Below are 71,831 nucleotides of genomic sequence, written 5' to 3'. Positions count from 1 at the left end.
CGGCCCTGACTGTAGTGCCAGGGCATGTATAAGAACTGCAAGAGATACATAAATGCTGTAGTGACAGACAAACAGCACTAATACCTTTACTTGGCATCTGCAAGGGCATAATTGACCACCAAACCTCTACTGCAACTGATGTAAATGGGTTTCTTCTGGTTTCCATGGAGCAGCATAAAGAACATAACTGCTTGTACCTGCTAGGACAGGTACACACCCATTTTGCGTGTTCAGACAACCATGTGTGCACACATATGAGGTGGTTAGGTGACTGCCTGTGCAAATGCAGGTACACCTCTACCCCGATATAATGTGACCCGATCTAATACAAATTCGGATATAACACGGTAAAGCAGTGCTCCGTAGGGGCGGGGCTGCGCACTTTGGCGGATTAAAGCAAGTTCGATATAACGCGGTTTCACCTATAACGCGGTAAGATTTTTTGGCTCCCGAGGACAGCGTTCTATTGAGGTAGAGGTGTATTGCATGTGCAGCCGGCTCCGTGGGCACAATCAGCTGCATGTGCAAAAGTGAGTAAGCAAAACCAGAGGGCAGGGCAGTGCTGAAATTGTGAACCTCATTGTCACCTACGATGCTATAAGACTGGCCAGTACCCAAACAACTGTGTCCAAACCTTTGGAGATGCAGAGTTTATTGACCTCCTATAACATAGTTTACAGGCTCACACTAACTGTACTACTCATCTCCCTTTGGGGTAAGAGGTTTGATCCTGTCAGTGGCTGAGAGGCTCACGGTAGGTGCTTGTAGGAGATTCACTTTTCAGGATTGAGTCTTAGGATTTTATAGCATATATCTTACAAATGCATACATGATAGAGAACCCACAGTTATAACACCTGTTTCTGCTGCAAGCCCGTTGATCTTATCTATACTGCCTTGTGTGAAACAGAAAACGGTCTCATTTTACTGGGAGGAACCTGCAGGGTGAACTATTGCCTTAGTCTGGAAATGCTATCACCACACAATTCATAGCGAACCCCTGCCAGACAGGATTAATGCTCTGATTAACTGGGACAAAGGCCCAGATACCAGCCAGACTTAAATCCTTCTTGATCCCAGTAATGACATCACAGTGTGTAATGAAACTCATCTGTCGGTCAGCAGAAGGGAAATGTTAGCAACAGAATTAAAATTACATGAGTGCATTTAAATGCTCAGGGCCTGATCTGTGAGCATCCATTACGTGATCCAGCCCTGCTCAAGGATGCCTTCTTCTGCTGCATCCATGTAACTCCCATTAATATTACAGAATGAGAAAACAATCCTAGTTTAAGGCCTGGAGGACATGCTTATTATTATTTCTATTACAGTACTGTCCAGAGAGCCCAAGTAGATCAGGGATTCCATGTGCTAGTTGTTGTACAAACATAGTGAGAGTCAGTCCCTGCCCCAAAGAATTTACAATCTGTTTAAAACCAGATGCAACAAGTGGGAGGAATAAGTCTACAGGGAGGATGGGTGCGGGTGTGAGGTTAACATTTTTTGCATAGACAGGTTATATACTACTGGAGAGAGTTGGTTTAACGAAATAGTTTTAATCAGATTTGAACCAGCAGCAGAATTTATAATAGGTAGGGCCTGATTCCTCACTGCCTTACACCTTGTGTCATTACTGACTCCTGTGCATAATAAGTGTAAAATGCTGCCAAATCTGCATGAGATTCAAAATGTAATGCAGAAGAGACTCAGACCCATAGGGCCGGAATCTGATTTTACTTATGCCACGGATGTAGCTCCATTGACTTCAGCTGAGTTACTTCTGATTTATACTGGTGTAAATAGATCCATACTCAGGCTCATAATTGAAAAGGTGCATCTCTCAGTAATACAATAGAGAATTTAAAAGTAACTCCTCAGCTGCCATACTAACTTACATAAATGGTAAATCAGTTCCAGATTTACCATGAAAGGTAAACGTCCAGTAAAAGCTGTAATACTAAACAAGCCTGTCAGAGGTCAAGATCTGAAGTGTCTGACAGCAATGACGAGGCAGACGGACCTTGTATCTGGATTATTTGTGACAAGCAGGGATTCCCTGCTACTCCAGCCTCACTTGTGTCAATGACAAAATAAACGGAGATGCAACATTATCCCAACTGTAGACAGCTTAAATAAATGAAGGACCTGCCATTTACAGCTCACTGGTTATTTTTTATGAGCCTCCTCCATTTCAACCAGAGCTGCAAGCATAGATTTTTGTCCTGTGATAGTAGACGGCGCAATCCTTCAGTTCAGCCAGCATTTATTAGGATAAGCTGCAGTTCACTGTGTTTATTACCTTCGAAAAGAATGATGCAACTATCTAGTGAAGATAGTGAGAGATTTGCTGCCACCTTTTGGTGGATGCATGTTATGGAAGTAGAGTATCAAGTTATTTTACAGTGTAGTTCTCACCCTTACTCACCCATTATAAACACCTGCTTGCTCTGCTCTGCCTTAGCCCACCTGCCAAGTTCTCAATGCCCCCCACTCCACCAAGTAGCAGTGGGTCTCACCCCTTATTGGACCATCCCACACAGCTAGCACCTTGTCTCTTTCTACGGGCAGGGTCTCGGCAGCTGTGCCTTTGCTGGCCTGTCCTCTAGCGCTCGTCTGTTCCTCCTGGCAGATGTGTGTCATTGGGGCAGTGCTTGCCAGGCCAGGAAACAAGCAGAAAATGGGACGTTCCAAATTTGATCGATCACTAAAGCACTAACTTGATTTACCAAACTAACTAAAAGTAAAAAACATCAAGTTTGGGGATTAGTAGAGCTATGATTTTGATATATAATAAATAGGTATGAACCTCATCTCCCCAGGCCTGATTCTCTACAGGAAAAATGGCAGAGATTAGCTGCTAGATTTTAGCTAACTACAGGTACTTTCCCATCCACTATGTAGTATGTGCATTTGCAGCAGCTTCCTAGCACTGCTTTGCCTTTCAGTACCAGACTCTCTACTGGTTCAAGAATTCACTGGTATCATGGCTTCTACGGCCTCATCCTCAGTGGTAACCTTTCCTTCTCCATCTCCCCTGTTCAGGGACAGGCTGGCCCACTTCTACAATGTTTGGGGCTTGATTACCATGGATAACTAGGTCCTGAGCACCTTCAGATTGGGTTATGTCAGACAGTTCCTCTCCATCTCTCTTTCCACCTCTTTATCCTGTCCCTCTTCAGGGACAATGCTCCTCGAATGGGTTCAGTCTCTGCTGGCTTTGGGGGCTGTAGAGGAGGTCCATGTGCATCATCGGGGTCAGGGATTCTACTCCGAGTAGTTCCTGGTCCCCAAAGCCAAGGGAGGGATGAGAGCTACCGTTGACCTCCGTGATCTCAACAAATACATCAGATACATTAGATTCCTGTGGTCACCTTAGCAACTATCCTCCCCACCCTGAATCACAACAACAGGTTTTCTGCCCTGGACTGTCACCCACACAAAACTATCTGTAACTCATACACTCTAGGGCAGGGGTGGGCAAACTTTTTGGCCCGAGGACCACATCGGGGAATAGAAATTGTATGGAGGGCCATGAATGCTCACAAAATTGGGGTGGAGTGCGGGAGCGGGTGTTGGCTCTGGGGTGGGGCTGGGGATGAGGAGTTTGGGGTGTAGGATGGTGCTCTGGCTGGGACTGAGGGTTTGGAGGCCGGGAGGGGGATCAGGGCTGGGGCAAGGATGCGGGAAAGAGTTTGGGTTTTGGCTGGGGGTGCAGGCTCTGGGGTGGGGCTGGGGATGAGAGATTTGGGGTGCAGGAGGGTGCTCCAGGCTGGGATCAAGGGGTTTAGAGAGTGGGAGGGGGATCAGAGCTGGGGCAGGGTGTTGGGAGGGGGGCTCAGGGGTGTGGCCCCGACCCAGCGCCCCCCTGAGTGGGGCCGAGCCGTGTGGTGTGGCCCTGACCCTGCGCCCCGGCCGGAGCGGGGCTGAGACACTTGGTGCGGCTCAGGGGCCAGCTTAAAACAGCTTGTGGGCCAGATCTGGACCGCGGGCCGTAGTTTTCCCACCCCTGCTCTAGGGACACCCACCCTTACCCAATTCCTAGGGCTCAGGGTGTAATTTTCTGCAGGTTTGCAGGACCTTTTACCAGTGAAAGAACCTGTGATAGGGCCTTCAGTGGCCGGGCAGCCTACTGGCTAGATGGTTGTTTAGGGGCTGGAGAGGGGGACCTGCCCTCCTTTCCCTCAGGTCCTGGCTCAGAGTCCTGGGCCACTCACCACCCTAGACTGGGGAGATGGATCTTGCTCCCAGCCATTAGGGGGTGGAGGCTCACTATTCTCTCAGCTGCTGCGTATGTAAGTCTTTTAGTTTGGGGTGTGACCCTGGTAGTCCAGTTTCCCCACAGTTGGGGCTTGGCAGTAGATTGCCCTTGGCAGTAGATTGCCCTTGGCAGGGGAAGACTTACTTGCTTCCAGTGTCTGTGTTGGCAGGCAGGTTGCCTCTGTGCCTTCAGGCAGACACAAAGAGCGCTCCTGCCTCTTTGCCAGTCAACCCGTGACTGAGCCAGGCGCCCTTCTTTTCTCCCTTTTCCAGGCCTGGCGTTGGCTGCAGGTATAATGGGGCGGGGCTAGCTGAACCCACAGGTTTGCTTTAACCCCTGCTGTGCCTGGCAGCCATCTCTCCGCTCCTTCACACATCCCCCCCCATAACCCCATTTGGGGTCTGCCGCCCCCCTCAACTGTCCTCCACCATCTCATGAAAAGAAGTCCGCATTCAGATGGGCTCTCCCGCATTCAGATGGGCTCTCCTGGATGCGGAAGGAGAAAGGCTGGAAGGAGAGGTACCATATCATGATTCGGGGGTTTGTGTCCTTCATGGCATGAAGCCAGTGGAAGGGGGCATGGTTGGTAATTAAGGTGAAATGCGTGCCCAAAAGATAATAACGGAGTGAGTCCATGGGCCATTTTACTGCCAGGGCTTCTTTCTCTATTACAGAATAGGCCTTCTCTCGCGGGAACAGTTTCCTGCTAATATACAGGATGGGGTGTTTGTTGCCCCCTACTACGTGCGATAGATCCACTCCTAGGCCCCCGTCTGAGGCATCTGTTTGCAATAAAAACTCCTTGGCGAAGTCAGAGCTGTACAAGACAGGTTCCTGAGAGAGCTGGGCCTTCAGAGTTTGAAACGCCTTCTCACAGGCTGTGGTCCACTGGATCCTTTTATGACTCTCATTTGGTGGACGTAGGACCGCGGTCACATGTTTCAAATGGTGCTGCCAGTTGCGACTATAGATCACCATATCATCTAAGGCCTGGCCTCTCTGCTCAGGGTTAAGATTATCCTCAATCATGATCATCCCGGGGTTTGAGGTCTCCATGGCCTGCAGGTCTAGTTTGGGCTTTGGTGGGTAGGGTGCTATTAGTAAGTCTTCCTGAGCTTGCCACGGTTTTAACCGTGGTGGTAGATCTGTTGTACCTTATGTTTGTCAAGTTGCTTGATTTCATAGTTCACCTGCTCCACACGCTGGATCACCTCGTATGGTCGTTGCCAGCGGGCCAGGAGTTTCGATGCCGAACTGGGCAACAACAACAGCACCCGGTCACCGGGCTGAAACTCCCGGAGGTGTGCCCATTTATTTAGCCACTTCTTGGGTATCCTGGGCATGTAGGAGGGTCTCCCTGGCAAATGAACCTAGGGCCTCAATTTCTCCCGCAGGTTTAGCACATACTGTACCATGTTGTCAGCTCGGGATGGTTGCTTCTCCCACATTTCTTGAACGAGGTCTAAAATCCACCAGTGTTGCCTCCCATATAAATGCTCAACTGGTGAGAAACCAGTGGAAGACTGCGGTACTTCTCGGACTGCGAACAAGAGAGGCGGGAGCAGCTGGTCCCAATGTCGGACATCCATCAGGATGAACCTTCGGAGCATTATTTTTAGGGTTTGGTTAAAGCGCTCTACCAGGCCGTCCGTTTGGAGATGGTATACAAACTTCGTAAGGTCTTGATCTTGAGTAGACAGCAGAGCTGTTTGAAAGTTTGCGACATAAAGTTTGTCCCTTGATCTGTCAAGATTTCCTGGGGCACTCCAACTTGGGCGAAGATGTTCATAAGTTCCATCGCCACCCCCTTGGTGTTCATGGAGTGTAACGGCACTGCTTCGGGGTACCGGGTCGCATAGTCCACCACCACAAGGATGAACTGGTATCCAGCGGCGCTCTTCTCAAGAGGGCCAACTATGTCGACTCCAATCCGCTCAACGGGTACACCTACAAGTGGGAGGGGGCTCAACGGGATTCTCTCAGCTGGCCGTGGTGCGGTGAGCTGACACTCTGGGCATGAGGCACAGAAATCGGCCACATCTCAGTAGATCCCTGGCCAAAAGAACCGGCCTAAAATCCTGGCCAATGTCTTTTCCCTTCCAAGGTGCCCAACCACGGGTATGGCATGGGCAAGCCACATAACTTCTTTCTGGTGAGGCCAGGGCACCAAGAGTTGATGTCGAACCTCTTCAGTTGGTTGATCTTTTTCTGTACAGTACAGATGGTCACCTTGAATCTCAAAGTGTGGGAACCATCCTGCTTGGTGGGGTTCGACAGTCTCCCCATTCACCACTGCCACTTGAGCGTATGCCCAGCTCAGGGTGTCGTCAGTCTGTTGCTCCTCCACAAAGTCAGAGAGGCAAGTCAGGATCTCTGATTCAGGTAAAGGGGTGAGTTCCCCTCCTGGCTGGGAGGGGTTCTTGTGGGCCCAAGTTGGCGCTGAGGCCTGTGATGCCCCTTCACCAGGGTCAGCAACCTCCCTCTCGCCCGCAAGGGTCGCCGCTTCAGGCCGGCTGTGGCCGAAGGTAGGGTCCTTGACCGTTGGACAGGGGCCCCACCAGGTCCACTAACAATTCTCCAAAATAGTCCCAGTAACCGGGTAGGCCAGTGTCAGGGCGAGACTGACCATTAGGGGCTCTTCATATTTCCCTATTGTTAAAGTCACTTCCGTGTGGGGGTAGGTCCTCACCAGGGGCGGCTCTAGGCACCAGCAAAGCAAGCACGTGCTTGGGGCAGCCCATTTGCAGGGGCGGCTGGGATCCAGCATGGGAGCTGAGAACCAACAGGGGGCCCTGGGAGCTGTAGTTCCTTGGTTAGCTCCCTGCCTATAGAGCTAGCCCTGGAGCAGGGAAAGAACTACATTTCCCAGCATTCCCTTGGCCACTACCAACAGGAAAGAGGGGGAGGGAGGGAGGTAGCTGAGACCTCATGCTGCTGTGAATGGAGAGCTGCACTGTGAAGGTAGGGATACCATATTTTAACATTCAAAAAATAGGACACTCCACGGGGAGGGAGGGTAGCCCCACCCTGCCACCATCCACTCCCTCCGTCTGCCCCCCACAGAAACCCCAACCCATCCAACCCCCCTGCTCCCTGTCCCCTGATCACCCCCTCCCGGGACCCCTGCCCCTAACTGCCCCCCAGGATCCCACCCCCTATCTAAGCCTCCCTTCTCCTTGTCCCCAACTTCCCCCCTAGGACCCCACTCCCTACCTGTCCCCTGACAAACCCCCGGGACTCCCATGCCTATCCAACTGCTGCCTGTCCCCTGACTGCCCCCCCCAAACCCCTGACCCATCACCCCCCCCCCCCCCCCCCCCCCCACCCCCCTCAGACCAGCGTGTCTGGCTCCACGCAACGCCAGACACACTGCTGCATACATGCTGCCGTGCTCCCCCACAGAGCCACAGCCCCCCCACCCCCCGCACCTGCCTTCCAGATTTGAACACCTCAAAATTCAGGAGTGCTCAAGCTCAGTTTGGGCAGCTGTTACTTCATTTCTCCCAAATCAAATATACTGATCCACTGTAACTTGCTGTAGAAAAAGTAGGATAAAATTGAGCAAGAAATGCTTCCCAGTGGTTATTAGGACTGGAATTGCTATTTTCAACAGCCACTGCCTTTTTTGTTTGTTTGTTTGTTTGTTTAAAAGGAAGACAATGATATTGCATTGGCAAATTCCCCATAGAAAGAAAGAGAGGAACAAAAGAATAATAAAGGCACCTCAACTTTTCTTCATTTATGTAGGACAGTCTTATAATATGCATGCAGATATCCTCCAGTCACACAAGCTGAAAATTGTTCCACTTTACTGCAGTTCTGTAACCATATGGGAACCAATCCTGTCTGTGTTCTGTGCACATCTAAAATTCCTGCTGAATGACCTGCCGTGGGAGCGAGTTACCAGTGACCCAGGTCTGTGGCAGAAGGAGGGTGCAGGTGTGTGGGGGGTGGGAGAGAGAGCCCAGGGCTGGGGCGGCAGGGGGTGTGGGTGGGGGGAAGAGCCCAGGGTTGGGGCAGCAGGGGGGTCTGGCGAGGAGCCCAGGGCTGGGACCGGGGGCAGCCAACATTTTTTTTGCTTGGGGCGGCAAAAAACCTAGAGCTGGCCCTGGTCCTCACATCCCCATGCACACACTGCAACATGATGGTGTTCTGAGTTGGGCTAGGATTAGGCACTACTCTACTTCATAGCCTGGTCTGGGCACACCCTGAATCTACGAGTCCCATCACTTCTTTCCCATTTACCTGCAGCAGGATGGTCAGCTTTGCTGGATCCCCCGGGTGCGCTCGTGCCTGTGGAGTCCAGATCTTCCCAAAGCTACATTCCATGAACGGGCAGTCTCTGGACCAGTGCCCAGAACGGCCACATATGAAACCCCAGTCTTGCTCTTGGGTAGCGCATGGGGTTTCCTGCCTGGGTACATGAGTGGTCGGGTCGCGATGGGCCTCCCCGAGCTCTGGGCTGAGCAAGGGCCCTGGCTGGGCCACTGATGGGCTGTGGTCTCCTGAACTGCGGGGTGAGTAACCAGCTCTGGGCCTCTGGATGGGGGCCCTGGCGCCTCTGGATCCTCTAGCCCTCCGGAGTTCTGGTGAGGGCGTGGAGGCCGACGTTCCTCACGATTCAGGGGTCCCTGAGTGGTTTCATCCTTCAGGGGTGTGGGACTCTTGGTTCCAGCCAACCCCAAAGAGGTTGTCATCCCCAGGGGGACTTGGCAGCTAGGTAGTTCTCCATGAGCTGAATCGCCTCCATCATGGTGTAAGGGTGATGCCGCAACACCCACTCTCTTCCCCCAGGGGGCAGGATCTGGACAAACTCAGGACCCGTTGTCTCAGCTGCTCCCTATGTAAATTCTTTAGTTTGGGGTGTGGCCCCGGTAGTCCAGTTTCCCCACAGTTGGGGCTTGGCGGTAGATTCCCCTTGGCAGGGAAGACTTACTTGCTTCCAGTGTCTGCGCTGGCAGGCAGGTTGCATCTGTGCCTTCAGGCAGACATACAGAGCATTCCTGCCTCTTTGCCAGTCAACTTCCGACTGAGCCAGGCGCTCTTCTTTTTTCCAGGCCTGGCACTGGCTGCAGGTATAACAGGGCGGGGCTAGCTGAACCCACAGGTTTTCTTTAACCCCTGCTGTGCCTGGCAGCCATCTCTCTGCTCCTTCACAGAGCCTTACACAGTAATATCCTTATCCTCTATTTACTGACAATTACCAAGCAGAATACACATGCTAAGCACACAATGCTATGCTCACCAATCCTGATCAGGCAGGTGAACTTTCCCTGTTGGCCAGACAAGGTCAGTGTCATCTGGATTCTGGTTGCTGTACATCACGGCCGTGCAGAGGATTCTTAACAGCTCTGATCTTAGCCTGTGTCTTGGAGGTGACTTCTTCTTCCAGGTCTTTCCTTATTCTTCTGTTCCTTCTCCTGGTCTCCTTCTTGGACCCCTGTTTATATAGTGAAACTTGAGTCCTGCTTAGCTATTCCTTAACCAATTATTTTACTAAATTTTTACTAACCAATCATAACATATTGTAACAAAATTCTCTAATCAATCATACCCCACCATCTTCATTAATTTACACCTATCAAAATTAATTATGTAACAGACAGAAACAATCACAGAACCAGACAGAGATCATACAGACAAACAATAGGGAAGTGGGGACCATAATGACAAAATAATAAAGAAATGAGGATTTCACAACCACAATTATTGATAAGTGGTTTCTTGCCAGACAGACTGCTATCAAACTAAGTTTTCTTTAACCATCTTAAAATCTGTTTCTTTATCTGATGATAGTGGGTGCTATTAGGACGGGGTCTCCTAATACGATTCTATGATTCTAAGTAACTGTCAGCTTGGAACATTAATACAAAGGCTCTGTTTTTAGAACAACTGGCCCCATCGCTACGCATGAACACTAAGGTCCATCCATGCAAATCAGTTTACAGGGCTGAGGCTTTAATTTGGTAGTGTGTATTGTGCACAGCTTCCAAACTGAGTTGCTCCTGTTAGTAGGCAAACCTAGTACTGTGGCAACAGTAGCTGTGATCAGTAAAAACAGTGGCTGTCACTTATCTCCCATCCACAGGCATTTAAAAAAAACAAAATTTTACTTTGAATAATAAAAATAATAATAATATATAATCCTGCACTCATTGATGGGGGAATTGAAGGAGGCTAGTCCTAACAACGATATTTATCCACAGTCTCTCTTTTACTCTCCCCCTTTCCTAACGTTCTTTTTAATGAAATCCAAAAGTTTTTGTAATGAAATCCAAAACCAATTTCAGCTGGTTTCATGCTCTGTTACTCAGCCCACATTTTTAGTTTGTACATCAAGCAGTTTGGCAAGGTCTGAGAACTCTGGTGTGCCACATTTTAAGTAAATTTACCTCTAATCTAATCTTTATAATGCACCCATCATACTAATATCTAGGTACGATCTACAATGGCGAATGAGAATAGCATTTTTCTATTTGAGAGGGCCATGATGTCCATAAAAAATTACTCCTTTTGACCTGAGCACTTTGCCAATATTTGGGGTCTTGCAGATTGTTTCCAGTAGGTGGAGAAATTGGTGATAGTGTCAGGTATTTCTTTGACACAATCCTATTTATTTACAAAGAATTCGCACAAAGTCCTGTTCACTGAATGCAGTAGTATCAAATGACAGGAGGCAATTTCCTTGCTCACACTTCCAAGCCTGCCTTTCCAGCCAGCCCAAGGTAGATTGCCTCTTTTTGGAACAACTCACAGTTCTTTGGGTTCGATTTCAGATTGGCAGCCTGAATCTTATCACAAACCATTTATGCACGCACCAGAATGTCATGTAGGTATAATACGCAGGCTGAGAATGGGGTAGAAAACTGTTCTAAATGTCCTGTTTCTGGCTGGCCCAATTCCTCGTCCAAGTGACTGACTTCTTCCACTGTGGTCTGTGACCCTTTGATTTCTTTCTCAAGGTGATTTTTTAGCTCCTTAAATCTCTTCTAGCAAAATTCTAGGTAAGAGGGGATCTAAAACTAAAGCACCTCTTTGGTCTCCAAAGGAGACAGTGACTGGGGAATTTTCACCCATCCAAAAATGGTGGCAATTGTGTTTGAGACTTGGACTTCTGTAATTTGAGCAAGAACTCCGGATAGCGAGACAGTGGATGAGGTAATAATTAGTCTGGATTTCATTGTGGCTAATTGCGTAATAAATGCCAGGAAAGGCGTCCTATGAATTCATTCTGTGGAAATTCCCTTTAAAGATGTGGCACAAATAAGACAAATGGTTTTAGGCAGCTGGTTTGCAGTAAGCAAGTTGTCTTACCTCCAGCAGCTTTTGAGGAAAAGGAAGATGGACAGTGGTTGAGACCTGCTTTAAAACCCAGGTTCTCAGAGGAATTTTAGCTGCTAAGGTTCTTGGGAGTGGGAAGTGGGAATGGATTCCTCTTCATTTACTAAATGTTTCTGATAAACAGTAAGTATTAGAAAAGGGAACTAAAGTTGCAAAACAAGAACCAGTGGATCTAGTAAATACAAGGGAGAAAGGGGTGAAAGTGAGCTCCCAGAGTTCCAGTACAGTGCTGTACATCTCAATGAGAAGCAGCCACAAAGCAGGCAGAGAGCAGCAGAAAAACCAGGAGACAGCAAGAGAAGCACTTGTAGTGTGGCCCTGAGGGAAAGCCAAGAGAGAGTATTTTGGGCGGAGTGCTGGCTGCAAAGGGAGGCTTGGGATTGTGAGCAAGGAAACTGTCTCCTGTTGTTTGATCCTACTGTGTTCAGGGAAATGGCACTTTGTGTACATTCTTTGTAAATAAACAAGACTGCATCAAAGAAATAACCTGACTATCATGAATTTCTCCTCTTAATGCAAAGTCCTAAATACTGGCAAATGGATCAGGTCAGAAATAGTAACAGTACCAAAATCAACACCCCTTTCTTAGGTGGGATTATCATTTTTTGTACTTGAAGGGGTAATGCTGCTAGGCTATCCTGCAGTGACTGATATTGGACAGCCAGTACCTCTTGCCCATGGGGTGCTGGAACAATTTTTTTAGTGTGGGTGCTGAGAGCCATTGAACCAAACTGTAAACCCTGTATTTAATGGAAACTACTTCAAGGCAGGGGATGCGGCAGCACCCTCAGTTCCAGCACCTATGCCTACTTCCAGCACCTACGTCTTGCCCTGAAGGAAGCAAGACTTGGGTGATGCTGGTCTCTGATAGCAGGGAGTTCCTCAGCTGAGGGCTTTTTGAAAAGGATGCATTGTCCTCAGCCATGTGAATTTCACACAGGGCTCAATCAGTCCAAATATACCACTGGTTCTCATTCATGAGTTTGCTGGAAATGGTTAACAATGTAAAACGCAGTGATTTTGTCTGTATGACTTTGGGCTTTGCCCCTCATTCTCCCCACCGCAGTGGTTATCTGGCACATTGCTTGTCTCCCTCCATGCAGTCCTGCATTTCAGCCTGTCTGACCGCTCCTCATGGATGGCTGGCTATCATCTTTCATTTGACGTGGCCAATAATGAACTTATTATTCCTCTGAAACCGTCTCTGCCACTGTTGACACCATCACCCACCTCATCAGGGGTCATTGTTAACTCTTTTCCCTGTTCCCTTCCTTCCCAAATTCAGCCACTGTCCAAATCCTTCCACTTCTTCCTCCAAAATATTTTTAAGATCTGTTTTTTTTATTTTCTCTTCAGACAGCTTTCTCCTCTTTTCCAGGCCTTGTTGTCTCCTGACTTGATTGCTGCAACCTCAGCATAGTGGGTCTCCCTACACACACATTGCCTGAGTCCATACAAAACGCAGCTTCTAACTTTATCTTCCATGTCTGATCCAGCACAACCTCTCTGTCAAGTGTAGTGCTGACTCCCATGCTGCACACACTTCAGCACGTGAAAAGCTTTATTTCCATGAGTAACCCCACCAACTTCAGGGACTACTACTGGAGTGAAGTATCAGAGGGGTAGCCGTGTTAGTCTGAATCTGTAAAAAACAACAGAGGGTCCTGTGGCACCTTTAAGACTAACAGCAGTATTGGAGCATAAGCTTTCGTGGGTGAATGCCCACTTCATCAGATTGGAGTGAAGTTACCTATGACTGTGTTTGCTGGATCAAGGCCTTCGATTGTAAAGTCCTGGGGGCAGGGAGCGTATTTTCCTCTACATTGGGTACAATGCTGTATTCAATAAATGAATGCGTTTCACTTTCTGGTTCTACCCACAGCACCAGGATACCACGGCTGGGTAGCAGACAGGGCAAGCGGATGTTTCTTCAGTAAAAAATAGAAGCCGTAACAAACACACACCCTGTTGCCACTAGAACTACAAAGGACACCAGGGCACAGGTTTTATTAGGTCCATATTTGACCGTTCCCCCCCTTAATGTGACAAGAACAGGGGGTGCTGAGCAGGGCCGGCTTTAGGAAGTGCGGGGCCCAATTCGAACAGTTTCGACGGGGCCCCGGCAGGGATAACTTAAAAAAAAACCACGTAAAAAAACCACGTGGGGCTTATACTCACCGGGCGGCGCTCCTAGTCTTCGGCGGTGGGTGCTTCACTCGCTCCGGGTCTTCGGAGGCACTGAAGGACCTGCCGCCGAAGTGCTGCCGAAGACCTGGAGCGCCGCCGGGTGAGTAAAAATTAAAAAGGAGCCTCTAGCCAGGGAAGGGATTCTCGGCCACTTCTCCCCCGCCACTGGGCGCGGGGCCCTCTTAGGCGCGGGGCCCGATTCGGGGGAATTGGCCTAAAGCCGGCCCTGGTGCTGAGAGCCATTGAACCAAACTGTAAAACCCTGTCTATGATGGAAACCCACTTCCAGCACCCGTGGCGAGGAGCTAGCATGCCCTCGAGGCCTCCCAGAAGTTAGAGGTGGGATGAGCCTTCTGGGAACAATCCTCCCCGCACGCTGCGAGGGCAGGGCTGTGCCCAGCGGTGCCCAGCACCGGCTTAAAACACGGGGATGCTCCCGGAGAGCCGATGAGCCTCCCGTTGCTTGTCACGCCCGGCAAGAGCTCCGCACCCACCCCCGGGGCGAGCCTGCCCTGCCCAGCCCAGCCCGCAGTCACGTCTCCCGGCCGTCAGGGAGTGTCGGAGCTGCTCTCGCGGTCTCTCCCTAGGCCGGGCTCCTGCCAGGCAAGGTCCGCCCCGCTCCCGCCCCCAGCTGTCACTCAGCCCCGCTGCAGCCGCCGCAGAGCCCGGCGAGCAAGGTAAGCGCGTGGGCCGAGCCGCCTCCCGGCCCCCGGGCAGGCCGCTGGTCCCGCGGCCGGGCTGCAGAGGGAACCGGGCGGAGGCTGGCGAGGGAGGCGGCGGCGGCCGCCGTTGCAGCCTGCAGGGGAAGGCAGGGCCCGGTGCCATCGGTCGCGCAATAGGCATTGGAGAGCCAGGCCCTTGGCTGCCTGCCCCCGCGGCAAGGCGCGGGCGGAGGGGCTCCCTGGAGTGGAGCCTGACCCATGCCCCAGCTGCCGGGGGCCCCCAGTCACCTTCGGGGGTGGCGCATTCATGCGGCACTAAGCATGGGGAGTGGGCACCTATTTTAGGCAGCGCCATCGGTTTGCCAGCCGGGCCCCGGAGGCCTGCCCGCCGCCAGCCGGCTCCGAGTCAGACAGGGAGGGGTTTGCAGGATGGTAGCTGCAGCTTCCTCCTCCACCCCGTACCGCCAGGAGAGGTAGGCTGTAGGTGACCTTCTCTCTGGCCCTGGGGAGGGGAAGGCATGCTCAGCACTGTGATTTACCTCGATGCATTATCATTGGACAGGGCCCAACAAGAAAATGTGAGTCTGCTTCCTGGCGAAGAACTAGACTTGAGCTGGTTACATCTCAGCGCAGGGCTGTGCTAGCTGATGCCATAGATACATTATTTTCACAGCCAGGATGATAGGAATATAAATATAGGGCCTACAAATTGTAACTTCTGCATTAGCAAGATTTTACTGTTGTTCATTCTCTGTACTGCGTTTATAACTGTTCTTGACGGGATTTTGGGCTCTAATACTTCCAGTATCCTTCCCCCCACCCCCGCACTCTGATTGTCCTTAATGCCTTTTCATGCCTATTTTTTGAGGCTTGACAGTAATAAAAAATAATGCTTGCTGTTGATCCATCAGGCTGTTAAAACGGCAGGATCATGAAATGTGAACTGCTTCAATTGGTCTCAGGAATGATATGAGGAAATTCCATAGCAGCTAAGATTTGCATGTTTTAAAATGTATGTGGAGGCAAAATAAGAATATTTTTTCTAACAGTTTAAATATACAACTATAGACACTTTTTCTGAAACAATGTCTAGATTATAACCTTTGATATCAGATGGCTTTTGATCCTTTAAACCATGACTTGCGCTATGGTTGATATAAATGTGAGCAATAACGTGACAGAGTGTTGGTTATACTAGGATACTTCCATGCAGTGGACAAAATTCTGTCATTAACGCTCTGTGCAATCCCATTGACTTTGATGGAGTTGTAGTACTAGGTGCTAATCAATCTGAGAGTTGGCTTGAAGGTAATTGTCCTTCAACCCTTGAAGTGTGTTCATGTTTCTGAATGGCCGCTTCTTGAGGTGTGTGCTTCCTTTCATAATTTTTCATTTCCAGATAAAGCAAAGGTCACTGGCTATGTCTCCACCTATATGGCTGTCTTGTATGATAGCATGACTCAGCACAGAATCTTTGATTGCCAGTAATTTACCTTATTTTAACCAGCCCATTATCTTCCTTATTCTTGTGGAAAGTGTGAATAAATTATGGGGCTTAGTGGAGTTCCAGAAGTTAGGAACATTCAGCATGAGATCTTAAAAAAACCACACACAAACTCCAACCCCCAAAATAATTGTAATTTAAAAAAAAAAAGTTTATTTATATTTTAATTGCATTTTAATACTGGAGCAGTGGGCCAGTTTGAGAATGCTAGGGACTGAATTCCTTTATCCTCAGAAAAGGCTCAGCCTTGTGCAGCAGCCACAAACGTTTCCCCACCCTGTCCTGTCACAGCTGTGACCTGGAAGAACTATATCTGGTGGTATGAAGTAGCTCTATCTCCATGTCCTTTCTGTCTTTGGCCATTAGTTAAAATAAAATTGGAGTAGAATGGGTCCATGCTGTTGAGTTAGTCAGGCTATTTCGAAAGAGCAGTGATTGTGATACCAACGAAAACTGTTCTGATTCTGTGTTGCATTCCAGATTGGCTTTTGAGGATCAGAAATGAAAATTCTGTCATTCCCTGGTATGAATTGTGTCATAATCTCTTTGAAGAAGGACTTTCACAGTGTGAAAACTCTTTTTAAAATACAACACCTGCTCCAACTTTACACAACAAGTGATTTATTTGGTCCATCATTTTCTGTCCTCCTATTTCTTCCCCCACATCCAGCCTCAACTTTTGTCTGATTGAGCAGTAGAGTCTGAATTGGGTATGGCAACATGAGTGATGTCCCCAAGTCAGTATTGTGACTTCCCTGCAGGATGGTGTCAGCAGAATCTAAGCAGCGAGATTGCAAAGCCCAAACATACATATTTTGAGAACATGGCAGATGAAAAACATAGAAGGAGAAAATTGATTTAAGATTAAATATAGTAAATGCTTTTCTACAGTGTGAAAGGAACTAGCAAACAAAAATACCCTGGAGGACCAAATATTGCCCTCAATTTTAACTGGTCAGGCCCATTGATTTGAGGGTGCACTGATGTAATAGAGCAGGGGTTCCCAAACTTGGTTCTCAGTTTGTTCAGGCTAAGCCCCTGGCGTGCCGCGAGATGCTTTGTTTACCTGAGTGTCCACAAGTACAGTCGCTCGCAGCTCCCAGTGGCGGTGGTTCCTGGCCAAAGGGAGCTACGGGAAGCGGCGCGGGCCGGGCCACTGCTTCCTGCAGCTCCCATTGGCCAGGAACGGTGAACTGTGGCCACTGGGACCTGCGAGTGGCTATACTTGCGGCCGCTGAGATAAACAAAGCGTCTCGCGGCACGCCAGGGGCTTAGCCTGAACAAGCCGCCAACCAAGTTTGGGAACCCCTGTAATAGAGGATATAATACAGCCCAGAATGTTTAGGAAGTGCTCTGTCCCCATGCCTACTGTCTGTTCCCATCCTTGCTGCCAATGATCACATTATTGCTCACTGCTTCCTAAACATGTATTTGCATGAACAGTTGTTAATGTATGGTTCGGGATTTTATTTTTAAAGAATAGGATCCTTGGGACTTGTTCGGCTTTCACAGCCTTTTTAACTTTATTGGTCACAGCGGGGAGGGCAGAATTGTATCCTGTGTGTGTTTTATTTAATTAGTATCTTAAACTTTGCAAATAATAAAAAAACTGTCTTAATTAAAGTTGTATTTACACCCATGAACTCAGATCACTCCCCTCTCTTTCTTTAATTCCCTAAACACAAAGATCATTGAACTGTTCTTGTAAATATGTGCTAAGGGGTTTTTAAAAATGCGTATTGTTTGATTAATTAAAGGAGTCACTAGAGTATGTTAAATACATCAGTATTTAAGAACTAAACAATTACTTATTTGGATGATAATGTAACTAGTTTGAGAGGGTTTAAAATGCGCAATATTTGCTCAATAAACTAAGACTAGGGCACTTATGCTGCACACAGTTCCATGAACTCAATGTGGGACTGAGGGTCAAGTCCCTGCTCTGCCACAGACTTCCTGTGTGACCTTCGGCAAGTCACCTAAACTCTGTGCCTCTGTTCCCTATCTGTTAAATGTACCTCCCTACCTCACAAGTGTATTGTGGGGATATTGCTCAGATACTATGGTAATGGGTGCCATATAAGTAAGTACCTTAGATAGTTTGACACTGCAAGGGCTTAGTGGTCTGCCTGTGTGGAACAGCTTGCAGGCTTTGGACTTATATTTGAGTCCTTATGGTATATTGATTTAAGTGGACTTACAAGTTGGGGCAAAATTTGGACTTTGGTTTCCTGTTGATCCATAGTTCAGAGTATTTATAAATATGTGCACCTAGGCCCAGGTCCTGCAAAGCCTAACACATGTGCTTTAGGATGACTTGTGTTTAAAGTTAAGCATGTGCATAAATCTTTGCCCTGATCCAAAGCTGATTGCAATCATGACTTGAATGGGCTTTGTATTAGGCTCTTAAACTTCTTTTAAAACAAAGCCTGGGCAGGCTTAGTTATTTTTTCAACTGTGAGTAGTTTTTTGAGACACTGAAATCTGGTTTGTTTTCGTTATTTTTAGGACCATCGTTTTTGTAATTCTGTAATACAAATCCACCATCCCTCATGCTTTTTTAAAATTATTTTTAATTTGTAAATTAAATCTCTTGGCCAAAGAATCCAGAGCATTGTTTCAAGTTGTAACTTTCTAGCAACTATTTTTAAAAATGAATCAAATTTCTTAGGTTTAAGGGATGACTCCTTGATTTGCCTTCCCTCTTATGCAGGGAGATTGTCGTTTGTCTCATAATTTGTGATCGTATGTCATTGTGGTTTGTACAAATAGTTCAGTGGAACATATCGTTGGCTTATATCATGGCACAAAGTCTGCCTTTAAGATGCTCTAAAGGAACCCCGCGGTGGAAATGGTAAACTGAAATCCTTTCAAATTCAATAGGGATCACCATTTTCAAGAATTGTTGCATATGTTCAAGTTTATAAGTGAAAATTAGCCTGAACTGAGGTCTAAATCACGACATCCTTACTCATAGACTCCCAATAACTTTGGTCCTGCCTGGGTTTTTTCCTTCTTATTTTAAATTTGTGGTATATTTTCCACCATAGAAATATTAATAAAACTAAAGGAAAAGCCAATAGTCCATGCAGGGAAAGTTCCAGTATCATAGAAGAGGCATGTTGGCTGATGGATAGAGCGCTGGACTGGGATCAGGAGATCTGGGTTCTTTTCCCAGAACTGCCACTGGCCTGCTGGGTGTTCTTTGGTAAATCACTTTGCCTCTCTGTGCCTCAGTTTCCCCATCTGTGTGAAAACGGGGATAATGATACTGGCCTCCTTTGTAAAGCACTTAGTTCTCTTCACCAGTAGATCTCAATGTAATAGCTAGGTAGTATCATCATCATCATTATTAATTATATCGTTTCAGCCTTGCTGTGGGAAGGGAGGCTGCTAGCAAACAGATGTATTTAAAATTACTGGGTAAAAAAAATAAATGACACTTTGTATGACACTCAGGTAAATAAATGGTTGTTTGCATGTAGTTGGGTAACTGCTGACACAGGACCCCAAAATTGTGTTATACAATGGAAACTTGCCAACCTCACAATATTTGGAAACATTTAGAGCTAGATTTGGCCCAGGTGGAACTCTGTTGACTTCAGTAGAGTTTTCTTAACTAGGGCTGAATTTGGCCCCTGTTGTCTACAATAAGTAGAAGCTGCTGCACACTCTAAAGGAAGCTTCCCATTTTTTCTCTTTACAATTCTGAATTTAGTGCTTACTTAGTAGCTCTACTGTGAGTCAAGCAATCTGTTCAAAGTTTCCCCATGTAGCTCTGTCAGTGCCTCAATGACTTCCAGTATTTCCTACTATTTGTCTTGGCCTCCTATGAACAGGGATTGAGTCATGTGGTAGTTTTATGATCTATATACACAGCAGGGCGGGGATAAGACCAGCGTATTCAGTTTCACTTATGACCTAGTCTGAGTTCACCTTCTGGAATTTCAGAAGTGAAAGACAAAGACATGCGCTTGGTATAGGGTGACCAGACAGCAAACTTGAAAAATTGGGACAAGGGGAGAGGGGTAATAGGAGCCTATATGAGAAAAAGACCCAAAAATCGGGACTGTCCTTATAAAATCGGGACATCTGGTCACCCTAGCTCGGTATGTCCTTAGTCCCTGGCCCTTTATTCTGGTTAAGCATGCTGCAGTCTTATATGATGTGATGGATTTGTTTTTCTCCTGTAATACAGTAGGCCTCTGTTGACAAGCTGATGTGAACAGAAATAATTATTTTTTCTTTGTCACTGACAACAATAAGGTTAACTACCAACTTGTACACAGAACAGTTTTTCACCCATTTTAGACACCTCTTTCTATGTTACTTAAATGATCTGCCTTACAAATAGATTTACAATGGACATGGATTTAGCATTATTATATTATTTCTTAATTATAGTGATTGCATAAGAGGAGACTAAGCATCTGCCACTGCCCTAGAACCACAGACAACTGCTGCATTGGATCAGCATGTCACAGCTGATTCATCACACAGGCATGACTGACTCTCCCTGCTGATAGCTTGCTGGGGATAATATCTTAGAACTGAATCCCGGGGCCTGCCTCCATTCTGTTACATTTGCGTAAGAGTAACTGCATTGCCGTTAGTGGCGTTACACAAGTGTAAGTGAGAGCAGAGTTTGGGACTGTGGAATTTTATACAGGAGAATTATTAAAAATATATAAATAAAACAATATTGGCACACAGTCTTGGTGAAAACAAGTTAGTGTAAAATTTTGATTTTAGGAAAATCAACTGAATCAATGTGATCATAAGTGTGTATTGGAAATGCATATGATCTCTAAAATGCTCCTTGTACTGAGAGCAATTAGGGCTTCTATAGAATGACAGCAGATGAGTTGCCCTTCACAGCAATACTTACCTGCTTTTCAAATGTAAGAATTTTTAATACTGTGATTTGATGCTGCTTGGTGTTTTGGAATTACCCCTCACTTAAGTCTAGTGAGATTTGGCTGCTATGACTGGAAAGTGGCATTGTCTAAACTGTAAGTGGTCCTGATTCTGAATCCTCTCAATATGTCCAGGATTCTGGAGTTGCTGGGCCTACCTTGACTCTATTTTCTGTGAAGTGATCTGTGCACTGAGGGCCATAGTTGTGCTATGTTTTTTAAATTGATGGTCTGCGGAGCAGAGGAACTTTTTTTTAAAAGTACTGTAGAAGCATCAACAGATTTGTAGGCTGTCGTCGTCCTCTTTCTCCCCCCCCCCCCCCCCCCCCGAATCACATCTGATCAACTTTTAAAAATGGTTTCCACTGTAGGGAGTGGAATTAAATCCTGGCTTTCATGCTGGCACAAAAAAAGCTCAAAATTCAGCCCTAATGTTGTAAGCAGCTTCAAATCTTTTGGAATATGGCCTGAACTTTTTATTAACCATTTAGCTGCTTGATGGCAGCCTATCGTTCCTCAGATACTTTGTGATGCATCCGACAAATAAATTGCAAGCGTTTTCTGATGTGTGTTGTTGTAGCTGTGTTGGTCCCAGGATATTAGAGAGAGAAGGTGGGTGAGGTAATATCTTTGATTGGACCAACTTTTGTTGGTGGGAGAACTTGAAAGTTTGTCTTTCTCACCAACAGAAGTTGGTCCAATAAATGCTATTACCTTACCCACTTTGTCTCTCTAAGGGTCTTTTGATACATCCAGATACAATGTAGTCTGGGTAACTGAATCTGGATCTTAATATGTCTGTTATGCTCCCTTATATACTACTTTATGTGCATTCTGAGAAGACAGTTCAATTTGATTTAGCTACCACGTCTGTTTTGTACACTTTAGGAAAGGGATTCTTCACTTATGTAAAAGCAAGATCCTATCTTGGCAGGCAACAACTTGTTGAAGTGAATGCTTGAGGCTTTAAGTGGCTGTTTAAAAGTGCCTGCCAGGTATTAATGGGTGGCGAAGTTCATGTGGAAACAAATTGCATCCAAGTCTGAAGCAAAAAAAGGAGTAGAAGCAGCACCCTCTTGTGTGCATGTGATTGGTGTCCTTTTGTTTCGGTATGGCTTTAGGTCTTACATTAAGGCATTGTTTTCTGGCATTGCACAGCTCTTGTGGTATTGAGTCAGGATTGGTTATTCCTGGTAGAAAATTCCCTCTATCACATTTGCACTCTCCTTTCCTGGAATTATGTCATTAATGTCACAAAACCAAGAAGGATCTTAGGAATATGAAATCCCACTGCAACGTCTGGTATTGATAGGCAGGGAGAAATCATCAATTTTGTGGTTTTTAAATTGTAATGTGTGAGGAATAGTGAACTTCTGTATGAGGGAAGAAGGTCTGTAAAACTTCAGGTCTGATGACTTTGATTGTCCCTTTCAAAAAACGAAACAAAACATGTTAGGGTCACAGCTTCATATCTTGGTGTTTAAAAAAAAAAAGGGGGGGGGCAGTTTTTTCTTTCCCCCTGGCATGGCATATCCTACAAACCTGTGTGGGGAGTGAGGGGAAACGTGATGAATCCTTCCTTCTTGCTGGCAGGTATTGAACCTGCAGGGGGCAAGTTCTGCTGAGCGCATACAACCTGAAGAGCTGTTTGAAAATCTGGGCCAAAGCTTGTGGTTCGCAGGATAGCCATGCCAAACAAAGCATCTCACACAATCACCTCTCCCAGACTCCATTCTCCCTCATCTGGTCAGGCCACGCCTCAGAGTTTGCATGGTGCTCGGATTTTGTATCTAGTTAGTATGGAGGGGTAGCCAATGGCTGCCTGTTTGGGTGCATTGTATATAGCCACTCTACCCTCTATGCCAGTGGTTCCCAAACTTTAACCACCTGTGAACCCCTTTCACTAAAATGTCAAGTCTCGTGAACCCCCTCCTAAAAATGAATATTTCTGGGGAGTTTCTCCTTTACCTGAGTATAAATTTATAAAAGCAGTGATCTTGGAAATATAAAATTTGTTTTTATGACATGCTTATTACACACTATTTATTATTAATTACTATTTATCATTACAGTATTTTTATTACATTTATGAAAAGGGCAACACTCTTCCAAGATCTCACTTTCATAGCTTGTATCACTTTGAATAAGCCTGTTATAAGACAAGGCTCCTATGTTTCATCAAGGAGTATCAGACGTGAAACAGCATGAAGGGATTTAAGAAGCCAACTCAAAGAGTTCTTCCTACACAAGCATTTAGGTCTTGAGCAGTCCAGGCAAACAACACACGTTACAACAAAGCTTAAACTTGTTCTTCATAATAATTTTAAAAACAAGATTAGCTACCTATTTAATTTTGAAAACAGCAAAAAATATCCACCTCCCTTTCCATGTCTTATAAGGAGGCTTGAAGTTTAAATCTCCTCAGTGTGATAGATATGCTCGCTTTGATCTGCTTAGCTCTTGGAAGTCCAGGGGCTCCGGGCTGCTGGTCCCGTGCTGCCCGGGGTCCCTAAGAACAGCTCTGTCCGCCATTAAGGAATTTTTTCCCAAGAACCCCCTGTAACATTTCGTGAACCCCCAGGGGTTCACGAACCCCAGTTTGGGAACCACTGCTCTATGCAATCCCCTCAATTCCAGTTCTGCACAGTGAATTCAGTTTTTCTCCCCACTGGGCAACAGAAAGGAACGGAGGGATCCGTGTCTAAGGAGGTTTAAAAATCTGATCCAGTAGTAGCAGTGGTACCCAAGTAAAAGAAAGTTTAGGGTGAAGAATAGCCACTCATCGATTTTGCTGGCATAAATTGTATCCTGTTGGACTGTGTAACAGAGGAGCTTACCTTACTCTGTGCTTGGAATCAGATCCTCGGAGTTAGAGGGATTTTGGTGCAATTGACTATAGAGGTTAGTCCATGTTAGGCATGTTCTGAATTAAACCTGGATTGCTCACAGTCCCGATTGATTGTGATACTCACCTTGATTAATGGAAGTAACGAACATAAAGAGAAACTTTAATGAGAACAAAAACCAGGAAGTAAATCATGCAGTTGTTCTTGTAAAAGCATCAGCATTTAACTGCCTTCAACAGCACAGAAAGTTTCTTCACATTTTACTATCCTTTTTGTATTTGTTTTGCAGACTGTTTCTGATTCAACATGGCATATATGCCTCAGTGACTAATACTGACCAATAAAGAAAATGTCAATATTGCTGCAGATACTTTATCCAGCTCTATAGCTAATTGAGAGCTGATGGTTGGAAAAAGGAGAGTGGCCGTACTGTGGGAGTTTTGCTTAAATTATCAGCTAGAATCTAAATATTGTAATCTCTGTTGTTGTTTTTGCAGAAAATGGCTGTTCCACCTGCTTACGCTGATCTAGGAAAATCTGCCAGAGATGTTTTCACCAAGGGCTATGGTAAATAATACCAGGAGGAACTCATATATATAATTTTTTTTTTTTTTTTTTTACGGAATAACGAACTCCTGAAGCTGTTTTCCTAAGATTTTACTTTCTTCCTTACTAGAAATTTCAGTACATTCTATTAGACCCCCATTACCTGGTTTCTGCTACTCTGGTCTCTGTAGGTTATTAATGGAGAACCAGTAGTCCCAGGAACTGGTCGACCAGTAGACCTGTTGCAAAACCTAATAACCAGCTGAAACCGTGAGAACCGATTTAAAAATCTCGGCTGAAATTTCCACCCAGTCTTAATCAGATTTGTTTTGAGCCGTTGACAGCTTGACTGCTAATTTGAGTGCCTTCTGTGATGAAGACATTTGAAGTTATTTTGCAGATGATAATATTTGGGTTCAGGCTGAATTCCAGGGTATTGGAGGAACTGCATTGCACAAGCTGAGATTTAGAGTGCTGTCTGTCCGGGCTGGTAAAGACCAGAGGGGAGCTACTTGTTCTCCTGTGGTTGAAGATCATCAATGTCTCCCTTAGCGCGCTCTCTGTTTTGAAGGAAACTGGTGTATAGTACCTTTTTATGGGCCAGATTACAATCCTCTTACTCATATCGAACATTACCTTACTCTAAGCATGGTATCACTGAAGTCAATAGGGTTACTTGTGGAGCAAGGTACTCCTGGGTAGTACCAGTAGTAGAAGTATTCCAGTCTAGCATTGTGTAAATAGCACCACTGAAATCACTAGGACTAGTGTAGGAAGGTGCTATCTAATATGAATATAAATGGCAAAATCTGTCCTGGCAAACAAGTAATAGGAGCAGCTGTCAACTCTTGTATAAATCCTATTTTCTTAGATTGTTCAAAGGAGATGGAGCTGGGCGCTGTAAGAGATAACAGAGAAATGCTGTTTCTGTATGTTGCTGTTTCAAACTAATATGTAAAATTCTTGTGGTTTTTTTTTTTGTGTGCCATTTTTTAGGATTTGGATTAATAAAACTTGATTTGAAGACAAAATCTGAAAATGGACTGGTGAGTTTGGAAAGAGAAAACATTAGTATCTATCAACTATATGTTTATTATGTCCCCATTTCTAAAAGTGGAAAAATATGAATTTCACACCTTTTACACGCTGGATTATATTATAATGTGGCTATACTATGTTTTGCGCTCATCTTTCAGTAATGAGGTATGTATGACATAGTACCACAAATGAACACATCTACTATGCATCACTTGTATAAAATACTAGTTATACCTTGCATTTTATGAGAGCAGTTAAATTACAAAATGACTTAAACTTGAAATTTTAGCAAGTAGGAAAAAAATTATCATTTCCACTCTGATTGCAATTTTTAAAAATTCCTCCCTCTTAGCAGGTGCAGTTTTGGTGAATAGACTTATATATGGCATAATATTTGCAAGAGAACATTGTACTATGCAACGCATAGGGTGACCAGATGTCCTGATTTTATAGGGACAGTCCCGATATTTGGGGCTTTTTTTTATATGGGCTTCTATTACCCCACCCCTCCACCCCCGTCCCGATTTTTCACACTTGCTATCTGGTCACCCTAACAACGCACCATCTTTCTATAAGAGAATTCTGGAGAAAGGGCTCTAGAAGAGATCCTGGCAATTACAAGCCGGTGAACCTCGTTTCAATGCCAGGCAAATTGGTAGAAACTATAGAGAAGAACAGAATTGTCAGACACACAGAGAAACATGATTTGTTGGGGAAGAATCAGCATGGCTTTTGTAAAGAGAAATCATGCCTCACCAATCTATTAAAATTCTTTGAGGGAGTCCGCAAGCATGTGGACAAGGGTGATCCAGTGGATATAGTGTCGTGGATTTTCAGAAAGACTTTGACAATGTCCCTTACCAAAGGCTCCTAAGGGAACTAAGTAGCCATGGGTAGGTGGGAATGGTAAAGTTTGCAGATGATACAAAATTATTCAAGATAGTTAAGTCCAAAGCATACTGCACGGAGTTACATAGGATTTCTCACAAAACTGTGAGACTGGGCAACAAAATGGTAGATGCCATTCAATGTTGATAAGTGCAAAGTACAGTACAACCTTGCTATAACGAACATGTCCGGATCCACACCATTTGTTCGTTATAGCCAGGGGTTCATTATAGACCGTGAAAGAGCTCTGCCACGTATGGGAGCCTCCACTGGCACTGCTGCAGCCGCTGGAACCCCAGTTGCGGGTTTGGCGGGGGAAGTTTTTGCTTTATTATGTCCCAGGCAGGTTCTGGGGCGGCTGAAGAAGTGGTATGTGCTATTCAGCTTCCTGGGTTCATCAGTAATGTCCCTGGACTCCAGAGAGATTACTGAGGTACCCAGGAAGTTGAGTAGCAAATACTGCCTCCTCAGCTGCCCCGGAACCTGCATGGGGCATATCAAAAGCGTCTTAGTGAGAGCTTTTCCCCGCAGCAGCTTGGGGTCTGGGGAGGGGACGTGCAGCTGTGGCTGGCCCAGGGCTCCTCTGAGCAGGTGTGTGTGTGGTGGTACCTCCTGGCAGGAGGGATGGGGGCTCGGGGCTTTGATTGGCTTGGGGCTTCTCCGTGTGGGATGGTCTTGGGGCTCCGGCCAAGGGGGGGCTTGGGGCTCTGGCCGAGGTTGAGGGGTGGGGACACTTGGGCCTCTGGCCAGCCTGGGGCTCATCAAGCCCAGGGGTGGGATGTTTAGGGCTCCTCCAGGTGTGTGTGGTGGGTGTCTCGAGGCTCCAGCTGTGGGGGGGGTGAGGCGGGAGGAAGCGGCGGAGCAGGGGGCTAGCCTTCCTGACACCCTGCAGTAGGGTTCAAAAAGGCTAACAGTATGTTATGGACTATTAGGAAAGGGATAGAAAGTAAGACAGAAAATACCATAATACCACTATGTAAATCCATTTTATGTCCACCCCTTGAATATTGTGTCCAATTCTGGTTGCCCCATCTTACAGAGGATATAGTGGAACTGGAAAAGGTTCAGAAAAGGGCAACAAAGATGATTGAGGGTATAGAATAGCTTCCATGTGAGGAAATGATTAGGGCTGTTCAGCTTAGAAAAGAGACAACTAAGGGAGGGGATATGAAAGAGGTCTATAAAATCATGAATGGTGTGGAAAAAGTAAACAGAGAAGTGTTATTTACCCTTTCACACAATACAAAAACCAGGAGTTGCCTGATGAAATTAATCAGCAGAGGGTTAATACAAACAAGAGAGAGTACTTTTTCAGACAATGCACAGTTAATCTGTGGAACTCATTGCCATGGGATGTTGGGATGTCCAAAAGTATAACTGGGTTCATAAAAGAACTGGGTAAGTTCATGGAGTCCATCAACTGCTATTAGCCAAGATGGCCAGGGACGCAACCCCATACTCAGGGTGACTCTAAACCTCTGACTACCAGAAGTTAGGTCTGGAAGACCGATGGACCACTCTATAATTGCCCTGCTCTGTGCGTTCCCCCTGAAGTTCTGGTATGGGCCACTATTGCAGACAGGATACTGGGCAAGATTGGACCATGGTCTGACCCAGCATGGCAGCTCTTCTGTTCTTACGTAAACTGCATCGTGATGTGTAATCTGTAGAGAGTATGAGTGTGTGTGATGGACTTCAATAAAAACGGGAGCCAGAAGACAGAGTAATAGTGCTTCCTAAACCCCTCTGGAATTTTATTCATCTTTCTTTCTCACACCCCAGGATCGCATCCATGCTCCCAGCACTAATTGAAATTTCCATGACTTTTTTTGATTGATCTGATGATTTGCCACTTCATCTTCCCCCGCCCCACCAAAAAAGAATAACGTTTTGTGAAAATGTTCATGAATTTCCCCCCCTAAGATTAGACTAGCTCTGTTCACACCCCTCCAGCTTTATCTCACACTCCCTCCTTCCTAGTACCTCCGCTAAGGGACGTCCCAGGGAGTACCCCTTTTCCCAGTCCCTCCTTTAAAAAAATGCAGTTTTCCCTATTACTTAAGGGTCCCTGGGAGTGCTCTATGTTCCTACTGTCTGTGCATTTTTTAGGCCAGGCCCCCTGCCCACTTGATGATGAGGGGATTGTCTTTCCCTCTCTACCCAGCCGAATAGGATGAGTAGAAACTGCATGAACTTCAGCTTGCAAAGGCTGCTGGTTCGACTGTGTTTTTTTTCCCTGCAGACTTTGTTGGCTCTTAGTAAAGTGCTCAGGATTGAGCCACTGCTCTCTGGGAACCTATGTCTGAATGCCGTTTGGCAGCATTGTCAGTCACTTGTTTTAAAATAAAGTGTGTACACAGTTGGCTACTGCTGTGATTTGCAACATCTCTTCCTCACTGTCAGAACTTTTGAAATGTGATTCCCCCCCCCCCCCCCCCAAAATGTCTGAAGAATTTTTCTCATTTGGCTTATGCTTCAAAATAATCATTAATTGTTGTTTGATTGCTTAATTGAGCTGATTGAAATACCTGAGGAAAGATGTAGTTGAAGACTTGAGAGAGTAATTATTTTATTTCACAGGCTTTATTTTGCATAGTAACACTTGAAATAGTGTCTTATTTTGTGTTATGTCAGCAGAGAAAATTATTCACACACGCATCACCAGTGCATTCCTTAAATGTGAAGCATTCTTATTTTGCAGTTTTGTCAGGGCAAGTGTGTGCTTATATTAATGACAAGGAAACAAATATAGAAAAAGCATTTGAGAAAGCACTGTGATGCTGAATACTCCCCCAAATTACTGTAATTAGTACATTCTGCATCTTTATTTATTTATTTTGCTTTACTTTAGGAATTTACAAGCTCAGGTTCAGCAAACTCAGAGACAAGCAAAGTTACTGGCAGTTTGGAAACAAAATACAAATGGGGAGAATATGGCTTGACGTTCACGGAGAAGTGGAACACCGACAACACATTAGGCACAGAGATTACTCTTGAAGATCAGGTAACTCTTAGCTCACAAGTCACAGTTTACCAATTCACTTATCACAGTCTCCTTTTTAATTATAAATGCAACTGGTGAATTTCTTTTCTGTTCAGCTTGCACATGGACTGAAGCTGACCTTTGACTCCTCGTTCTCTCCTAACACTGGGTAAGAAGTGACGACAAAAAGGGATATTTTGCTTGTTTTTATTTCCTGAACACTGGTTTATTCTTTAACTCCCTGTAAACTGAAGAATAAGAACAGATAGCAGGTATGCCCCGAGCAATCAAATCATGTCACATCTTACTAAACCTTGGAATTGAAAATTCCTTTTTTGACATAATTTATAAGTAGCAAAGGATTAAGTACAATAATTTGAAAATTATAGTCAAAACTGGTGTCCAGTGAAACAGTTTTGTTTTGGTCATTGTGACTTAATGCAGTTCATATCTTAAAATGTACACTTGGCTACCACACCCGAAACAAATCAGCTGAAGTGCGGAGATTAATGAGCACTGCAAGCTATTTAGCTGACTGCTCCAATAACTCAGTTCAGTAATTGGGTTCTTTTTTCAAGCTGGATGTAAAGCCTAAATTCTTGCAGGCTGTAACCATGTTTGGGATTGGATGAATGTTTTGGTTGGTGTGATTGGACAGTGACATATTAAATGGGCCAGGAGGATTAGGCAGCTGTAAGACTAGATGCTGGTTGATTTTCCCCTCCACCCCCATTGATTTCCTTCCCACACACAAACAAATGTTGTGATGATTGAGAATATCATGCTGATTTGCCTCTGAAAGTAGCACATGGCACTGCAAGTGACCAGGCAGTAATCACAGTGACCATTTCACCCCAAGTTGCAGACCTCATATTCTAATTTCAAATTGCTTGCTATCTCATGTGCAGATAGTATATTCAGTTTTAGTTTTAAAGCATAAAACGTAGGGCTGTCGATTAATCGCAGTTAACTCACGCGATTAACTAAAAAAAATTAATCGTCATTAAAAAACGAATTGCAATTAATCATACTGTTAAACAATAGAATACCAATTGAAATTTATTATATTTTTGGATGTTTTTCTACATTTTCAAATATGTTGATTTCAATTACAAAACAGAATACAAAGTGTATAGTGCTCACTTTACATTATTATTATTTTTATTACAAATATTTGCACTGTATAAATGATAAAGAAATAGTATTTTTCAGTTCACCTCATATAGGTACTGTAGTGCAATCTCTTTCATGAAAGTGCAGCTTACAAATATAGATTTTTGTTTTGTTTTGTTACATAACTGTATTTTTCGTTTTTTAGTGTAATGTAAAACTTCAGAGCCGACAAGTCCACTCAGTTCTACTTCTAGTTTAGCCAATCACTAAGACAAATACGTTTGTTTACATTTACGGGCCATAATGCTGCCTGCTTCTTATTTACAGTGTCACCTGAAAGTGAGAACAGCCGTTCGCATGGCACTTTTGTAGCCGTCATTGCAAGGTATTTTAGTACCAGATAAGCTAAAACCTTTGTATGCTCTTTCATGCTTCGGCCACCATTCCAGAGGACATGCTTCTATGCTGCTGACGCTCGTTAAAAAAAGAATGTGTTAATTAAATTTGTGACTGAACTCCTTGGGGGAGAACTGTATGTCCCTTGCTCTGTTTTACCCACATTCTGCCATATATTTCATGTTATAGCAGTCTCAGATGATGACCCAGCATATGCTGTTCGTTTTAAGAACACTTTCACTGCAGATCTGACAAAACTCAAAGAAGTTACCAATGTGAGATTTCTAAAGGTAGCTTCAGCACTTGACCCCAGGTTTAAGAATCTGAAGTGCCTTCCAAAATTTGAGAGGGATGAGGTGTAGAGATGTTTTCAGAAGTCTTAAAAGAGCAACACTCGATGCGGAAACTACAGAACTGAACCATCAAAAAAGAAAATCAACCTTCTGCTGGTGGCATCTGATTCAGATGATGAAAATGAATATCTATCGGTCTGCACTGCTTTGGATCGCTATTGAGCAGATTCCATCATCTGCACGGACGCATGTCCTCTGGAAGGGTGGTTGAAGTATGAAGGGATATATGAATCTTTAGTGCATCTGGCACGTAAATATCTTGCGATGCCGGCTACAACAGTGCCATGCAAACACCTGTTGTCACTTTCAGGTGACGTATATAAGAAGCGGGGAACAAGATGTAGGACTGAGTGGACTTGTAGGTTCTAAAGTTTTACAATGATTTATTTTTTGAGTGAGTTATATTTTTGTACATAATTCTACATTTGTAAGCTCAACTTTCATGTTAGAGAGATTGCACTATATTATTTGTATTAGGTGAATTGAAAAATAAGATTTCTTTGTTTTTTTACTGTGCAAATATTTGTAATAAAAATAATATAAAGTGAGCACTGTACGCTTTGTATTCTGTATGGTAATTGAAATCCATATATTTGAAAACGTAGAAAACATCCAAAAACATTTAAATAAATGATATTCTATTCTTTAATAGAGCGATTAATCGCGATTAATTTTTTTAATCGCTTGACAGCCCTAATAATAATCTGAAGTTTTGTTGAAAATGAATTATTACATCATTGGATTTTAAAAATAATCACATATGAATGGGAAATTATAGCTGAGCTGTTATCTCATAACAGCTCCCCAGATATTATACCATCTGCCTTATAATTGAAATGGGGATTCCTCAGTGGAGGGCCATTAAAAATTATCTGAATAAACTGGGCCAGAATCAGGTGTGACTCCATTGAATTCAGTAGACTCCATTGACACATCTTTTGCTTTCCCTTCCTTCCTGGATGAACCTATTAACCATGAATGGGAATTTCAGACGTGCTCAGTGTTGGCCTGTGCCATTGCAGTCATTTGTGAGTTTTACTACTATTGACTTCAGTGAAAGCAGAGGTAGGCCAATGCTGAGTGCTGCTGACAGTCTTTTTGACGTCCACCTCCTACACTGCTGCAGAAGAGATGACGTCAGGAGAGAACATCAGCTGAGCAATGCAAAGTTTAGAAGCTCCTGAGAGTAAAAGGAAGGGTGCAATCACTGTAAAAGTGTAATACAGGCAAGTCTGAAACCATTAAAGTGAAAGACTTTTTTCCCCCCAGCTGAAATAGAGCATTACTTTGAAATTTCAATTAGATTGAACCATATGTTTGGAACGACTCTGGGAAGTGACCAAGTAAAGTGGCAGAAGAAACTTTTTGATACAATTTTCCCAAAATGTAATGTTGTTGATGGAATGAACTTATAAGTTCAAAGGAAAGAAAAGATCTTAAAAATGACAGTCAAAAATTCTGGAGTGAGAGTCCACCAGGTAATGAGAATCTGCTCCCTTAATGTAAATAAACCTAAGGAAGTGTAAGAGAAATATTATGCATTGGACAAGACTAGCAAGGAGCAAGTGATTCCAGGCAGCAGGTCTGTCTATAAGTGTATTTCCATATTGAAAGATACAAGGACAGTATAAGGGGGCTCAGCGCACTTTTTGGCGTTCTATTCTAATGTGCTAGGTCCTGGTACTAGTCTTTAAAACCCTTAACTGATTAGGGCCTAGCTGAGAGAATGTCTCTCCCTCTGTCACCCACTGAGTTAAGAGAGCACAAGATGAAACTTTCCAGGGGCAGTGTTGCTCTTGGAAGAGAACCCACTAAAGAACTACTTGCCACAGAAGATCTAATGAGCTTGAGCCTGTTTTCAGATCGCGATGCAAGACCCACCCTGTCTGTGCAAGCCTCCTTCAGTAATGGGTGTGGAAGAATGACACAGCATAATTTCTTTTAAATGCAAAGAAAGAAAAGCTAAGTAACCGTGACTAAATCAAGGAGTGATGGAGAAGAGGTGCTTTGTGGACTACGATTATGCATTCTTCAGTTTGCATTTGGTGCTTAATGCATTTAGCACATGATGTCGGCACTAGAAATGCATAGTTGGATGCATAGCTGCCACAAGACCCAAATTCCTCCAACTTCTTCAGAGTTTTACTTAATCCATAGAAAAACTAGACTTATTTGCTACACAGATGGCTCCGTGGGGTGAAGGCTCCGCAAAGCAGCAGTAAGTTGAAGTGTTAATAGTCACTGTGAAAGAAGGGTGGTAGAGCATTTGTTTCTAAAGACTGGCTCAAAAATTTCTGCTACTCCTAGTTGATGGAAAAGGAGATGTTTCTGTGAGTAATATTGGGGCAAGACTGGAAAATACTCTTTCAGTTGCCAGCAGCTCCTTATTGCAATGCTCTGCTGACTTCTCCTGAGAGATTACTAATGGAACAGCTACACTTTCCCCCCTCCCTCCAATTTTCATGTTTAATGGAAATGTTCAAATTAAAAATGTTTGCAGTGGCTGTACAATAATGGGAATAGCTATGAGGTGGGAGGAGACAGGGAGTTTGATTACTTGAACTTCTGAAAATTTGTATCTTTATATCTTGTATTATTTTTGGAGACCAAAATGCTATTGATGTAAATATCTGATAATCAAGGCAGAGGGATACGTGGTAGCTGCCAAGGCCATTAGCCACAAATGATCATTAGTCATTAGAAGTGTCCTTTTCTTACTGTTATGTGGATTGTGGATAATGCATCGTTGCTAATAGAAATTGAACAGGATGGCAAGTAGGGCATTGGTTATTTTTAATGAGTGATAGCTTAATTAAGTAGGTACAGAGTATTTCAAGAGAATGAATGCCCTAAATTAATACTTGTATACAGAAAGACTAGATGTGTGACAGGAAAAGCCCTTCCTCCTTGGGTTGCATGAAAGGAAACCCATTATACTGAATTGAAGTGTTTGTTAGGCAACCAGTAGTCTGCATATGTCACTTGATTAACAAACTTTTTACTTCCTGTTTTTCTCAGAAATTTTCCAGTCTTAGGTAGTCAGGCGATATCAATGAAACAGTCTTTTAACATTATATTCAATTAAAAATTGTCTAATGCAAAATAATCCTCTTCCTCATCTATACCAAGTTACAAAGCAATTAGGTAGGATCATATATAAATCAGTCTTTAATTGCAAAGAATTAATATGGGATGAAAAACTTTTGATATTTAATAATCAAATCATAATATGATTGTAAGGGAACCTCCAAATGCACTATTTAGTCAAGCTGTAATCTTGTAGAAATTGATCTTGGAAAGTGAACACACTGTCAAATGGGATTATAACTGCTGTTAATGCCATTGAGTTGAATAATATTTCTGGGAAGAGAAAGGCAGGGAAAAGGTAACACTTTCTGCCTTAGGACCTGATTCAGGAAGGTACTGAAGCACCTGTGTACCATTGAGCACATGAGTAGTCCAGTTAAAGGCTACTTAAAGTTTAGGGACAAGATTCAGTATTTTGCTGAATTGGGGCTGTAGTTAGTAAGATATGGTGGAGCTGTCTGTTACTGTGTGGTTAACAATGGATTTTTCTTGACACAGTTCCCACCTATTTAGAACCCAGAACAGGACTTGAGTTGATTTACAGCAGTCTGCATATGAAACTTGACTAAGCAACCTTTCTGCTTCATGTTTTCCCAGAAGTTTCCAGTTTTAGGCATTTAGGAGCTGTCAGTGGAACAAGCTTTTAAAATTATATTCAAATAAAAACTGCAAAGTCATCTTCTCTCTCACCTACACCAGTTTACAAAGCAATTAGGTAGGATCCTAGATAACGCAGTCTTTAATTGCAAAAAAATTCAGTACATACTAGGTTTGTTTCATGCTTTTTGTATTGCAACTTTCATATATTGTAATTTAGTTTCAAGATCTGCATGTGAGGCTCAGTATTCTAAACGTTTTTTTATTTTATTTTATTGCTTCATGTGCACATAATTTATTTGCAGTTATGTACACAACGTGAAACAAATTTAAAGGATAGATCTCTGGGTATGTGTACTTTGTCTTCAGGCATCGTTACGTTTTGTTAAAAGTAACAATGGATTGATAAAGTCACTACGTATGAATGATTTTTGTCATAAAACTTTGTTGCCACCCCATCTCTACCCTTTTCTTCTCTCCCCCCACCCTTCCTTCAGGAAAAAAAATGCTAAAATTAAGACAGGATATAAACGGGAACACATCAACCTTGGCTGTGACATGGATTTTGATATTGCTGGACCTTCAATACGTGGAGCCTTTGTGTTCGGCTATGAGGGTTGGTTGTCAGGTTACCAAATGACTTTTGAGACGACTAAATCCAGAGTAACCCAGAGCAACTTTGCTGTTGGTTATAAGACTGATGAATTCCAGCTTCACACTAATGTGTAAGTACCAGCAAATGAGCATTAATGTATATTGCTCCCTGGTTTAGTAACGAAGGGGAGAGTTTGTCAAAATTAATAAGAGGGAGAATGACGGAGTTGGCATGGACTCTTCACTTACTGAGAAGGCTCAGTAGGAGCCTCCAGAAATTGGAGAGAGATCTGCTTAAAGACTTCAGATGCTGTTTTGCACTGGCCCTTTGTTTGATGTATGTGGGTGAGGGCATGGGAGACGGAGGGAACCTTTAGCACTCATTCAATTTTGGAGGGAATAAGAACAGATTGTGAGCGATTGATTGGCTTGGCATTCAACTGTACAACTTTGTAACAGATTTTTATTGGAAAAATAAAAGAAGCAAACGTATTCAATTACACACACTTTCTTCATGCAGGAGAAAATAAAAGCTACTACTCCATTTATGCAAGGTAAATTGGAATAGATACTAATGGTTTGGCCCAAGAGAGAAAACAATGTACAAGAACAGAAACAGAAGGAAATGAAACACAAGAGCAAGGGAGTTTAATCAAACTTCATATAGCCTTAACCCTGGGATGTTTCAGAATTGGAATTCCTAATAATCCATCTACACAAGCACTTGTCATTTCTGCACAAATGGAAAAAAGAGGACAAAATTTAATTAAAATCTTCAGTTCTGTCCTCACCCTTTTCTGATAACAATCATTTTGTATGTAGCAGGGCTATTGCAAGCCATTCCCATTTGGAACTTGAACAACTGTTCTGCCTTCTAGGAGCTGCTTATTCAAACTCTGCTTCTGTTCAGTTTTCCCGTGGTTCTGCAAGATATGATTTAGGAAGCTCAAATTGCCTTAAAGAACAGTTGAATCCATGTAGTCCAGAAGGAATGACTGGCAAATCGCAAATGCATGAGTAGAGAACTCGGATCCGAAGTGTATGCATTGGTCCCTACAGATTATCAAAAGTTATGAGCTATCCCATCAAACACTTACAATGGCTTTCAACTACAGTAGTCTGTACTAGTCCAAAACATTGTGTTTGGGGCCATTACTATAAAATACAGATTTTTTTTTTTTTTTTTTTTTAAGGAAGGCAACAGCTGGAAGGAATTTCTAAACAATACCTCAGACTCCACTGCCCTTTCTTGGCCCCCTGGAAATGTATTTCTTAGTTAGCAATTACTCACCAGAGGATTTTTATTTTGCATTTGGTATTATCAATCTATAATACACAAAAAATACTATATGTAATATTTGCAAGGCAAAAATGTTAACTCCTGGTACTAGTGGGTTAATAGGTCCTTTGACATGATTTCAGGTCTGAAGAAGCCTTGGACCCCATGGTAAGTTGATGGCACTTTGTTTTATGTAGGGGGTTTTAAAATTGTATTTTTAAGAAATTTAAACAAAAATCCACACCAGAATAAAACCAAGGGCCTGACGTAATCCACAACATCCAGGAAATTGATTTATAGCTGGAACTCCATTCCTAGAACGCCATATTCTGTGTGGATATTTCAGTATTTTCAAAATGGTGATATAAAATAACATACTTATATATTAATTATGGTGTTAAGACAGAATTTCCACCTTAAATATGACTTCCCTAGCTTTTGTGAGTACAGCTCAGACTCCTGCTGTTGCAGATCCAGATAGAGCTGTGTAGGAAGCTTGCACAAAGTCTGCTTGTATATCCAATTCTAATCAGTGCTTTTTAATTCCTCCCTTTCCTGTGTGACAAATATAGTCAGTGATGAGTTGACTGTACATGAGCTTCAGTTGTATATGAAGTATTTTAGTGCTTGCCTGGAACAATAGTTCTGACAATTTAAAAGGCTGATGCTATTCCTTAAATTTGCAAAATAGGCATTCATATTTTCCATAAATGCTGCATCGGATTTATACAGGTTGTAAGGACTCCAAGTCCATCTATCTTTTTCATCCCAGAATGCCTTATTTACTTTAAGAAAATGGATTACTGCAGTTGATTTTTAAGTCCCTGATCAGAAATGATCAGAGATCTCTTATTTGCAAAGGAGTTCAGGTGGTTCATAAACTCCTATGTGCTACCTGTTCTGGGCAATATATTTTTACCCTCTTTCAGCAGAATGAGCTATACTGAAAATGCAAAAGCCAGACACAGTTTTTACCATAAGCTGTGTCAATAAAAATTATTTGCTATTTTAAAAACTCCACTCTTGCCAAGCGGGTTCAGAAATTTGGTAAATGAAATTTGGAGCCTTTTTACCTCTTATGTAGCTAATTTAAGCCAGGCTAGTATTAATTGAAAGTTCTTACCATCTAGTAGCTCAATGAAATGAAAATAAGTTTTTAATATAGAAGTGTCTACAATACAAAACTGCTACTACTGCAGATAGCACTAATTCGCATTCGCAGGATGGAGGGCAAGGATTGCATGGACTTGGAAACTGAACTGTCATTTTACCTTTAGAGATGGTACTTCCATGTCTGTGCAAAGGCATGTTGATGAGGCAGCAGGAGGAAATGACGCTGCCAGTGTTATACCTGTTCGGTGGATAAACAGGAGGGTCAGTCAGCAGGACTGTCATTGTAGCCACTTCCATGAGCACTAAAAAAGGTGTGTTAGGGAAACAGGTTTCTTAGATGTATAGATAAAAACAAGCCTGATGGATCCAGTTTGCTGAAAAGATTTCAACCACTGAGGAGGGGAAATTGGAAACCATCAGTTATGAGCCCATTTCTGTTTTTCTCCTGGCTTCTCTTTTGGTCATGGATGGGTTTATTGAAATATGATAAGCAATTCATGAAATTCAGTGTTGCATGACTTCTCAAAATCAATCAGGCCAATTGTTTCCATTCTATATAATTGCTACAGAGTTATTAAATGAGTTATTAATGAAGCTTTTACTTACATGGATCCTGATGAAGAACCTAAAGTTTCCTGTGCAATTTAAAATTAATCTGCTCATTACAGGAATGATGGCACAGAATTTGGAGGCTCCATTTATCAGAAGGTGAATGATAAATTGGAAACTGCTGTCAATCTCGCTTGGACAGCTGGAAATAGCAACACTCGCTTTGGAATAGCAGCCAAATATCAGATTGACCCTGATGCATCTTTCTCTGTGAGTACTGTACAGGTGCCGTTATAAGCAATGGAAAACAGATTCTTATAATGGAAATTGAGTAACCTCAACTATAAGTGTTATTACCTGCACTGCCTGTAATAATAGAAAGCTCTAAACTTTTGTAATGTTTGTTTTGGATTTAGTGGGTCAAATACATCCTTGATGTAATTCCATGGGATGAATTTGACCCATTCTCTGTATTTTGCCTGCTGTCCATCAGTCACAGTCTGAGATCACTATTACGTATACTTTCTGAAAAGTAGCACAGAGTGCTGTCTTACCAGTAGACTGGCATATAAGAATTGACCTAGGTGAAGTGGAAGAGAGTATTCTCTGGTATTCATGACTCATTACAATAGTTATTAAGTTGGTTAACAAAAACATTTTTGTATATTGGAAGTATTTAGTGGAGTTGCATAGATGTAAGTAGTGGCAAAATTTGGTTCATATTCTGTTCATGATTTGGAATCTGAAATAGTTTAAACTTTTAAACAAAGCCACTGACCTTTTAAACAGCAAAGACTTTGAAGAAATATACCAGATTATTCAAATGACTGTGGGTTTTTTTGTTTTTTCAGGCTAAAGTGAACAACTCCAGTCTGATTGGTTTAGGATACACTCAAACTTTGAAGCCAGGTAAGTGTAGACAGAAGGAATTCAGAATTTGAGAAAGATACATTTTAGTCTTTAAGCAGCAAAGAGCTTTTCATGTAGAAAAGTGATTTGGTTTTATAACATTGTTGTCCTACTTGCCAACTCAAGAAATGACCCTTTTAGGGCTGGATTTTTTTCAAAAGTTTTTGACATTCAATGAGGAGCAGATTTGCCAGAAGCATGCAGCACCTCAAATGACCGGTTAGACACACAAACAGGCCTTTTGTACATGTAAAATCCTGATTTAGCAAGTGCATTCATAGTCACTGGAAGCTCTCCTATTGTAAGCCTCTCTTCTGATTCAAAGCATGACACGCTTGAGTTCCACTGGCCCAGAGAGGAGAACTTCAGTGCTGCTGATCACAGAATTATTGAAGCACAATGATGTTGCTGTCAGAATACCAGATTGATACAAATTTTTATAACTTTTGCATTTTGCACTATTCATCCATAGACCTAAATGTGCTTTAGGAAGTTGGGTAGACATAATAGTCTTGATTCTGTCATTCACACTCACATTAAGTAATACCTTTCTCCGCCATTAGTCCCACTGAAATCAATAGAATGACTCAGGTCTTGTCTACACTGCGATGTTGTCGCCAAAACTTTTGTCTTTCACGAGTACTTAAAAAAGCTCCCCTCCCCGCGAAAGACAAAAGTTTTGCCGACACAAGCGGCAGTGTGAACGCGGCTTTATCGGCAGGAGCACTCTCCTGCCAGCAAAGCTTATGCCGCTCGCGGGGCTGGAAGTATTTTATTGGCGAAAGTGCCGACAAAATACTGATAGAGAGCGTTCACACACACTGACTTTTAGCTGTGTCAACACAGCCTTGTCGCTAAAAGCTGCGTAGCCCTCAGAGTAATGTACCACCCAGATGAGTAAACATAGCAGAATTTAGCCCTATGTTGTTGTACATTATTATTTCTTTTGATAGAAATGCATCCACTGCTTTAGGCATTCTACAAGTTATTTTAAAAGAACAATCTTTACACGAATAGTCAACCCCATACAACCAAATTAAATTACCATAACGGGCCAATAATTCAAAGAAGCAAAATATACGCACACCATATTTTATGTGGTACCTCTTTTCCAGGTTTTACCTTCTCCCTCTTTGTTCTTTTACGCAGGTATCAAACTTACATTGTCGGCTTTGTTGGATGGCAAGAATGTCAATGCGGGTGGACACAAACTTGGTCTAGGATTGGAATTTGAAGCATAAAAAGGGATTGTACAATCACTAATTTGAAAATACTTTACAGCATAGCTACCTTCAGAATTTAGTGAACCTTTCAATGTTTTATGTCTGGGGTGCAAGTATTGTTACGTATCAGTCATGTTAAACCTGGTTAAAGACAGCTAAGCTTTAAAGTGTTGTTCTTTGAGAAGAAAACATTTTAAAAAAACCTAATTCCAGGCTTGTTGCCCATCACAGCTGCTAATTACAACTTCACAAGGGATATGATGAAGGTACTGATTACCTGTTCCAGAGTAATGGCTATATAAGGACAGAAAAGTGTGATATAGAAACTGTGACTGAGAATTGCAATCCACCATAGTGAACTCTTAATTCATGAAGCATAGATTTTGGATATTAACTTATCAGAGTTTCAGTCCATGATGGAGTGTGCAAAACTATCAGGAAAAAAAGGATATTTTTAGACAGATATTCCATTAACTGTTTGTCTTATTTAGTTATCTGATACCTAGAGCTTCAGAGTGCTTTAGATTGTTCACCTTGTATAATTTTGGTATGGAGAAGGTTTGATGTGACTCAGTCAATAATACTTGTTTTGTGTTGTGGTTCCTTTCCCTTGCACTAAATATGGAAAAGCTTGTAAGACAGAGCCATAAGCAGGCAAGAGTCTTTGTAACTCATCACATAGTGGCATCACTCTGAATTTAAAATGGACTTTTGTTTTATTACCACTTTTTTTAGCAATTTAATGGGAACATTTTTAGTCTTCCATTTTGTGTGGAACTAGACCCCAAAATGCTGTACTTGACACTACTTAAAATGAAATAAACAAAAAACCCAACTTGAATAAAATATTGAAACTTCACCTTTTACTTTGTCTTTATATTAATTCCTCTTGCTTTGTACAAAATGGTCCTGCATCATCTTATTTTATTGCTGTTATTTTTTTCTAACTTGTATCTTTGTACGTGATGAATAAATTTGGGAGACTTAAAAATTTAGAATAACTCATTCAGAAAATATAATTGTAATTCAATCTTTTCCATAAGACAGCAAATATTTAAGAATTTAGTACACCTCTATCCCGATATAACACGAATTCGGATATAACGCGGTAAAGCCGTGCTCTCGGGGGGCAGGGCTGCACACTCCGGCAGATCAAAGCACGTTCGATATAACGTGGTTTCACCTATAACGCGGTAAGATTTTTTTGGCTCCCAAGGACAGCATTATATCGGGGTAGAGGTGTACATTTCTTGTGGTTCTCCATTTATAAGCTGGGAGTGGTGCAGGGCTGAACCTGGTGTAGCACAGCAGTTTGTGCCACTACACTGGCACCTCTCCAACCCCCTGAAGCTGGCAAACCTCCCCCCTCCCCCCACGCCAGGACCAGTGCGGGGGCTGAAGCTGGGAGCTGCACCGGGAGCCCCCCTGCCTGTACACAGCTCCTAGCTATCCCCTGCTTGTACCCTGAGATACTCCTCTACTTGCACACAGCACCTAGCTATGTCTTCCCTGCACTTGCTCTCATGCAGTGAGGGCCCCCCACCCCTGGGCCATGGAGTTTTTATAACATATTGAGGGGGGCCTTAGCAAGAAAAAGGTTTCAGATTCTGCAAATGTAGCATACTTTTAGATCTCAGATGAAAACATCTGTCTCACCCATTGCCTCCAGTGCCTCATGTATGTCTGCTGCTGTTTTTTAATTCTACAAATCTATCACCTAGGGGTGCAGCTAGAGGTTGCGAAAGGTGCAATGCAAAATTAGGCCCTGATGTTGGTCACTTATCTGCATGCTTAACTTTTCACTTGGGAGCAGTTTTATTGCTCAGGCAGCCTCTCCTCTGTGCAGCTCAGCCCTCGTGGGCAAAGGGAAGGGCAAGGCAGTGCCTCAGCCTCTCCTTTTTCCAGGCCACACTGAACTCTGCCCCAGCTGCCCGGGGACACTGCCGCCTTCCTTACATGCCAAACCCACAAAAAAAAAAAAACCCCAGCAGAAATTGGGCTTGTTTTCGGCTTAATTGGCTGGTGAGTCGCTTGTTGGCTAATTTTTGGCTCACTTCTCTTTTTTGATCGGCTCTCGGCTAGCAGGGGAGGGAGTCGGGTGCGCAGCCGGCCCACCCCTGTCTCAGACTGCAGGCCAGGGCAATCTAGTCACATAGACTGTTGGAGTTCTCAGGGATTGGCTTGATTTTTGGCTTATGATGAAAGTCAGGGTGCTTATTTACCACAGGAAAGTTGGCAACTGTGCCTTGTTCTGGCATTTACATTTTCGTGTGAGTCAGGGAGCAGGAGGCCTAGGGTGACCCTCTGTCCAGTTTTGGCCAGGACAGCCCCTTCTTTAAGCCCTGTCCCCGCCGTCCTGGCTGTTTGGGGGCAACAGTGAGCATGTCCCCCGTTTGCTTTTGCCAACTTGATCAGGGGGCAGGAGCAAACGGGACAAATGACCATTTTTGTCAAAAAAGTGGGGTGTGGAGGAACGTGCGTGTTGGGGGCGAGTGGCTTGGGCCAGCCCCATGCAGGGGGAGGGGTTCGGGCGAACAATTTGGCCCAGCCGGGGGGGAGGGGGAGCTCAGATTAGCCCCACGCGGTGTCTCCTTTTTCCTTGAAAAATAGAGTCACCCGAGTCAGGCCAGGCAGGAAGCAGCCACTGAAACCCGGGGCCCCTGGGGGCGGCGCTGCTTAGCCCCGCAACAAACCTCCTCACCGGTGGGCCGCGCGCCGCCCTATTAACGGCCCAACCACCGCCACACAGAACCCGTCCTGTCTGGCGCATGCGCACTAGCAGTCCAGCTCTTGAGCGGCCGCAGTGGAGTCTTCCCGGAAGTTCCCGCCCCCTCAAACAAGCGTATGCGGAGCCTTCTACGCCGCTTGCGCAGTAAGGCTCCTTATGGTGCGCATGCGCTGTCCCTTCCTTGTCTCTGTTACGGTGGCGGGGCGAGAAGTTCTGAGAGCGCCTAGGGGTGGAAGAGGGAACACGTCACCGTCGCGGAACCTCACATCCTAGCAACGATAGGCGTGACCTAGCCACGTCCGTGTTCCGATTCCGAACCCATCACCCCACCGTGTCCGCAAAGATGGCCGCTGCCAGGGAGAGGATACGGGCAGCTCTGAGAGAGGCGTCCCCGCCGGGCCGGGCCCTTTCCTTCCTCCTGCTGCTTGTCGGCCTGGCCTTGCCGGCCTGCGGCCTGGCGACCAATGGTGAGTGCGGGGGGGCTCCGGCACCGGCCGCGGAAGGGACTGGGGAGGCGCTGGCGGGGCCAGGGTGATGGGGTGAATGGGGGAAACCTGGGCCGGGAGGGGCGCCGGGGTCGGAGGAGTGAGGGTCAGAAGAAGGCGCCTGGGAGGGCTGCGGTGGATAAACAGGCCCTCGGGAAGCCACCTCACTAGAGGTAAGAGAAGGGCTCGGGGTGAAGCGGGGACACCTGTCGAGGCCTGGGAGGAGACCCCTATTCCGTTATTGAAATGTTTAAATCGGGGAGACACTCCATTTATTTTACTCAAGTGTGATTTAATGAGAAGTTTCTCCCCCACATCCCGTGCTAGGCCAGGTCTGCGTTTCCTGCCTTCCTTCCTCCCAGGGCTTTAATTTAGCATTTTTGAGTTCAGAAGTTTGGAAATCTGCAGCAGGTGCCCTTCTATTCCAGTATCATCATGCATGGCGAAGAACCCAGGAAGCTGTGTGCTGTGAACTCCTACCTGATTAAAATGAGGAGGATTCCTGTTGCTATGTCCCGTCTAGTGAGAGGTGTTGATGACAGGAATCTCACACAATTAACTTTACGAGTAGACTTAACATTTTCTACAGTATGGCGTTGTCTACACTGGCACTTCATCGGCAAACTTTTGTCTTTCAGGGGTATTAAAAAACCCAATGACGAAAGTTTTACTGACACAAAGTGGTGGTGTGAACAGCGCTTTGTCGGCAGGAGCACTCTCCTGCCAACAAAGCTGCTTCTGTTTGTTGGGGGTCGACGTTTTTGCGCGCCTTTTAGCGGCATGGCTGTAGCGGTTTGTTTACCTGCCCCATCCGCAGGTCCGACCGATTGCGGCTCCCACTGGCTGCGGTTCGCCGCTGCAGGCCAATGGGAGCCGCTAGAAGCGGCGGCCAATACGTCCCTCGGCCCGCGCCACTTCTAGCAGCTTCCATTGGCCTGCAGTGGTGAACCGCAGCCAGTGGGAGCTGCGATCGGTCGGACAGGGCAGGTAAACATACCGGCCCGGCCCGCCAGAGGCTTTCCCTACACAAGCGGTGATCCCAGTTTGAGAAACACTGATTTAGACCATCCCTGACGGGTGTTTGTCTAACCTGCTCTTAAAAATCTCCAATGATGGAGATTCGACAGCCTCCCTAGGCAACTTATTCCAGTGTTTAACCATCTTGACAGTTAGGAAGTTTTTCCTAACGTCCAACCTAAACTGCTCTTGCCATAGTTTAAGACCATTGCTTCTTGTCCTATCCTCTGAGGTTAAGAAGAACAATTCTTCTCCCTTCTCCTTGTAACAGCCTTTTATGTACTTGAAAAGTGTTGTCATGCCCCCTCTCAGTCTTCTCTTTTCCAGACTAAACAAACCCAATTTTTTCAATTTTCCCTCATAGGTCATGTTTTCTAGACTTTTAATCATTTTTGTTGCTCTTCTCTGCTCCAAGTAATGGAGGACACCCTTACCCTCTCCCCCCCCCCCCCCCCCGCCTTGGTAAATATATAGGTCACTCCCACCAGCTGATACATTAGATGTTTCTCACCTTGTTTCTGTTCAGCAACATCTAGTTTTAACCTGTGTTTGTTGCTTTTAATGTTGTGCATTCCAGTGAATATGGAATGCTGACAGACTGCTTTATTTAACAGCGTTGTCCTAGGCACAAAGTATGTCTTTACAATATTTTTAAAAAGTTAAATATTCCTAGAGATATATGAACACACTGTTTACATGGTGCTTTGCTGATTACACCAGGCTGTGCACAGTGTGGAAACCATGCAAATAATCATGATTATATTTGATTATAAAAATGACTGAGACTTTTGGATAAAAGTACATGGTGAAGGTTAAGGGGCAGTATGAACCTCAGATTATATAAATATGGATCATCAAACCAATCCCTGAAGTGCAACCACCTCTAGGTTAAAGCTACTACCATATGACATTGCATGACAATGCTATGTAACAGTACAAGATAAGGTGAACAATACTTTATCCAGTCAAAACTACAAGATACATTTTGGGAAAATATAATTTACATTTTTAAATAGGCTATGACTTCGGTGTTCAATCCTGACTTCTGGGAAAAGTGCCATCTTTCAGGGAAACATAAAACTGAAATTCTGGCTATAAGCACTCCCTAGGATTGTTTTGTGGCATCCATTCAGTGATCAGCATAGACACAGAAAGAAGATTTATGCTTTCTGACTCAACGCCACTTTTAACAATAACTGGGTTTTCTTTGATTAAGTTTCCTTTTAAAGAGCTGACCAGGTGTGACTCTGAGTTCACAGCTCAAAGATATATGGCCAATTGAATGATGTATGTTTAACAGGAATTTTAAACTTTGTTATTCCTTAATTTACCTGTTTTACTGATGTAAAATAGCTTGTGGGGGGAAAAGAACTCTATTTTCTAAATCACTCCACAAATAGTATGACTTGAGTTCTTAAAAGTCAAATGCTTTATACCATACATAGTAGTAACTGCTTGATAGTTTTATTTCTGAAAGGGAGGTCCATATTTGTAAATATAATTTCTGGCTAATAAGAACTTCTTGTCTTCTGCGTATATGTAGGCTTTAGGAAGATTTCATTTTCAAAACCACTCATTTTTTGAGAATTAAAAATGCGAGGATGTACAAAACTGGATAGTTCAAAGGGAAAACTAACTTCTGCTATATTTGCATTTCATTTGTTTTAGCAATTACCTCAGGGTACATCAAAATCCTACTCTATCTGGTGAGGTCACTTCCCAGTGTTAGCTGCCCAGCATATCCTGTGACCAGTAACTACAAATAGGAAACTGGATAAAATTAATTTTTTGCAACTCTTTTCTAATTTTTTCATCCAAGTCAATTCAGCCCTATTGACTTCAGTGCAGGATCCACCCATATAAATTCAGTTGAGAAGCAGACTTTTATAAGCTTCTCTCATGCAGTGAGCTAAAAAGGTATATTTTGAGGTGAAAATACAAACGAATAAATTTGTCTTACAGCATGAACAAATATCTCAAATGTAAAGTGATACACTTCAATTTATATGTAGGGCCTCCTCATGTTAGGTGTTGTGCAAACGCATGAAGACATGGCCCATGCCCTGAAAAGTTTTTACCTTTGACGACTTTGTTTTCTCGTGCCCTTTTTGACGAACTAGATGTTTTTCCAGAACCGTGCACAAGTGATGGTTCTTTCTGTCACTGCAGCAAGGTCCTCCATCCAGGTCTCCCCAAAGAGTCAGCAAGCAAGCCGGTGCTTCATGGTTTGCACCTCACCGCACTCACATATATTCGTGTCTCTGACTTTAAATACCATTCCACGTGTAGTGGTAGCAAATAAATTAGGTATTTTCTTTCACTGTGCATGTGAATAAAAGTTATAAGATATGGCATGAATTGTCAACGTCATCACTGGCTGCAGAGCATTGTTGTGTTGGGTCAGATCTCTGTTTACATTCCTAAACCAAAAAGTTGATTATAATTCAACTGCTATGCTATGAATTTTAAATGTCTTAACCACTTTAGAGCCACTAGTCAACAATACTCTGCATGTCCAGAAAAGACATCCATATGATCCTAGTACAGTATGCCACACAGTTTACTTGAAAGGACACCGTCAACTTAACTATCACAATTCTTTCTGGTTTTTTTGGTCTACGGTTGTTGCATCTAATGTAACATTATTACAATTGAAAGTGATTAATGAGCTTCTCTTTTCCATTTTGTTTTGTCCAACAACATATAGTCCGTTCCCCCCCCATTTTGTGTGAAAGATAAACAACAAGGGACAGAGAAACATTCTTAAAAATAGGAAACTGTCATTGTGAACCTCACAAAAATAGCAGGGAGATTCAGGGGTGTCTCACTTTCAGAGTAACTGCACGTGTGTTCCCCTCTGTGGTCCCTCAAGGATACCCACTTAAGGTTTCTGGCTCCCAGCCATCACCTCTCTTGGGTGGAGACCTGTGTCTGTCTCCCTCTTGCCTGGGGTTTTAAGGCTGCGGAGCTCCTCTCCTTATACAGCAATATCCCCAGCAAGCCAGTCTGCCTAAAGGCCAACACCAGTGCTTTGTTTTCTCTCTGAAGGCTATGAACAAGGTATTGCTAGCAGTTACAGGGTACCTTGCTCTTTGTAAGCAAAGATCTTTATTCTTAAGGTAAAAGAATTAAAGAGAAAACAAATATAAAAACAATAAAAGTTCCTATATGCGTTCTAAAAGTTTACCAGATGTCACTGCTCAGTCATATGAGGCCCTGGTAGGCCAAACTCTTTCCAGCCCTTCTGCAAGGGTCAGGGCCTCCATTGGATAAAAGGTCTTGCCTATTTGGAGGTTCAGAAAGAAGGCCCTGAGTCAGTTTAAATCCAGCCATTTAGATCAAAAGATTTTCCTGTTGGCTTCCGAAGGGGTGGTACCTCTCTAGAGGTGGTTATAACCTGTCTTAAGTGATTCGCCTTAAACACCCCCCACTGTTTTTAGTTCCTGGTCGAGCTGTGTCGACGCTCTTCTCCTGGAGATGTATAAACTTAATAAACATGGTTCCCAAAGATGTTGCATGGGGTTGCAATATCTGTCATAAGGAGGAGGAATTATTTTTATTGTATTTGTTTTTATTGACTAGATTTCAAGTTGATGGTGTCTCTTTAAATATCTCCTTTAAAAGAATATACAAACAGATCTAAAAGGAAATGCCTTGCACAGTAAGCCATATTTCCTCTTTTCCAATTTCTTCATATAACGTGTATTGTGCTGTCTGCTTACAAAAAGGTAAGGAATTTTCAGTGGCTATACTGACTTCCTTGTCAGACTGTCACAGTGTGTGACCTGTGTGAATGTCTCAATAACACACCATTTGATCTTACTGTAAACTTATCATATGGTATAAGTCTTGGTTGAATGAATCATCTGTTCTGATGGAATAATGTGGGAGAAATTTAGTGGCTCTGTGTATTGACTTCTTTCTTGTGACCTGTTGGCACTCTATTGAAGCCTTTAAGTGTAATGATTTTTTTTGTTTTGAGGCAGTCACATAAGATGTGACTGTCCACACCGAAAGTCTTTCATGTTTAATGCCATCAGTTACAGTGCCAGCTAACAGAAATAGGGCATTGATGGATTTCCTGGCAGAACTGTAGCTTTAGACATGGGGGATGCTCATCTTGGCATCACCAACCAAGCATTTATTTTTTTCTGCAAGTAAAAACTAAAAAAAATTCTAAAATTTATGTAAAAATCCATCACTAGTAGCAAAGGTAATAGTTTAAAGAAATAGTTTCCTTATATTTGGTAAATGGTACCTCTGTAGTCAAGACTAGATTGTTTGTGACTTTCCTTTATTTTAGAAGCTAGAAGGCTCCATGATGTCTAGCTCAACTTTGGTTAGTTGAGGGTTTTTTGTTTTTACAATTGGTTAAAGCCTATTTCATGTTGGAAAAGTTTGCCATATAAACAAAGAGTAGTTTGTTCAGCTTTAGTCCTTTATAAATGTACATGGGTCTGTGAGTAACTTGATTCATTCTACCGTTTGTATGACATGTTATTGATAAGTAATCTGACAAAAAGTGGCTAGATATTTTAGGTGCCAAAGTTTGTAATTTTCCAACATGACAAAGAACTAATAAATTATTAAATAACCATAAATAATGGCACTGTTTTAGAACATACATTCCTATGTGATTTTTGGCATGCCAAATGATTTTTCAAACTGCAGTACATAATGTGACTTTATTTTTTAAGCAGTCTCCTAATGTTTTGTGCTAGAGGTAAAATGCCATAAACATGAGCAGTTTTATGGTCTGATCCTACAAGGTGTTGAGAACTTTGATTATCTTGCACATTTAGGCCTATTAGCCATTATGAGCTTTTTTTTTCCTTAGAGGGAAATGGGATTTTCTGTAATCAGATGCATCTCAGTCCAGGACGTCATGTTGTATAGCTTATTTGGGGGGGGGGGGCGGCGTGAATGGCAAAAAACTTTTTTACCACTTGAAGGAGTTTGTCTCTGCTCTGAGGGTTTGCCAGTATACTGGCAAACGGTTTTTAGTTTAGACAAGGCCCTAAGTCAGGGGCGGGCAAACTTTTTGGCCTGAGGGCCATATCGAGTTTCCAAAATTGTATGGAGGGCCGGTTAGGGGAGACTGCCTCCCCAAACAGCCAGGCGTGGCCCAGCCCCCGCCCCCTATCCCACCCCCCCCTGCTTCCCCCCCCCCGCCGGCCCCCTCCCAACCCCCCCCCCGTTTCCTGTCCCCTGACTGCCCGCGGACCCCCCGCCCCTGACTGCCCCCCCGCTGCCCCATCCAACCCCTCCCCTCCTTCCTGACTTGCCCTCCCCCCATCCAACCACCCCTTCTCCTTGACAGTCCCTGGAATCCCTGACCCTGACTGCCCCCCACTGCCCCATCCAACCCCACCTCTCTTTCCTGACTGCCCCCCTGGGACCCCTACCCCCATTCAACTCCCCTGTTTCCTGCCCTCTGACTGCCCTGACCCCTATCCACACCCCCGCCCCCTGACCACCACCCCGAACTCCCCTGCCCTCTATCCAGCCCCACCCTCTCCCTTACCGCGCTGTCTGGAGCACCGGTGGCTGGCGGCGCTACAGCTGCGCCGCCCAGAGCACCAGGATAGGCAGCCGCACCGCCCAGCTTGAATCAGCTACGCCACCGTGCAGCACAGAGCACTGGGTCAGGCAACACAGCTGCAGAGCCGCGGCCTGGCAAGAGCTAGCAGCCCTGCCGCCCAGAGCATTGCGCCAGCGGCTCAGTGAACTGAGGCTGCGGGGGAGGGAGAACAGCGGGGGAGGGGCAGGGGGGGCTAGCCTCCCGGGCCAGGAGCTCAGGGGCCTGGCAGGAGGGTGTGGCCCGCAGGCCGTAGTTTGCCCACCTCTGCCCTAAGTGGTAGAGCTGAATAAATAGTGGATTTTTCAGGGATTTTTTGGGGGGCGGCAAATGGAAAAATTCCAAAATTTTGGTTCGTTTCAAACCAAAACTAAACTTGCCCTCTTCCCTCATTTTGTGTAGCGTCAGAGCAAATATTTAGTTACACCTGGGATCTTTTTTGGTGTTTTTCACCCTTTTTTGGTTAGATTCATTTCAAAAGAAAACTTCATTTCAGAATGAAACTTCAAAATATTTTGTTTTGAAATTGTCAAAATGAAATGGTTCTGCATTTCAGAAACTACTGAATTCTACCCGAAATCACAAATAGTTCCAGTGCTCTGAAAAATGCATTTTTCAGTGAATTTAGTATTCACCAAAAAAATTTCACTCAGGAGTATGAGTTCCATTGACTTTCACTGAGACTTGTGGTTCTAGGTCACTCAATCTTTTTTTTTTTTTTTTCTATAAAAATCCCACCCAAAATCACTTTGAATCAAAGGTTCTGGCTTGAAATGTATTGTTTTTTTTTATACAGAATGTAGAGATGCTGCCAACTTAGTTTATTCTAAACAATAAGTTTTCCAAACTCTAATTAATAATATAAATATTCTTATGACTTTGGCTTATGCCCTGAAACACAAAGGCTTACAATCTCTAACTATTAGAGATCAATTTGAGACCAAATGTGGGGGCCAGGTTTATCTGATACCTGCATCCGCAGAGTTCTTATGCCTTCCTCTGAAGCATTTGGTACTGACTACTACGACAGAGGATACTGGACTCGATCGTGGCTCTGATCCAATCTTGCAGTTCCTATGTTCCACTTCTAAGTTTTTTGTTTTTTTAGTGTAATCTATATACTTATTACAAAATTGTGATCCTGGACACTGTAAGGGTATGCTAATACAGGTGAATCGGAGTATTTTATTAAGATTTCTGCAGTAGACATGAAAACTTTTAAAAAGTAAAGTCTACTGCTGATATTGTCAGACTGATTAGTTTTGACGTGAAATATATAGAGTAATTTTATTAGTTGTACTTGGTTTAAAATCTAGTGAGTAGTGAAGTTTTGCTGACATGCTAAAAAATTGTGCTAAGTTATCCTTTGTAGCAACCGAAAGTTATTGTCACATGCCAAGGAAGTCTTTTGACAGAATTTTTCATAATAGTTTCCCTAAAACTCAGAGCACAGATAAATGCAGTTTATTGCGGCTTTCAAGAAAGGCACTTTAACGTTTTAATGTGCAGTAAAAAGTAGATCATTATAAGTCAGTCAACTTTATTTCATGTGCCATGCCTTGAACTGCACAATCATTAACGAAGAAAAATATACTACGAATAAATGCAGTGAAATTTGCTACTTTGTTAAATGGCTTGGTATGTGGTTTTTAGTACTACGTTGTAAACCTGCTAAACACTTCCATTGCAAACACACAAAAATATTGAACAGTAAAACTGCTGAAAGTGGAAATAAAGAAAAACGTCTTAATCCCTCTTAAAATATAACTTCTGTATCAGTTTTCTGTGTGCTTATATATAGTCATGTGACCTCTGCCCTGTAACATTGTTAGTGAATTCATAGTTTGACGCGTAAAGACCTTTTTACCACCAGTCATAAAGCAGGCAAAGCAACATTTTTTCCTAGACTAATTTCATTGTCTTGGCAGTTGAGCACATTTGCAGGGTGAAGGCATAGTGTGCACATCACACAAACCCAGTGCCTGTTTAGAATGTTTAGCTGGGACACCAATAATTATATAAAGTCAGATGATAATATCAGAGTGCTGATTATTTTGTTAAATGGGTCAGACTCTGGAAAAAATCAATGCTCTGGTCTTTTCAATTTGGGTTCTTGATCGTTTTAAGCCTTGTAAGCATTGACAGTGTCCTTTAGTGCTTGTGCTGCTTATACATAGCTTCAGAGCTACTTGCAAGCGGTGAAAATAATTTCTTGCTCCCTTTCTATCTCAGTCTTAATAGTGGGCTTCTCTTCTCGTTTGGATGATTGGAGGTAGGCCAGACCTTTGTTCTACCCAGAGAACAGGACAGCCCCTTCTGAGTCTTTCCCAGATTTCTCTTTTTGGGACTTTGGGTTTGAGGTGCTTTGGGCTTAGGTACTCTTCCTTCCTCCATCTGCCACCTGGGTCAAAGATCGCAACAAAGAGGAAAAAAAGGGAAGGCCAAGTCTAAGAAATGTACTGTGTTCATCATACCTGCAACCTAGAACAATTTTGTGGCTTTTCTGTCTTGCTAGGCTTCTCAGTAACTCTCAGAATTTAAATGTGTCGGAGAAAGCTGGGGACATTTTCATTATTATTTATTATTATTATTTTATTATTTATTTATTATTTGTATTACCAGAGGTCCTAGCAATGGACCAGGACCCCATTGTGCTAAGCATGATACAAAAGTAAAACAAAGAGATGGACAGTCCCTGCACCAAGGTGCTTTCCGCTAAGTATTCTGTAATACTACAGGAGTCTTGTATGTAAGACATGGGAGATAATTGTCCACTCTTGTTTGCAGTAGTGAGGCCTCAACTGGAGTACTCTGACCTGTTCTGGGCGCCACACTTTAGGAAAGATTTAGACAAATTAGAGAGTCCAGGGGAGGGCAACAAAAATGATAAAACGTGTAAAAAAATCTGAATGATAAGATCAGGTTTTTCTTTGGAAAAAAAAAAAAGTTTAATCTTGGGCAAAGAAGACTGAGAGGGGACGAGATAAGTTTTCGAATATGTTAAGTGCTGTTATAAAGAGAACTGTGATCAGCTGTTCTCCATGTCCACTGAAGTTGGACAAAAAGTAATGGGCTAATCTGCAGTAAGAGAGATTTAGGTTAGCTATTAGGGAAACTAATAAGGGTAGTAAGCTCTGGAATAGGCTTCCAAGGTGAGGTTGTAGAACCCCCATCATTGGAGGTTTTTAAGAATAGATTGGACAAACCCCTGTCGGCGTGGCCCAGGTTTGTTTAGTCCTGTATTGGCGCAGGGGCCGGACTTGACTTCTTGAGGTCTCTTCCATGATTCTGATACCTGCCTTATTCTGTTGGGATTTCCTCATCAAAAGGACTGAAAGAGGTATACCTCCATATTTGTATCCACATGTATCATCGCAGGTATCTGCATTTTTTTGTTACCACTTAAGGGAATTACGCACTTTCTTGAGATCCTTCTGGGAAAGGTGCAGAAGATGCAGTCACATGTCCTAGCCAGGACAAGGGGTCGTTTTTTCCCCCTGATCACTTACGAGAGAGTGGAAAAACCCACTCTTGTGATCATGAGGAATTCAAGAAAGGAAATTCTCAGATGAAAACAAATTTTCCTTTTTCACTGGAAAACATTGATGAAGTGGGAAACGGGGGCCCTGTAAAAGCTGTAATTTTGAGGTGAATTGTGATTCCTTGGCTGTAAATTACATTTATTAATAGATTAATTCTTCATTTCTTCTATAAGTGCAATCTTTTTCATCATTTTTGCTGACCTTCCAGATAGTGTTCATGGTTTAAGCAGATATATCATTTCTTTATGGAGTAAGTTAGTGGTGTTCTTGATTTGTGCTAATTTATATACTTCTGGTGGAAGACAGTGGTGTGACATACTGAACATTTTGTGCAATATCCTGAATTAATTTGTATTGAATTAAGTTAAACCTTATTGAATAAGTTTATTATCTTTTGGGGTTAATTGTATTAAAAATTCAAATTTTTATGTTCTACTGTGAGATTGTATGGAACTTCTTTAGCAGGAAGACAAGATTACTCTGGAAGTTATTAGGAACTTCAAAGGGCTTTTTGGAACAATACATGTGAAGTGGGTTTCCTAGGAAGTATCTGGGTGTGAGTGGAATGCAAATTCTCCCCTCCTAAGAATCTCTTCAAGCTACACCCTAGGGAGTGAGGAGTTTTGCAGTCTTAGAGGAGCAGGAAAATAACACTACAGGTGCAGGTTGAAACCTGAGTTGCAGCTTTCCTGGCCCCTAGGTGAGTGGGAATGGGATGCCAAGTGCACCTTAGGTTTCATCCTCAAGCTTTAATGTCATATTCCAGGTTCTCCAAAGATTACTACTATCTTCTAGGTAGGTGGGGCAAGTCTCAAAAACTCTGATGTTTCTGTAGGGTGTGTGTGTTTTTTTTTTTTTTAAACCCAACATTGACACCATAAGAATACGAGGCACTTTGTTGCTTTGCATATCACCTTCAATATCATGACACACACTGAAAATAAGGACAATCAAAGGTTAGTGCTGATAGTTCAGTAACTTAGATTGGTGGGTGAAGTGAAAAGAAAACAGTTTGATCTGCAGGTGAAGTGTCAGGCTAAGCTTTCAAGTTCCTGGTTTCTCTTGATTCATGTGGGTCTTTTTAAAATGAGTTATTGAAACTAAATCCATTTTTCACTTAAAGGTGAAAAGTGGTTTCTGAGGTTGATAGACTTGAGTTTTGGTTCTGTGGAAGTAAATATGAGAGACTTTTTTAAAATTTAATTTAATATTGAGATCTTCTATTCTAAATACCAGTCCAGAGTGAATTTGTAAATGCATCTATCTCTTCTTTGCCAACACTTGTGTGTGCTATGGTAGATTGGGAAATTTTATCTGCCTCTTGGGTTTTTGCCCTAATCAACTCCATCCACTTATAAATATACTAGAAGAAGTTCTTCGGAAAAGGTGTGAATATGGTATTTGAAAATATAATGAACTTTACTTACAGGGGTCTGACATTTTTAGAGTAATATCTCTTTAAATCTTGGGGTTTATACGTTGCAAGACTTGTCAACTCCACAATGAGATCTTTTACTATTGTAAAACAATGCATAGTAACCAAAACCTATATTTCAAGTCACTAAACAGTTTAACATACTAGTGTAGCATACTTTATGATCCCTGTTCCATTTTTCTCAGTTGTGAACTGGCAGAATTGTATATTCTGACTTTTTAAAATCCATAAAATTGTTGCACTCCAAAATGGACCTAGTCCATTGTGGTATGACTTCCTTGTAAAATAAGTCAAGAGACTTAGTGACTATGTTTAGATTTGTGTACAAAGAACAATAACAAACATAGAATAAATGTCTTTTCTCCCTTCCCCCAGCTACTGCAGATGCTCCTAAAAATGACAGTGAAGTGTTAAATACATCTCAGATTTCAACACCCAGTCTGCCCACTTTGATAACTACAACAAAAAAACAATCCTCCGCAACTCTTAAAGTCAATAATATTGTCACACTTGGATCAGCTATCGTGAAGGATGACCCAGCCACATCTGTTACAACTCATTCCACATCTGTTAGCCCCATTTCACAAATGGATGTGGATGCTTCTGAAGATACTAAAATTGAGGAAGAGGGTCTCCTAACAGACTTCAAAGACATACTGAATAGTTCACCACCAACAGCAAAAGAAACTATGGAGCCTGATGGGCGTGATGACTATGGCCCTTATGAGGTGACGCCCAATTCCAGATATAATACAGACCTAGATTTGCTGGAAGATGAGGAGACTGATAGCTTTGGCAGTTATAATGAGCACATGAAATCTCTTGATGCCAAGATAAAGGACTCTGTCTCAGGATTGGAAGAAGACACCCATTTCTTTTTCCACCTGGTTATTATTGCCTTCTTAGTAGCTGTTGTTTATATCACATATCATAATAAGAGAAAGGTAGGTATACTATGAAAGCGAGATGAAAAATTCCACTTTAATATTTCAAAGTAATTTTTGCTTTGAAACCTTGAACAACTTTTTTTTATAAAAACTACTTAGTTGTGCTAAGGTCTAAGTACACTTACAAACAGTATTCTGTTTTGTGATCTTAATATGCAGATCATTAATATCTGTACAAAAAAGCAAGCTAATTTAGAACAACAAGCATTTTAGGTTGGGAAAAATCAATTAAATGATAACATCAGGAATCAATCAGTTCCGTAATATGCTATGATGGAATATATGGTTTCTAGAAATAAGATCAAGGGAAAGTTGAATGAAGGTGATTGATGAACTAATTTTGGGTCTGCACAGGATTATAAACCTCAATTTAAGGAAAATTTAATCTTCAGTAAAGTGAGAATGTTCCTGAGATAGTGATAATGCTTACAATTTGAGACCATCTTTGAACTGTAGATATGCCTAGGATTTAACCCTTGCCCTATCACAACTTGATAATTAGCATGTTGGGTTACTTTTGTTTGCAGTTCTAACAAATATCTCTGACTGTAGATAATAGATGATGCAATCAGACCACTATTGACACATTTTTCTCCAGTCTAATCAGTGTTATCTTATTTCAGAATCTAAAGATATTACATGACCGCCTACATTTTATTTCAAACTTGTGTGCATTTTCTTAATGTAATGCTCCAAGAAGTTTAAATATGTTTCCCTTTCCCCGCTCTTTTTCTTTATCTCTTTAGCTAACTTTGATTATTTGGCCTTCTGTTTTATTGGATCTGAAACTAACATGGCTAACTTATAACACCATATTATGCTAAAAGCAACTGCATTGCTGAGTATAAGTAAAATTTTCAGAAATGCCTATGACACGTTTGGAAATAGGACTTGGACCAAGGACTAAATTGCTAGGTGCTGTTGAAAATGTTCATCTTGGTTTTCTCCTGTGTCAGCACAGAGACATGGGGATTTCTGTCTTCACAACTCCCATAACTACTGCTTGATGTTGAGAGTACGCAGACTTGGGTTGGGTTGCCACTTCATGCTCCTTCATTGCTGGAGAGTAGCAGCAGAAAATACTCTAGTGCTGAAACTACAGAATCTTTTCAGCATTCTCCCACTGGCAATAACAGTGTAAATTCCAGGGTATATCAGCCAAAGGTTTTTACCAACATTACCTAACACTGACTGTGCTGAAAACTTGAATGCTGTTAATACTTTTGCCATTATGGAGCTGTACCTGTGCTAGCCAAATGGTGGGAGAAGTCTTGGTGTGGACAAGAGGTGGGTTAGCAGTGAGTGGATTAGTTATGGGGAGGAATACGTGGCGAGTACAGATAGCACTATGAATTTTAGCAAGCAACTGTCATGCTGGTAGCTCTGGATGGGGCTGAGTGATTACAAATGTAGCTGTTATATTAGCTGACAAAAGTGAAACATTTGCACCACATTGTCATTTCATCTGTATCAAAATTGGTTGTGATTTCTTCCAGATCTTCTTATTGGTCCAGAGCCGAAGGTGGCGTGATGGTCTTTGCTCGAGAACAGTGGAATATCATCGTTTAGATCAAAATGTTAATGAAGCAATGCCTTCACTGAAGATAACCAATGATTACATTTTTTAAAAGCATCAATTTGCTGAATTAGTCATTTTCTTTGCCTGACTTTTTATATAATGTTGTGCAGTGTCTGCCATAAAGAGTTTGTACTGAAATGAGAGGTCTCTCTTGCCTGGATGGGTTTGAGATTAAAGCTCATGTAAAACAAAGGGCATGTATTATTAGCATTAAATTCTTTGTCGATAGTCAAGTTTCAAATCACATGTACAGAAACTAGATTTAAACAATGTATTTCACTTGTTTTTTTCCTTTATTTCATTTTATTTTGTGCATCCTTTCCTTCTGTCTAGAGCAATGCCAACAGGGCTAATATAAAAATGTGGGCATAAAATATCTTAGATCTGATAAATTGAGTCTGCCATCACTGAATCACATTAATTGTCTCTTTCTGCAAATCATTAATATGGCTCATAAATCCTGCTATCTTACACAGTTCAAAAATATTTTTTCCATGTATAGATTGCTTAGTGCTCCAAAACTTTCTTCTAGATATCTTTTGGCTAACTCAGACTCTTCTCATGTTACGCTACCTTATGTGACAAGCTTTATGCTGATATTCTTCTCTAGATGCTTCATTCAGTAAAGTATTTTACAATAATTATGTACCAAGCATGACTTGAAATCAAGTTATACCTTACATTTCTTTGGAATATCCCAGGTTTGTATGACAGTATTGCTGTTTCTTGATTACCCAAGATTTACTCTGTAACTATGCTTATGGAAACTTCATCTATCTTTTAAGATTAGTGAATTGGAAATAAGCTTCATAGTGTAATTGTTTATAAAATAAAAATATACCTAGCAGGCAAGTGCAACAAAAATTTCCCCTGAATTTTAAGGGAGTTATGGTATGTAATCATGTGGTTTCTTGTATACTACAAACATGTTAAGTCTGGGAATGTAAGAGTGATTGATTGTTTTTGATATTATCCTAAACACAAGTAATTGGCAGGTGGGGTAGAAATTAAAAGCGTATGGGTTGCCATGATCTATGGACAACACTGCACCTTGATTTAATTTTGAGAGAATTAATTTTACATGTGAATTAGGTGTACAGCAAGTTATTGGTATGTTTGGTTTTTTACCTTGTCCTATGTAGTTCAGCTATTTGTTTTTCCATGAGATGTAAAATATACAATTTCATAGTTTTCCTTTTTGTACATTGTGTGATTTAATTTTCAGAGCTGATAAATATCTAAATAATGGTGACTAAGAACCACAATTAATGACTTGATATACAAGTGGTAATGTACTGTTTTGAAAAAAGTCAAAACTTTACAGATGTTCGCATGAGAAGAGTTGTGATGGCATGATATGTTATGGGTGAAATAGTTCATAAATAGTAAATTCCTACAGTTACATGCTTTCTTTTGATAACCATAAGAAAGTGAAGCCTAAACAATATGCCAGAACTATTTTCTTGCAGTAATTTTTATCATATTTGGACTTGTTTCACGTAATATTTTGAATAATGTTTTTAAAATAAATGGGAAGAATATAAGTTTGTTTTTATAATAACTTGATCAGTTTGAACATGTTCATGTTAAGTAGCATATTCCAGTGACAGTGAATAATTTATCTTCTGTTTAGGGTTGAACAGAGCATTGCAAACTATCTTTTGGCACTCAAAACAACTGTTTTTGCCATTCATTATGTGTGGATTCACTCCATATGGAATCCTTTATATGATTATATAGGCATGGTATGTGTGACAAACCATTTGCACTTTCCAGCACCTCAGCTGCCATTCATCTCAACCAAGTCTTGTGGAGTCAGGTTTTCAATAAGTGTCACCTTGTGTAGTATCACTGTTATTTTTTTTCCAGTAGAAATGTGTAAGAATAACAAATTAGAAAAATGGTCAGGTGGGTTATTTTAAACCCACCTTAACTATAGTTTTCAGAATATGGGGGGAAGGAGAGAAAGTGTCCAAGCCATAACACTGATATGTTAAATTTGTATTGAAACAGTAACAAAATACATCTATTTTTGTTTTGTTTGTGGAGTTCATGGATGCATTACTTTCTCTTTCCATTTGAGTCATCCTCAGTTCTGTGAAGTACAGTTCTCAGCTTTACTGGTAAACCATAGCTTTAATTAGGCCTGCTATAATTATTCCCCACTCAGAAGGGCTGAAAAAACAATATCCTATTACAAGATATGCATTCTTTGCCTGTATTATAGCAAATGCTTTCTGGGGAAAATGAGATGGCAAACTAACCAGCCATATCTTATTCTTAAGAGACTAAGAATGGTGTCTTGAAATGTAAATGATTAAAACTATAACAGTTATGACAATACTATCTTTTTTCTCCAAAAATGTGCATTCCTCATTTTGCGACAGTCATTGTGATGCAATAGTTGAGATTGTTTTTTGGTTTTGCATTTAAAGTACAAGTGTCCCATCTGTTTTATGTACAAAATGTAGCTTATCTGTCCCAAATGTTCAGCACACAAATTCAGTAAAACTTGAATCTTCTAATGACTTACAAGAAAATTTGGTCAAATTCAAAGTTCTATTAATTACAAGTAGTTCCCCCTCCCCAAAACATTCTGAGCTTCATGATTATTCCTTCCCTTCTGGCTTAAGAACTACACTTTGAAAGCCAAAAATTTGCACACAAAGTGAGTTTGGTGGGTTCTCTGGGGTGGTTTGTTAATTAAACAAAACAAGTTGGTAGTCGTCCTAAATGAATTCTTATGCACTATGGTTAGCTGACAGACTAAGATTTACAATGTCTTTGGGGTAACTGATTCATCAAAGATGGTTCAAGTGTGAAGGATCAAATATGTGTGCATCTGTGTCGTCGTTCCAGTGTAAACTGCACCTTAGACTCCTTTTCAGTCCGTCATGTAACAGGCCTGGCTTCCTTCACTCTCCGAGGAACTATGTGGTCGACCTACTGTTAAACTGGATCTCTGGGCTGCAGCCCTCCTTTTTTCCCAGAACATTAACAGGACAGGCTAAACTCCATTTGGCACCAGTAAGCCCATTTGCTTTGGGGGTCTGCATTTAAAGTGACTCAAAAAGAGCATCATTAGAACAAAGTAGCATTTTATTGCCAAAAGGAACACAGCGTTTAGGAAAATGGGTTAACACAAGAGTCCTATTCCCGTTAAGCCTCTCTAGCTGTCGCTCAGTTTGGTCCAGTTTCTTCTCATCTCTGTGTTGGGGGAGAGAACATGCTGTGCCCAAGCAGGCTTGATCTCAGACCTGGGCTACACTCCACATTTAGGTTGACATGTCACGTCGCTCGGGTTTGAAAAACCTTCACCCCTGAGTGACGTAGCTCTGCCAGCCTAATCCCTAGTGTAGACACAAGTAAGTCTGTGGGAGACTGCTTGTCAGCCTAGCTGCTGTTGCTCCCGGAGGTGGTGTTCTTACAGAACAACCCCTTCTATAGGTGTAAACTCTGTCTATAGCATGGGACTTACGCCAGTGTAGTCTCTGTAGTGTGGCCATATTCTCAGTCAGTTTTGGTATCCGCCTCTGTTGGCTGACAACTAACTCACCCATCCTCCTTCCTGAGGCCCCCATTTTTAAGGTTTGGGAACCCCATTGATTCTAGGCTTCACCTTGGGAAGAGTAAACCATTCTAGCCTCAATGGAGCCAGCTAGGTAGCTGATACTTAATCCATGGCTGTCACTGTCGCTCCTTTGAAGATGCCTCTTATTTTTGCCATTGTTTAATTTCCTTTGGTTTCTCCCTTAACAGCCTCCTTTGATTTAACTCCTGGTTGATATCAAACAGGTCTACCCCTCAGATTATGTGAGATACACTTAAAAAAAAAAAAAAAAAAAAAAAAACTACACAAGTCCTTCAGTGTGCTTTCCGCCCCCCTGCCCTTGAATGGAGAGTAGGTGGGGGAGCTGAATCGGTTTATTGTGCCTGCAAGTTTGGGGAAGAGGGTTCCAGAAAGCTGGCATCCCTATGCAGGAAAGGGTAAAATTGTGTGTTGTCGGTGAGTGTTGCAGTGGTGAGGGATGTGCCTGGGTGGAAGAGTATAATGTATGTACTGTTAGATGCCCTATCTTGCTTTTGTGGTTAGATACGTATGCAACCTTTGTTCATACCCTACATAGTGTTTGTGTGTGTACTGTATGGGAAAGGGATGATTCATGGGGAAAAAAACATGTCATGTTCCCTAGCTTTCACATCATTGGGGATTACTAAAATTATTTCTGAAAGTTTATTTAAGAATTCAGTTTATTTTTTATTGGTCTTGTATTTTAACTCTGTGGGACAAGTATTATCACTGTAATCTTACTCCTCTAGCTGTCCCTTGTTTTAATCTAAGCTTGTGACTGGAGTGCTCATATTCATAAATTTTCTTTTAAAAAGGTATAGAGTCTGCAGTCTTCTCCTCTGAAAATTCTCTTGAAAGTATATACCTGAAATTAGAAACAGCATAATCTTGAACGTATTGATCCTCTAAAGTCGGGGGATGAGGGGGGTGTGAAGTCTTGAGCTGGCTGACTGACATCTTAAACTCGATACACGAACATAACCCCATCCCAGCACTATGCAGGTGACAAAGTACATTAGCTTACAAAGTATCTATAACAAAGGTTGACACCCAAATTGACACACATGTGCGCACATACCCACCCCCACCATTCTGTGAGCAACCAGGCTGGCTCTTCTAATGCAGAGATGGGAATATGTATTGACAAAAGGTGCTGCTCCTTTCCTTTAATATAGTTTAGCCTGTAATACACAATTTTCATCTTGTTTAAACTGTTTTATGCAAATATTCAAATTTTAAATAAGGCTCCTGTATATGGTGCTTAAGGGATACTTATTTGTATGTTTTAAATTCACAAGAAATTAACATGGATGTGAAATCCTTGAAGTTCTTTAATTAACATATACCGTTGGGTTTTATGTTGGGCAATCACTGGCGACATTCATTTTCAGAATTTTAATGCATTATCTGCCAGGGCTGAATAGTCATAAAATTGACAAATGCTTTAGCCTGCTGTCCTTAGAGAGAGATTTGAAAATATAAGATTAGACAACTGTTGAAGTCTGGCAGAAAGCTCTCCCTTGTTTGTGTGGCTGTTAAGCATTACAAAAACCCATTCCAATTATGATCAGGTAAGACTGGTATCCTACAAATTACAAGCCAATTAGTGGATTGCTATCACTTGCACTTCCCAACTGACAGTTAATAACTGGCACCAACTATGTTGGTCTGTGTCCCAAAACCCGGGCTTTGGAAGAGTGAATTCCAAGAAAGAATGTCCAAGACAGCAGGAATATTCTATCTGATTGTAACTGTGTATAAGGGCAGAGGTAGAAGTGGGAAAGGGGCAGAGGTACTGAATAAAAAGAGAAACTGTGAGATGACAATTTCTGTTAACTTCAACTTCAAAGCTAGACCATGACTGTACCTTCTGTAGTACTTGTTGCAGTTCCTATCCTCATTCTGTAAAAAGACAAAACATACATCTTTGTAGCGAAAAAAGATCTGTAATGTAGGCAGAAGACCTCTGCACATTAAGGAATTTTCTCTCTGTCACTTGCAATATTATCTGGACTGTTTCTTTAATTGGTCACACCTGCCTGGTGTTTGCCGTTTAAGTTGATGGCTTGATAACATAGCTCCAATAAAGGATGAAAAATTTCATATCCAACTCACGACCACAAAAGTAGTGCGTGTTTCATCCTTTGTGTAATAAAGGAACTATTTGCTGACCAGGTAAGCAGGATGGAACTGTTGCTTTCTGTTTTTAATTGAATTTGCCAGTTGGAAATTTAGTAACAGACCATCAGATATTCATAAAGTACTGAGATCAAATGGTAGAGGAAGAAACAAGCAAATTTATGTCAAAAATCTTACTTACAGGAGAAGTCTTGATGAATTCTTCCCCTGGAGAAAGGAAACTTTCTTCTATTAAGATGAATTATGACTTCCCCCAGTATTCTGATACAAGGAATAGAATTCCTGAAGAGTTTTCTTATTAAGAGTTAAAGCTCTATTTAGGAAGGTTCTCGTGCGTGATTTGATCTATGAAATGGGGAAAGAAATAATAGGAGAGTTTAAACAAATGATACATTTCACTTATAGGAAATCAGATATTTTAAAATATTTGTAGTTTAATTTTCATTTAGTACCAGTGCATGTTGTTCGGCTAAGTCACTTGTCCTTGGCTCCTGTTCAGCTGCATGCAGGGTGAAAAGAGAATGGTTTATCTGAGTTGGATGGGTTGAGTTATAGAAAACTGATTTGCAGTAAGATTTTAAAAAAGTAATGCTTCAAATAAGATAAAAGATAACAAAAATTGTTAGAGGGAGACAGACTTTGGGGAAGAAAGATTAATTTGTTGCCCCAGAGATCTGGGGTCAATTTCCAGATATGCAGTAGATTTCTTGAGTGACATTAGACAAGTTGTAGGCCAAGCTGGACAAAACGTAGATCAACATTTTCAAAAGTGCATCCAATTTTTGGTGCCCAACTGAGGCACATTGGGCCTGATTTTCAGAAGCTCCCACTAAAGCCTGTGAAGGCATCTCGTATTGAGAACCCAGACATCAATTTCTATCAGTGAATTAGTGGCCACTTCTGAAAATTTTGCTCCTTAACTCTGTGCCTCAATTTCATATTTTTAAAACCAGGGCACAAATACTTTCCTGCCTTTGAGAGGTATGGTAAATATAAATCCATGAACACTTTAAGGGCTCGGATATGATGGTGGGGTGGGGGAAGAAGAGGTGGTGTCACTGCACCAGCTAAAGAGGGGGTGTTGCTTCCCCAATTCAGGGAGAATTCACCCTCTGCATTTAGCAGAGGAGGGTGAGCTGTGTTTTAACCCCTGCATGGGAGTCTTACAAATGGATAGATGGTGCTGCAGATACTATTGGCAATGTGGCCATGATGCTGAGAACCAGATTTTGCTACCATGTAGGTTTACAAGATAGCTTACTAGAACTAAAACCTCAAATACAACAACTACAGGGTTTCACAGCCTGGGTTCTCCAGGTGCTTTTTAGACCAGGCTTTAAAGCTCCCTTATTGCCCTTTAGGGACACCAGTTTTAATCCCCAATTACAGCTTGTCAGCTTCAGTTCTTAAAAGTACTGATGTATGAGTGAGTTGAGTTTTCCCCACAAATCCCACTTCATCTTAAAGAGATTTCTTTTAGTTACTAGCATTTAGTAAATTAACAACCATCATACAAATGCAATCTCAATATCAAGCTTTGCTTACTGCTGAAGAGTCAAACTCGGACCTGCGCTGAGGTCCATGCTTTTGTATTGCTAGTGTGGGTGAAATCCTTGACTCGTGATGCTGGTGTAGTTTGGATCTCCATAAGTCCCTGAGAGAGAGGAGGGAGCATCTGGAAGATGAGTATACTCTGGCAACTCTTGCTACTGTAATTCTCCTACTGGGCTATTACAAAGCAGCAGAAGTTGGAGCCACCTTTAGAGGACACTTTTTTGTCTCGTAAAAAAATCATTCTTTAAGGATCCCATTATATCATTTTTCTGTCAAACTTTTCTGATATAAATATAGTATGTGAATGCCCTCAATATAATAAAAATGGTTAACTTCAGATCTGCTTTGTGCTGTTCCCAATATTTAATTAGGAAGGAGAGAATGAGATCTTTTCTGTAATTGGTCCTTAAATCATTATCAAAATCACTTAGCAGCCTCCTTAAACTTATTTTTAATTACAAGGTCTATTGCCTTATTAAATCATTAACACTGAAAATTACTTATCTTGGCAATTTCTTATCTTTATTAAAATTAATATACCAAGGTCATGTTATTCTGATGGGGGAGCAATCATGGTTTAATTTATTATAGATTAAATCGAAACCTGATCTAATCAGCAAACTTTATAACAATTCTGTAAACAATGCTGAAATGCATATTATTGGCCATTTATGGAAATTAATAGGAAAAGTATTTTAATTCAGATGCACGGGTGTACTGAAGATAAGATATTGTTTTGAATTCACGTAACTAGGGGAATATTTTTTTATTTTCCTGGGTTGGTCAACTAATTCTGCTAGGAGCATGGAATTACAAGTATTGTGGATATTCTTTAACAGTAACAGCCTTTAAACCAGATGACAGAACAAGGAGCAATGGTCTCAAGTTGCAGTGGGGGAGGTCTAGGTTGGATATTAGGAAACACTATTTCACTAGGAGGGTGGTGAAGCACTGGAATGGGTTACCTAGGGAGGTGGTGGAATCTCCTTCCTTATTGGTTTTTAAGGTCAGGCTTGACAAAGCCCTGGCTGGGATGATTTAGTTGGGGATTGGTCCTGCTTTGAGCAGGGGGTTGGACTAGATGACCTGCTGAGGTCCCTTCCAACCCTGATATTCTATGAGGTGGGGATGCTAGTGACATCATGCTGCATATGGGAGACCCAGGTTCATTTTCCTTCTCTGGAAAAGAGATTTGAACTTGGGTCTTCCCCCTCCCATGATGATGTTTTAACCACTGGGTTATGTCTTCCTCAATCTCTCCTGTTGAAACTTTTCCACTCTATTGGTTTAAAAATTAATAATTAAATGCATTGACCAGGGGGACTGGGATCTGGGTCTTCCCTCTCCCAGCTGAGTGCCTTAACCACTAGCCTATAGAATCACTCTTTTGGCACCAAAGAGCTGTTGATGTTGGTAGACACAATGGAAGAGCTCCAAAAGGAGAGATTGAGGCAGAGCTGCCGGATGAGAATGCTCGATTGTTAGGGCATGGTTCAAATCCCTTCTCCACCTTAGGCAGAGAGGAGAATTGAACCTTCTTCCACATCCTGTGTGAATGCTATCACCACTGGGCTAAAAGTTAAAAGGTGCACCAGGAGGGTGCTCAGTACACACTGCCTGCTGTCCAGTTTTATGGGCTCAGGACCATCCGGTGTGTGTGTGTGTGTGTGTGGTGGTGGTGGTGTTGTACCTCAGAGCAGTTTAAGAGAGTTCGCTGTACTCTGGGACTCTGCTGCTCTAGTGCTGCAGTGATCAGGAATGTAGAGAGAGCTGGGACCTGGTACTGGCTCCCGAGAGTCAGTCGAGACCCCAGGCGGATTCCCGACCAGAAAAACCAGCAAGCCTGGCTGGAGTCAGCCGAGGACCCTGCCTCAACCAGCGGTGAAGAAGTAGTAAGGTGACTTTTGTTTATGTGGCTAGTGCCACAGTGCTGCAATGCTCTGTCTCAGAACATGCAACCTCGGGAAGGTGCCAGGGAGGGAGCTGAGGTTGGAAGAGTTTGAGGGTGTCAGGAGGTAGGGAATTAGTTAACTAATTCTTATAAATTATTACTTAACCCTTTCCTTCGCCAGATCCTAGTTTCCTCTTCCCAATAATGTTCACCTCTCTTCAATGCTGTTTTGCAGTGGGCTTTTATTTATTTATTTTATTTATTGCTCGGGTTTGTTTTGTTTCCTTTATCGTCATCTGTGTACTGGGCTTTACGTTCCTTGCCAGCTAGCAGTGATGTTGTTCATGTATCTGGCAAAGGGAGGAATTAATTTGAGTGGAGGCACCACCTGCCAAGAAAAGGAACCCTGCCCTGCCTGAGGAGAGGGGAGAAGCCACTCCAAATATTGATGATGACAAGCACGGAGGAAAGTAAAAGAAGGGGGCTTATGTCACACCTCCGGGGAGGAGCTCCAGAAATATTCAGAGGGGAGGGGAAGGGAGGAGATAGAAGGAGTGAGACTTTATAGCTCTGTGTTAGGGCACTCAGCTGGGATGTGGGGATTCTGGCTTCAAGTCCTGTGACTCTCACAGATGTATTTTGTCTATGGATTCCCACCCTACTCATGCCCTGGCTGTCTTTTGTGTGGGTGCTTTGCTGCCTCTCTACCTCCTGGGGTACATCTACACTGCAACCAGGAGTGTGTTTTCCAGCTTGGGTAGACAGGCACGTGCTAGCTCTGCTTGAGTTAGTTCACTAAAAATAGCAGTGTGGCTGAGTGGTGGCTCGTCCCAGCATGTATCCGGGGTGTCTGGGCAGGTTTGTACGCAAGCACCTAGCTCGAGTTACTGCCATTGCTATCCCACTCTACGCTGCTATTTTTAGCACGCTCGCTTGAGCAGAGCTAGTGCCTGGCTTTCTACTCGGACTGGGAAGCACGCTCCCAGTTGCAGTGCAGATGTACCCTTTCTAGCCTGGATCTGGCTCTCCTGCTGCATGGTCTGACAGGTAGCAGCTCTTAGGTGAGCTGTCCAGAGGGGCCTGATCCTGTCGGTATGCTTATACCACACCTACAGAATTGGAGGCCCTGCTGGCAAGATAGGCATTCCCTGTGTACTTTGAGAATCCCACTTGAAGGCTGTCAGGACTTCCCCTTGCATTAGGGCACTTGTGTAGGTGGCTTTATGAATTCTGACTAGCGGAAACTTTGGCATTTTGGGGTTAGGCACCTAAATACCTTTGTGAATCTGGGCCTTAGTCCCTAGGTCACTTGAAAGTAGGAATTAGGCTTCTAAGTCACTTAGCAACTTTTGAAAAAGTTACCCCAAATACTTACCTTACCAGGGTGCTGTTAAATATTCATTCATTCTTATTTGTGCAATTTTTGAAGTTCCTAGCTGGAAGGCGCTATACAAATGAATAATGTTTTTTAAAATTGCATCAACTAATAGGAGGGATGAAAGGAGCAAAAACCAAGCTTCTTAGGTAAGGGGGATGCCAGAGCTTTGTCCACTGGGAAAGTTTGGGGAAAAGCAGATAATCCTTCATAAAAACATAAAGGGAAGGGAATGAGAATGGGAGGTTGTGAAGAGCTGAATGTTCGCAGGTTGAGAAAAGATGTCCGGGATGTGAGAGAAGCCCCTTTGTGTTTTTATGGTCCTTTGTAGCAGACCAACGACTCAAAAGCTCATTTATTCTTTGACTGTCCTCTGCATATTCCCACTCTTGATACACTGGTGGGTGCAGCTTGGATGGTGAAACCTTCTCCTAGCTGTGCCAGTAGAGCTCTCATGCACCCTTTCTACCCCTTTCCTCTGGATTCCTGAATATTGCGAGGGCCAGGCTATAAAAGGAAGCTTGGCACCCTCTGCTTCCTCAGGTCCTTCCATCACCCTCTTATAGCCATGCCCCTTTGATAGCCCTCTTGCCCTCATTACAATCAGGAACGCAAAGGGAGGGATAGGAGCGGTGTGTGAGTGCTGTAACGGGAACTGCTATGACAAGCTTGCACGGCTTGAGATGGACCTGCTAGTGCAGCCCATGAGTGAATAGGCTGAGTCCATCTGGAAGATCTCCAGTTATAGGTAAGTGATCTTCATTTTTTTTTCTTTTTTTCTGAACAGCAGCAACAGAAATCTGTTTAAAGACGAGCTTCTTTTCCTAATTCCTGGATTGTAGTGGTGTGTCTGTGGTCCCTGCATCACTTCGGGTGCCAGAGGTTGTTTCCTGTGATATACCAGTTGCATGTTTCATTTGCACATCCATCTCCAGCAAAGGGGACAGCATAATACTCCTGCACGTTGTGTGGCTTGTGGCAAAAGTGTTCGTTGCAACAATCACTTGAACAATTTGGATTAAAATGAAAGTGACTATTCACATGATTAAATGTTAGAAACATACACACAAGCTCTTAGTCCTCCAGTGCTTCTTGCTTTTCCTTGGCTGCATAAGATATCTGAAGTGTCACGTGGACCATGGTAGCTGAAAGTGCAGCTCTACTCTGAAAACAGCATTGTAGGATTCCATGTTTATCATTTGTGCCTTGTCTATTCCATATCACATTTGTTCAGTTAGCAGTGAAAGAGATTGCAACAGCCTGGAAGTGTTTGTCTGACCTACCCTCTCTTCACCTGGTTAGCAGTTGGTGGTCCTGTTTAAAAGAGTTAGGTGGGTTCTTGCCCCACCTAGGACCTGAATGTGGCTGTGTGGAAGAGAGGATCTCCTGAGGGAAGAACTCTAGGACCAGTTAAAGGTGGGGCGGTTTGAGCTGACCATTGTATTAGGTTTTTGTTGATTTCCTTTGTTTTAACAAGCAACAGAGGGTCCTGTGGCAGCTTTAAGACTAACAGAAGTATTGGGAGCATAAGCTTTCATGGGTAAGAACCTCACTTCTTCAGATGCAAGTAATGGAAATTTCCAGAGGCAGATATAAATCAGTATGGAGATAACGAGGTTAGCTCAATCAGGGAGGGTGAGGGCCTCTGCTAGCAGTTGAGGTGTGAACACCAAGGGGGGAGAAACTGCTTCTGTAGTTGGATAGCCATTCACAGTCTTTGTTTAATCACAAACACAAACAAACACACACTACAGACAGTCACTTACCCCAAAAGGGTGCTGTATTGCTCCTCCTTCACCTGGAGAACTCCCTTGTGAAACTCCCTGTTAGCAGTCCCTGTTCGCAAAAAGCCAAAAAGGGTGTCATAAGGAGGAGGGAGAAAACTTGTTCACCTTAGCCTCTAAGGATAGAACAAGAAGCAATGGGCTTAAACTGCAGCAAGGGAGGTCTAGGTTGGACATTAGGAAAAAGTTCCTAACTGTCAGGGTGGTTAAACACTGGAATAAATTGCCTAGGGAGGTTGTGGAATCTCCATCTCTGGAGATATTTAAGAGTAGGTTAGATAAATGTCTATCAGGGATGGTCTAGACAGTATTTGGTCCTGCCATGCGGGCAGGGGACTGGACTAGATGACCTCTCGAGGTCCCTTCCAGTCCTAGAATCTATGAATCTATAAAAACTTTGAGTAATAGCCAGGAGGAAAAATAATGCCTACTTTGTTAAAATGAGAAATCCTATTTTAAAAGCACACTTTCTATAACTGTGCTTCCACCAATCCTGCGAATATCCAGCAGGGGGCAGTGTGACCACACTGAACAGAGAGATGGTAAAATAAGTAAGAGGAAGAAGAACAAAGTAAGTTTAAATCGAGCACTGGGAGCCCGTAGATAAAAGTTGACATTGTAAGACATACTGTGTGATCCCATAAAGCATATGCCTTTGTTTTGGATTGTTTGCTTAGGAAATGAGCAGTATTGCTAACTGAGTTACCCTCTTCCCCCCCCCCCCCCCCCAAAAAAAAAAAAGTTTGACTGTCTCATAATCCGCTTTGATCACTCTTGAATGCCTGGATTTGCACTGAGGTGTTGACTGAGATACAAATATTCAGCCGAGTGCGCGCACAAACTGTGGGGCTCTGAGTAGTTGGAATGGAACTGGTGTGGATGAAACCCAATGCTGTAGTTCTTACTGGACACTTCTGATCAGTGTCCTATTCTCTCCTGCACAGGAGTGCCAATGACTCAGCTTGTGGAGGTTCCTTTTCATTTCCTGTAGGTGCTGAGCTTTGCCTCGCATTCCCCGTTACTTAGATTGCAAACGCTTTGGGCGGGAACTGTTCTTTTGTGCAGCTTGTGTACCACATCTCGCGCAGTAGGGCGGTGATTCCAAGCTGGGACTGCTAATTGAGATTGCAGTGCAGATAATAGGAAGTTGAGGGTCAACCCCTTTGGCCTGCTGTTCCACTGAGAGCGGTGTGGACGCTGTCAGATTTGCACGAGGTACCTTAGAATTCTGCCTGGCCCATCTACTCCCATGATTCCTCTGGGACCCCCATCTGGACCCTACCTTTGACCTTGTTACTCGTACTTTAGAAGAATAGTGGCCACAAGCTGGATCCCAATTGTGCTAAATGGCTATGAAGTACAGCAGTTCCTGCCCTTCAAATCTTAGGCTTCCAAGCGTGGGAGGTTTTGGTTCAGGCCCCCCATTAGTGCAGTTATGAATAATTGGTGCTTTTTTTTAAACAAATCACCTTTTTTAATATGTGAACAATTTGATTGTTCAAAAGTGGATGAAGGATTCTTGGAGCTCCACCATAACACTCAAGTGACTGACATGGGTTGACACTACATAAGACTATTTGGAGATTGTGGTAGGGTGGAGTAGGTCCAAAGCCCCCCTGCTGGAGGCCTTGCAGCCTTGCCTTATTCCACCCCAGAATAAGAGCAGTGAGAAGTCCTCTAGGCAGCCTAGAGTAGCTGCAGAGAACAGCCAATCGGGGCCAGAAAGGCCCTACATAGGACAAGCAGCAGACCAGGGAGTTCAGTTGCTTTGTGGAGCTGGAGGAGTGAAGACCAGGTGCCTGGCTGGCAGGAAGAGCAGCAGGAC

At 42.8% G+C, this 71,831-nt stretch overlaps 2 protein-coding genes across 2 annotated transcripts; both read left to right on the top strand.

The window, feature by feature from the left end:
- Nucleotides 1-14,379: 14,379 nt before the first annotated feature.
- VDAC1 (voltage dependent anion channel 1) lies at nucleotides 14,380-41,240 on the top strand. The gene is made up of 9 exons (XM_024195207.1): nucleotides 14,380-14,462; nucleotides 24,211-24,280; nucleotides 25,256-25,305; nucleotides 29,037-29,189; nucleotides 29,285-29,337; nucleotides 35,212-35,439; nucleotides 38,369-38,519; nucleotides 39,101-39,158; nucleotides 40,308-41,240. Exons 2-9 carry the CDS (start codon nucleotides 24,214-24,216, stop codon nucleotides 40,397-40,399), a joined length of 852 nt encoding a protein of 283 aa, XP_024050975.1. The 5' UTR covers nucleotides 14,380-14,462; nucleotides 24,211-24,213; the 3' UTR covers nucleotides 40,400-41,240.
- A 2,072-nt stretch (nucleotides 41,241-43,312) lies between these two features.
- On the top strand, nucleotides 43,313-62,081 carry CUNH5orf15 (chromosome unknown C5orf15 homolog). The gene is made up of 3 exons (XM_024195208.3): nucleotides 43,313-43,576; nucleotides 55,542-56,110; nucleotides 57,610-62,081. Exons 1-3 carry the CDS (start codon nucleotides 43,453-43,455, stop codon nucleotides 57,739-57,741), a joined length of 825 nt encoding a protein of 274 aa, XP_024050976.2. The 5' UTR covers nucleotides 43,313-43,452; the 3' UTR covers nucleotides 57,742-62,081.
- The last annotated feature ends 9,750 nt before the right edge of the window (nucleotides 62,082-71,831 follow it).

The sequence above is a fragment of the Terrapene carolina genome, unplaced genomic scaffold, assembly GCF_002925995.2.
Source record: "Terrapene carolina triunguis isolate 2854851 unplaced genomic scaffold, T_m_triunguis-2.0 Scaffold629, whole genome shotgun sequence".
Taxonomy (NCBI): domain Eukaryota; kingdom Metazoa; phylum Chordata; order Testudines; family Emydidae; genus Terrapene; species Terrapene triunguis.
Note: the sequence above shows the minus strand (reverse complement) of the source record. Positions and strands in the feature narration are given on the sequence as shown.

Excerpts from the sequence above, each read along its gene's own strand:
- VDAC1 (XM_024195207.1), top strand. The coding sequence starts at position 24,214 with ATGGCTGTTCCACCTGCTTACGCTGATCTAGGAAAATCTGCCAGAGAT. Across the intron at positions 24,281-25,255 it reads TGTTTTCACCAAGGGCTATG|GATTTGGATTAATAAAACTT; the intron begins GTAAATAATACC and ends GCCATTTTTTAG. Across the intron at positions 25,306-29,036 it reads CAAAATCTGAAAATGGACTG|GAATTTACAAGCTCAGGTTC; the intron begins GTGAGTTTGGAA and ends GCTTTACTTTAG.
- CUNH5orf15 (XM_024195208.3), top strand. The coding sequence starts at position 43,453 with ATGGCCGCTGCCAGGGAGAGGATACGGGCAGCTCTGAGAGAGGCGTCC. Across the intron at positions 43,577-55,541 it reads CTGCGGCCTGGCGACCAATG|CTACTGCAGATGCTCCTAAA; the intron begins GTGAGTGCGGGG and ends CCCTTCCCCCAG. Across the intron at positions 56,111-57,609 it reads CATATCATAATAAGAGAAAG|ATCTTCTTATTGGTCCAGAG; the intron begins GTAGGTATACTA and ends GATTTCTTCCAG.